This window comes from Schistosoma mansoni, chromosome 3, assembly GCF_000237925.1.
Source record: "Schistosoma mansoni strain Puerto Rico chromosome 3, complete genome".
In the NCBI taxonomy this organism is placed as follows: Eukaryota; Metazoa; Platyhelminthes; class Trematoda; order Strigeidida; family Schistosomatidae; genus Schistosoma; species Schistosoma mansoni.
This window is the reverse complement of record NC_031497.1, coordinates 15,222,804-15,294,892: the sequence shown is the minus strand read 5'-3', so window position 1 is coordinate 15,294,892 and position 72,089 is coordinate 15,222,804. Positions and strand designations below refer to the sequence as shown.

Sequence of the window (72,089 nt, the reverse complement as noted above, 5' to 3'; positions counted from 1 at the left end):
GTAAAGTTTTTCAAAACCTTACATGCTATGACACTCTCTTAGTAAAATGTCTACTTACTTACTAACGCCTGTTACTCCCAATGGAGCATAGGCCGCCGACCAGCATTCTCCAACCCGCTCTGTCCTGGGCCTTCCTTTCTAGTTCTATCCAGTTTTTGTTCATTCTTCTCATGTCTGTTTCCACTTCTCGAGGTAATGTGTTCTTTGGTCTTCCTCTTCTCCTTTGGCCTTGAGGATTCCATGTGAGGGCCTGTCTTGTGACGCAGTTGGGTGAGTTCTTCAATATGTGTCCTATCCACTTCCATCGCTTCTTCCTGACTTCTTCCTCCGCTGGAGTCTGGTTTGTTGTCTCCCACAGTATCTTGTTGCTGATAGTGTTTGGCCAACGGATCCGAAGCATCTTGCGTAGACAACTGTTAATAAACACCTGTATATTCTGGATGATGGCTTTCGTATTTCTCCACGTCTCTGCCCCATACAGTAGAACTGTCTCGACATTTGTATTGAAAATTCTGATCTTGGTGTTGGTTGACAATTGTCTTGAGTCCCAGATGTTCTTCAGTTGTAGATATGCTGCTCTTGCTTTGTCGATCCTTGCCCTCACATCTGCATCAGATCTACCGTGTTCATCAATGATGCTGCCCAGATATGTGAAGGTTTTCACATCCTCCAGAGCTTCTCCGTCTATTGTAATTCGATCGGTGCATGCTGTATTGTATCAGAGAGTCTTGCTTTTCCCTTTGTTTATATCGAGACCTGCTGCTGAGGCTGCTGCTACATTGGTCTTCTTCTGCATTTGTTGTTGCGTGTGTGATAGAAGAGCCAGATCATCTGCGAAGTCTAAATTGTCTAGCTGCATCATAGCTGTCCACTGTATCCCGTGCTTCTCTCCAGATGCTGACGTCTTCATGGTCCAGTCGATCACCAGGAGAAAGAGAAAGGGTGAGAGTAAGTAACCTTGCCTAACACCGGTCTTTACCTTGAATGAGTCTGTGAGTTGTCCTCCATGGATGACTTGGCAATTTAATTCATCACAGGAGTTCCGTATGATATTGACTATCTTCTCAGGCACGCCGTAGTGTTGAAGAAGCCTCCATAGTGTTGTCCTGTCCACGCTATCAAATGCTTTCTCGTAGTCAATGAAGTTGATGTAGAGTGATGAATTCCATTCAACTGATTGTTCCACAATAATCCATAGAGTTGCAATTTGGTCTGTACACGATCGATCCTTACGAAATCCAGCCTGTCGATCTCGAAGTTGGGCGTCAACGGAGTCTCTTATTCTGTTTAACAATATCCTGTCGAAGGCTTTTCCTGGTATTGAGAGAAGAGTGATGCCCCTGTAGTTATCACACTGGCTGAGATCGCATTTCTTTGGTATCTTGATCAGAAGTCCTTTCCAGTCTGTTGGTACTTGTTCTTCATCCCAAATCTTACTGAAGAGAGTGTGGAGTATCTCTGCAGTTGCTGCTACATCTGCTTTCACTGCCTCTGCCGGGATGTTATCTGGTCCCGTTGCTTTGTCGCACTTGATATATAGTGGTGAAATATCTTCGAAACTAAAACTCTTCAATTTCAGCAAACATTTTTATTTAGCTAAATTAGATTTCAGTTATTTTTAAAGTGTATTATCCTGTAAGCGTTCATTATTGATTTCCACTGTTATTATTATAATCTACTGTGTTTAGCTTTAGGCGAAGGTCCTACCAAAGCTGAAATCGCAATGCGTAATGAAGTTATCGTGATTCGTGATCGTCTACACAAAGGCCTTAGGCAATGGTTATCAAATCTCAAGAACCGTCGTGACAAATTGGAAAGACAAATACTGTTGCGTAAAAAAACAGACAAATCATCTATTCGTAGCTCTCTACCTGGCAGCCTTCTTAGAACCACGGAAAATATCGAAGGAAATCAGTGGCAAACAGTATCAGAAGAACTTCGCCGGGAAACTTTGGAAATCAAGATGTTAATTAACGCAGTTAAAACGCTTAACACAAAGACTATAAATCCCACCTAGTACCTTATTTTATTTTCCCGTGCATAATTAATTCCAGAAATAATACTGAACCCGTTCATTTGGATTATTTTGTATATCTGTAAATTAATTTTATGAGTAAATTATCCTATAAGTCCTAGTTTCTCGATCATTTTTACTTTTACTTTTGAGTACTAAAGTTTGTCGAGTAAGTAAGATTGTTCAGTGTGCAGCACTCACATAATACGTATGTATGCTGAGATTTCGTCAGACACCAACCCATTAGGGCTGATCAGACTTCCAAGATAAGTGAAGGTGTCGAAACGTTCGACTACTTCGTTCCCTATCCTTAGTTCAGGTGTTGACGCAGGCCAGTCCTGGAGACACAGCATACATCCATGGTACGAGATTCTAGGGTTTTAGCCAAGGAGGCCTGTTGACCGATTTGACATAGGGTGCGTACGTTGAAGGCTCCAATGTGTAGTTTGGAGCGAGGTTTTAGTAGACCTGGGACAGCGTTTCGCGCACTAGAACCGTTGGACATGGTGACACTTGAGGAGGAAACCAAAGGAGAATGTTTAGGGTTGAAAGTTAAGGTAGAAGGAATAGTGGGAAGTGAAGAGGGAGATTGATTATGAATACAGTAGTATCTTGAGTAATAACAAGAACGAAACTAAAAACCCCAGAGTGATTGACAATTCAACTGGCTAATCATTTAATTCGTTATAGAATCAGTTTGACTCGAAGTCACTCTGGACTGTTCGATAGTAGCGTTATTAGGTTCTCTTGACGTCGGTGTAAATGTCAAAAATAATTCACCGCACAATTCCTCACACTGCTTTATAACCATCATTTAGTCCTAGTTAGTAGATGGACATTCTCAGGGTCAGTTTAGCGTCGCTCAGAGGTCGTCCATAAATTATAGTCTCGCCCCCTTATTTCTTATAAGCGAACTGCCTGATAATTTAGATTTCCAGACTCTTACGTATTCTTTGTAGGTATTGAAGAAGACTGCTCAATATTTAACTCGTCAATTACTTCCTCTTTTAGTCTCTAATTTGTTTCTGCTCGTTTTCAGGAGAAAAATATTAAGAATCTGTTCAGTTGGTGGCAAGAATAGTCAGATTTTATTAAAATGGATGGGATCTCTTCTGAAACGGTGACCGCTCGCATAATTTTTACCAATTCGATTTTTCGCATGACCCTTGCCCTCTGATTGGTTGTCATGTTTTTTTTTATTCGCCAGATTGCTACATGCTCGAAGGTCATATTCTGCTACTACAGTAACAACTTTTGTACCAATTTCGTCTGAGTTGCTTGTTCTACCACAAATATTAGGCTACTTGCAATTCCGTCTCCTTCCTGACCCAGCTGTCGAGGTTTGATGTGTTGAGCATAATTGGTTGTTGTCAACTCCGAAGACAACCGATCGTATTAGGGAAGTCCAATCGTTTTTATTCCTAAATCCGTAACATTGTAGGCCATAGTGAACTCCAATAACAAGACATGACAGAATTAGATCCTTCTGTCACCAAGAACACTCTCCTACACTCTAGGCGTAAAACATGTTGGACTTATATTTATCCGTCTCCGCCTAATGATATAAAAGAGTTTAGGCCGGTTGTGATGTTTTTAGAGTATAAATCGGAAATCATTCCCCGGTTATAATTTCCTCTTCTTAGTTTACACAACCTTGAAGGGCTGGGGTGGCTGCGGGACTCTAGTATTTGAATACCACGAATAGGCCCGGCAAATGGTGTCCTGTATCAATCTTTTGGTATACTTGCATCTGTGCCTAGTGATTGACTTTCAAATATTCTTATTAGTGGGTCGCTTCTTTTATTCCTTGTTATTTTATTATTCTGTACCTAAACCAAATCTTACCGATGGCTAATGATAATGCTATTGTATCAATTGTTTAAAATACAGCTCCCGTATACTCAGCATTTCTCTCTCGAAAACGATTTTTTGGTCAGAGGTTCTACATCGGGAAGAATCGGAACATGCTTTTAATGACTCCCTACGGGCAAATGGAGTGGGAATCATATGAATGAGGATGACATGTACCCAATGCACTTGTCAGAGATGTAAAGGAAATCGTAATGAGAGTTGAAAGTATTTACACTTTATTTCGGAATCCACTTTCGGTGTTTAAAGACAATCTTGGGGTGCTAGGCACATTAAGAGCTGTAAAAATATGTGGTTATGTTGAAACCATGTAGTTCGATTGTAAGTCTGACTGTAAGTCTATTCTTGGAAGTTTTTTAATGGTGGTAATTAAAGGATACGTCCCTTCAATCACACATGTTCCACAAGATTTTTATGTAACCTATTGATTAGAAGTTTATTAGATGTAGAGAGGGAAAACGTATCCGCTTCACTTCAACAAACATCGGCGTTGAACAGTGTACTGAAATATGTGAAGAATAGTTTTCACAGCGAAGTCACCGTCAGTGACGTCCGCAACAGGAAGCCTGGGATTGCTATTAGTAAGTGTATAATTTAATAAAAGTAAGCTGGTTGCTCCAAATATGACCTTTTTAGTTCATTACTTCATAGTAGATTGTAGTAAGTTTCATGTACGGAATGGAATTCTCAATTGACTTCTTTTTGCTACCCAACAAGAAGTTGAGTTTTGTGGGAAGTATTTTGATGTTGCACGCATAAACAGAGACGACAAGAATGAATGAATGTTTTAGTAGGTTCTGTTCGCCTCTGCCAATGTGTACGATTTATTGTGGACATTGTCGTCCTGTCTTGTTTGTCTAGACGAGAAAAGAGTTGACAAATTATGTCAAACCCACTTCAGGTATATTCGCTGATGTTATGAGAAGTAATTATTCACAAATTGTTTTATGGACAGTGGTCAAGCAGTAGTAATGGCCGCTATTAATGACACAGGCAAGCCAGAACAATACGATTTTTTCAATTATCACTTATTTTGACAGGTGTTGTAACAACTAACTCCACGAAAAAATTCTGTTGAACGAGAATCGTCAATAGATAGGTTGTGTTAGTTTTAATTTTCTTACAAATAAATTCCTTGGAAAGCCCTCATGCTGTCTCATACAAAGTCATAGCAGGGCTATTATCAAAACAGGTTTCTACGTATATAACCAGAAGTTTCGTTGTGTTTGCAAAATGTAAACTTATGCAACTAGTATAAAAAGGCAATATAGTGAAGTTATAAGGAGAACAACCGACACATCCGTACCGAACACTTGAAGGGGTATTACAAAATGAGTCGGAGACAAGGATTAGTCAGGATTATGTAACTGGTGCGGTTTTATGGCAGGTGGTTAAATTAAAAGTGTCAGAATGGCAACCAGTGTAGGATTAATTGAGTCTTTAATGGCGGGCGTTTAACTCGACTGTCACTGGTCGATTCGCTTTTGTCGATCGAGATTAACTGGTAGGGACTCAGTTTTTCTGTAATATATCATTGTGTTTCTTTCATTTCCCAGGTTCAGCAGTAATCCACATGGTTAAATATTAACACTAAATATCATTTATTTTATTTTATTTATTTATTTAGACACATAAATATTGGTACAAGGAAGCACCAGATACATATGCGCCACACAAATCTCATTTGATTTGTGTGAGGGCTGTGATACTGCCTAGGTGCCCAAACTGAAGCAGGTGGTTTTCTTAGGGGACCAAACCCCGAGCCTTTGACCTAAATGTCTGATCCACAAGGCAGTGAAGCATCATGAGGAGATGCAGTCCCATGGTAGCCGGTGACCAACGATTGATTCATACGCCATTTGTTCCCTCAGAGTACTGGAGCCCATGTGCACTATTGGTTTGGAATCAGGGTTTTCTATCTCCCCTAGGTGGACTCACCTTGTCCACCAACCCGGTTAAAGCGTCGGACATTCGCTTTTCGTCCTCTTAATTTCGTAAACAACTCCCGTGGTCTGAGAAGGCAGTGAGTAGGACTTCCCTGACAGAGGCTATATATTCGCGGGGCCATATAGGAGCATTTCGAGAGGGAGAGTGGACTCTCCCCACTCTCAGCCGTACCAGGGCATTTGGGGGCTAAAAAAGGTTTTACAGTATAACATAACAAGGAGCCACAACTTCATGCATGTCCGACCGCCTGGATCTCGCCTTGAGTATTGGTAGGTATTCCTTCATTCATCTTTTTCGGGATAGATTGACTAGTTGTTGAGATTTCTTTCCATGTCCTGTTATATGGACATGTTTTTCCCATCTGAGCTTCGTAGAAAGATACACCTGTATGAACTAACAATGACTGATCTACTGTGAATAAATTCAAATTATCACAGTCCTTAACCAGCTTTAAGAGTGGCCGATTGTTCAATATTACTTAGGTCTCCAATAAAAACGCTTCTAAATTGTCATCCGTTACTACCTTCTGAAACAGTAGTGATTGTAAAATTCTTCTTATCGACTTTATGACGCGTTCGCATACACCAGCTCGGTGACCAGCTCTCGGAGCTTTAAACTGCCATTCACAACCTCTATTCAGGAGGGCATTTAATAACTTGTTCGGGTCCCAACTACACACAACTTGTATAAGACTCGCATCAGCTCTGAAGTTTGAACAGTTGCCGTTAAACACATGTTTTTTGTGTCCCTTCTTAGCAACGAATCTCGAGAGAGCTCATTAAACCGAATCAGTATCCAAGGTGTGGGCTAGTTGGATGTGAACTGCCCCGATAGACAGGCAAGTAAACAAACAGCCGTAACATTTTTCAACGACTAATCTTCCCTCAAAATAAAACGGTCCGAAATAGTATTTACTAACAGAATTGGATGGTAGTACTTAAGTGTCTGTGGGAGTAGTGGAGCCATAACGTGTATGCACAGCGTAGTGTTGAGCCTCTTCAATCGGAAACACCGCCTCATGACTCTTCGCATAGTAGCCTTAGCTATAATAATCAAGAACTATTCGCGGAGACTGTTCAAGGTGTGAGTAATACCGGAATGCGCGTTACATAAATGATAGTGCATTACGACCAAGTCAGTAACAAAATGATTACTAGGAAGTACGAGCGGATGTTTGCTTTCGAAGGGCAAGTACGATAACTGAAGTCGTCCACCTACTCGGATAACGTTATCTATTACCGGTGAATTAAGATCTTTTATCGGTTTCTTACATGCAACGCTACTTCTCATTGCCTTACCGGTAGAGATTAGATGGGGTGTCATTTCTTTATTCGTAACAGGTTCACCTATTCCAATCCTCTGTCTTTCTTGAAGTTCAGATGTATTGCCGTGCCTGTCTTTATGTTGTACGGGTCGTACTGTCTCCATATCTGTGAGGAATGAGATAATTTGAACAAACCTTATTATATCCCGCTTCCCGCTAGCAATATCTTCCAACCTCAATCTACCAAGAATTAATGGTTTGATGTCCAATTTCTTCCTGACAATATGGACGGAATCTTTGCATAGAACGAATAGTGATCCGAAATCAGTCTAAATTATCCCCCACGAGTACCTCACCTGGTTCTGTATACAGATGGGCTAAGACAAAGTTTTCCTTTTCTCCTGAATTAGGCCAGTCACTTTCGTTCTGCCATAAAACGTTCGGTCCGTGAAACTACTCAGCTGACGGCAATTTAGGCGAAGCATTCTCCGCAGGGTTCTGTTTACTTTCAACAAATCTCCATTGGCTTGTTGTACACAGTTCGTGCATTGTTGCTAATCTATTGCTTACGAACCTCTCAAATCTTCTGGCAACCCTGGACAATGAACAATGAACTTGATGGGAGACATCTTCAAAACGAGCATACGCCACAACACATGCAAATTCTGAGGCATCGGCAAAGCAATGAATCTGAGAAGCTAGTAGTTTGTACGATTCTGGTACGAGACATCTGGGAACTAACATTTCATTTAGCCGCTTCATACCTCTGAGCCAACAGTCCCATCTCATAGAGCACTCCTTAGGAAGCTCTGAGTTCCATGCCAGATTCTGCTGACATGTATCTTGCGAAATTAATTTAGCTAGTAAAACAAATGGAGCTATAAACCCAATGGGGTCAAATATAAAAGCTACATACTACAAAACGGTTCTCCTCGTAGGAGTCGCATCGAACTCGCACACTCTAAAGATTTTATCCGTTCGAACATTCCACCCTATTCTTAGGGTCCCTTCATTTCTTCCCACAGATAAACAAATGTCTACGTTCCTTTCTATTCGGTCCTCCTCTGGAATAAACTTCATCAATTCGACATTGTTTCTGACCCACTTGGTTAGATTAAAACCCCCTAAACATAACATTTCCTTCAGCTGAGAATATACTAATTTAGATTATTATAACGTTTCAACGCTGGTTAATAAATCGTCAACGTAGAACTGTTCTTTCGCTGTCTGTATAATACATTCAGGAAACCTAGCTTCATCATCTAGGATAGTTCTTTGCAGAGCAAACATTGCGCAACTTGGTGAGGAGGCCACACCAAACAGATGTACTTTCATCCTATAGGTTTCTAGTTCATTTCTTATGTCACCCTGCGGCCACCATAGAAATCTAAGGGCGTCCCAATCCTGTGGCGGGATAAGCACTTGATGAAACATGGCTTCAATATCTCTCATGAGACCTATTGGTCAATGTCGAAATCTGGTGAAGACATCTACCAGATTGTTAACTAAATCTATATATAACTGGTGTAATCTAGTTTCTAATTCATCCTGAGCGATAGATGATTTATGAAACCCATATTCTCGTGGTCTCACTGTAAGTTCCAAACAATATCCACCCTAAAGGATTTCTTACAGCACATGGCTCGTTGAATTTTCCAACCCTCTTCTCAGGTACATTTCACCCAATCTATACTTTGACGTCTTCGTTTTCAACCATTGGCAGGATCACACCGCACAAGTAAGACCACGATGTCTTCTGAGATGCCGTTGGCACTATCCTACGTAACTTAGGTGTTCTCTCGACCGTCCATACCTTTGGAATCCTGAGTGATGGAGAGAAGTCCAACGAGGATACTTCTGATCGAATCTCTTTACAATGAAATGTGGACTGGCTATCCAGCGTTTTCATTGGGAGTGTCTCGAGCTGTCCCCCTAAATTCAGCTCTCTAGCTAGATCTTATGTAATAAGAGAAGCGCCTGGGCCGCTACCCAGGAATGCACAAGTCTGTATAGCCTTTTCTCCATTTTTTACCTATACAGACACTATTGCAAATGCTACTTGTCTCTATACAAGCTTAGCTCTTCCCTCAGTACATAGTTGGTTATTGAGGTAGGCATTACTATTACTATCCCTCTGCTACTCCAGCTTCCTGTGTAACAAGGTATGGTGTCTCCAGCCACATCTTTTGACGGCATACGATCTCGGCGCTCGAAAGTTTCTTTTTATGTGGTTCGCCCTCAGACAGACAATGAACAACTTCTTTAGCACAAACTCTATCCTTGCATCAATATACTTATCTCTAAACCCTCTACATTGGTCTGAGGGAGGGTTTTCGGTACACAATAAACATAACAAACCAAGGGTGCTTGGTTTTACGCATGGGGCGACATCAGATTCATTCGTACAGGCAAACGACACACACGCATTATACTCTTAGTCAAGGCTCTTTTTAGTAACAACAGCCGACTGATTTTGGTTGATATTAGAAGGATCTCCACTGACAAGTAATCCGTACCTTGTATTAAAAATGTCCCACTGCTTCTTCACAAATTCGCAAAGGTCCTTAAACAAAGGCTCTCAACCCTTCCTAAGAATTCTACATGTCACTTCCACCCATTCTCTTTGTAAGTGTGGTGAGGGTTTCACATACATACTCTCGATAGTTTCTGTAGAATTAAGATCGGATACATAGTTCATCTGCCTGAGCGTTAGCTCACAAATATGCATCACACTAGACAGCCTTCTTAAATTATCTGGATTGGTCCTTTTGATGGCAAGGATGTTCACCGCCTTATCAATAAACGCATGAGCTTTAGTGTGCTTCCAACCGAACGCTTTCTTGAGAAGCTCTAACGCCTTACAATAGCCTTCTTCTGGTTCAAGCAAAACACACTGAACAGTAGTAACTTTGGTTCCACCATCACAATACTGAACCAAATAGTTTAACTTAGATCAGCATCTGACACTTTCATCGAAGCAGTCTTTAAAGTCCCATATGAAACTCTATTACTTCATGGAACTACCATCAGACCTTACAGTCCTGGTAGGTCTTAAGCTTTAGATACCGTAATTATCCAGTCTGTTCCAGAAGGACTATCCATTCCATGTCGAGCGGATGTAGGATGGTACGACATCTTGCTAGCCATAGCTTGACCATAATTTTCCCTTCCCCTTTGATTCAAACTTTGCTGATAAATTTCTCTTTCTGTCTGACCTAAGCGTACTGTAGCTAATTCCAACTCTAACAAGGAATCCACTCGGTAGCAATTTCCTTCAAACTTGTCATTACTAGGAGTTTTTGGGTGGTGGGGAGATAATTCAGGGATCTGATCAGTCTTATGATTCTTCTCCGTAGACATTTAACAGCATTGAACGTACGAATTTCTGACGAGATACCGGTCGAAGCTATGAAGGATTTAATTTGTCCTACAGATATTCTACCGGAACTGTAAGCGCGATACCGACGACCCAGAGTCCGTCTGAAAGCTAATGTCAGAACAAGGACAACTTGGTTTTGAACTCTATCTGTGACTAAACGCGAAAAACAATTCAATTAGTGAAGTAATTAAGGAAATCGTAGTTATCAAGTGAAACGCACAGACATATTGACAAGTATTGTGTGTCTTATCGAAATGAATAGAAAAATGATTTGCGATCACAATAACATGATAGAATAATGATGTGCTTCAAACGACATATCACATGCAACAGGGATAGTCTACATAAATATCGGATCAAGTTGACGTGGTGGGCGTTGAAGCAGCGATTTGATTGGATATAACTGACAAACGTCATTGCGCAAACCCCACTATTTGCTGCCTAACTGCCAGCGGTCATGCATTTATTGAGCCTGAAAAAAGTGTTGCTCAGCTTGAATAGCATATGACGCTATCAACATATTGTCTATATCTCGTCAGTCTGGCACTTCCACACGAATCCCAATGACTTACTGTCAGTTTCGCATCGTTATCCATAGCCTTACCAATGACTTCTGTATTCCTTCACTTTCAGCCTACATCAAAAAACATTTCGCGGCCGTTGCTCTTTCCAAAATGCTCTAATTTTTTTGGAATCCCATACTCTATATTGTAGCAACTTACGGAACATCACCGATACCCGACCCATAGTTCATGAATTGTAACAGTCAGATAAACATGTAACATGGATCTTGTATAATATATAAACATAACTGAGTAACCTAATAAAGTAAAGCCTGTAGCATTAATAACAACTTGATATTGCCTGTAAACTAGCATGCCTCATATAACATATTGTTATATGAGAATATATTATTATTACCACAAATACTGTCTCCATGTATAATGTGATACATGGAATCTCGAGTAGGATATGATATATTTTCTCTAAATCACCTTAAATAAACCTAACATCACAAACGGAAGGATACTGGGGATACTGACCCGAGAACACTGATGGAAAGCGTGATGATTTCAATTCACTCATGTTTGCGAGGCAGAACAGTCTATTCGTTTTTCGGCGCCTATGATTGAGGATGAAGCAGCCAAACAGTGATGCTAAGGTTGCTCTCTTACGCTTGCTACTCCTTAAACTCACGTTTCAAATGCTACGTTGGGTTTGCTATTCTATCAAGATCCCTTGTAGTGTGCATACTTTCTATCTAAGCGTGTGCGGCTTAATAGATGGCATTCAGTGTTTGTGGACAACAAAAAAATAATATATCATAAACAATAGAGTTATCCATGTTCCTACAAGCTATACTCGTCCTTGTTGCACCTACGACTTAAAAAAGTGACCCTCCAGCTTCCAACTTCAGTTGTTACATCATAGCATGGTCCGTCATTTTGCATATCAGAACGCACTGCTTCTTGTTACTGTATTCCCTTACTTGAAAACTATTTAACTACGACTAATTTTTATCAGTTTGTCTATATCTTTGTCCGCTCAACTACAAACGGTGAAATGCTGTTGAGGTTTATATCCAATTACCTAGCTGTGCATTTTCCTTCTCAGTATCTGATTTGTAGAGCGCAACCATAAAGCTCCTTCTTACATCTGATACACAGACCATACAAGCGCGTTCGTCAAGGTCACAGCTTATATAAAGCGCCCCTAAATCGTTAATTTGAAGATGCCATAGGTATTGTAGTTTGACAACACTTTAACCAGCAACACCTATAATTAGTCGCGCCCACCCTGTGAAATCAAGAGTCAGAAGCGAGGAGGTTCGAAGATATATTTGATAGATTATGAATATATCGAGGAGCGACTGGTTTAACCTGGCTAGTGACCACAAGAGAGGTTGAGCACGGCGTTCCCACTCGTTATCTGGTGCGGATGCATAACTGAGCGCCTTCAGCTAGGTGAGTCCATTAAAACTAATGTGGTCAGCATCGGATGTCGAACACTTACAGAGCTATTTATTTTGAGGATTTATTTACTGCTACAAATGGCTTGTACTTGTCTTTTCAGAAATATATTTTTGTCATTATATATCGGTGTAAAATGGTCAGGATTTGTGAGCTGAGTATTTACCGTGCAACCTAAACATTAGTAAAATGTTCTGATATTCCTTAAACAGAGTGAGCACTGTATTATTATGTTCATAAATACCGAACGTTTATTACAATAATGTACATAAACTCACAGCAACAGTCATCATAGGTTTCCAATTGTGAATTCACGTTTAGTGAGTCCTCATCACCAGTTTGCGTACAGAATTCTGAGCAAATTATCTCCTTCGGGTCAAATTAAATCGGAAATTCGTTTAATCAGGTGCTATGCCTTCGTTTAAACTTAAAAACTACTCATACACGACTCTCCCTCAATCATCGAGCTAATTAATAGTGATTCCGGTTGCTAGAAGTGATTCAGCTCAAACTTAACGTGTTAGGAGACTTCAAAAAGAATACTTTTCTTTACAGAGTAGATGGTTCCCAGTTGTTGTTCATCAACAAACCATCTATTTGATAATACAGCCACTTTAACATTTGGTTCAGTAATTTGCCATGTAAAAGTTTTTAAAAAGCGTTTCGACTGTAAAAACTAGTTTCAGCAAGTAGATTGACGCAAACGCTTATTTTTAACAATTTTAAAATACCGTGACAACTCCTAAGATCAACGGAGACAACAGGTGGTGACTTATAGCGCGTCCAGGTATTCAAGAAAGGAAGCGTTGAACATATGGAGTGAGAGGTACTAATTTAAACACAAACTTTTCACCACTCAGTATGGATCAGGAAATATAATGCCAACACAAAATATGGAGATGAGCACGGCGAGACTAAAGAACATGGGCGACCTCTGAACGAATCTTAAATGACCTTGAGAAATATTAGCCAATCAGAAGACAGTTAGTGTATAGTAAAGATTTATTATACAAAACCAAAGAATTAAAGTGGATACTGTTCTTTTACATGAGTTAAAAACTTATCAAGGTTGGATATAGGTTCAGAAGTTCTAAAATCATATTGCATGCGGTACATGAATTCATCCATATGGCTCCATAGTAGTCTGCCTCTGGAGCCATGATAGGGTCTCAAAAACTCCTTCAGTCTTGACCACATAGCTCCTATGTTGTTAGTGTGCACCCCAGTAGTAGGGTCAACGAAATGGCGCTTATGTATAACGACTTCATGCACATATCCCAGTCTATCTAGACACCTGTACGCTCTCCAATCATCTGTATAAACAGTAGTGCCCGGCAGCACATATTGCTGTATAATCGGTATGATTGTTGGTGCCTGCCGGTTCCTGACTCTTTGGAAGTGTCCTTTCTGTAATGATCTATCAAATATTCCAAGGACCTGTGAGGTATATTTATGGAAGAGGTAATAACCCAATCTTCTTTAATACAACGGCCACGGTTGTATTTGCGTTTCCTTACAACCGTTTCGTCTATTTCAACAATGTTCCCCACTCCTTCATACAATTGCTGTACGCTTGTCAGTTTTGTTGCACAAATATCTCGGCAAAACTCGTACCATTGAACTGCCGAAACTTCGCTTACATCGGCAAAGGTGGCAACTAGTGTTACCGGTGCTTTTATTATTCAATTCGCAACAAGGAGCATAATTTGTCTAAACCTTAATTTTGACCGAGCGAAAAAAGTCCCTGTTCGAGCTGATTTCTTCTTCCAACATGAAGGACATCGAAAGATAATATCATCAAGATAGTCTGCACACCGTACAATGGTCATTTGACTACCGCAGTCACAAGTATAGGAGCTTCTTAATAATCCCTTTTCTTGTAGTCGCTCAATTATCACGTCTTCTCGAAAATCCGCTGTAAAGCGATCGTACGTAAGCATCATGTTCCGAAATTACCGCCGTGACCTTGAAAACCCGCGAAAGCTTCTGATTGGTTCGTCCATGTTCTTTAGTCTCGCCACTGAAGTTTAGAATGATATTTTCTATCTTTAATAATTTTTTATAGCAGAAACTAGAAACATATAAAATCCAGCTTTGCAAAAGACATCAGACTTTCATTTCGAAAGTAAGCTTATTAATCTGTTTTTTCCCAACGACCTAGAAAACTTTTAAAGCAAATATGGCTCCAACAGAATCACCCAATTATATCGTTGCTTGGGTATACACACACACACCGGCGCGAGCTACAACCATTCTTTTACATGTCTGTTTCTCAACGTCTTTTTCTGTTCGCAAAGGTTTGTCTTCTCGTTTTCTACTAACAAACTTACCAGAGTTTCAGACCACAGCTATGTAGTCGGTCACTTAAGACATCTAGCTCTGCGTTTGGCACTAAAATGACTGTTAGGGATGCCCTCAATTCGGCTATGCGGGAAGAACTGGAACGGGATAAAGATGTTATTATTTTAGGCGAGGAAGTGGCTCAATATGACGGTGCCTACAAAGTATTATATTGAGGCAGTGAATGCATAATTTTCTAGGTTACAAAAGGTCTTTGGAAGATGTTTGGAGATACTCGTGTCATTGATACACCGATAACAGAGGTATAGAGTTTTATCTAAGGCAACTATTTCACTTTTAATTTTCAGATGGGGTTTGCCGGAGTTGCTGTTGGAGCAGCTATGGCTGGTCTCAAGCCTATATGTGAATTCATGACTTTTAATTTCGCTATGCAGGCTATAGACCAAATAATCAATTCTGCTGCAAAATCAGCGTACATGTCCGCTGGACTAGTGAGTCAAATGATTTTGTGTTTTTTCTTCAGTTGTCGTGTCTAATTTTTTTACGATTAACTAAGTGCTTTATTCGTCCGAGCCTTTATTGTTAGACTGAGCTACGCGTTTGTTTGTTTGTGATAAGCAGTCTCACTAACAATATGTTTAGTAAATCACTTCTGTATTTTGCAACATTAATACATTCATTATGCATCTTGATTTCCAGTTTCAGTGTTCTTTTTTCTGTCCACTACTATATTGTATTCACTCTGATCAATAAGCAATGACTTTAAATGTTCATTAAGGAAAAATGTAGACGGCGTTTTGAGTGTTTAATAAAAAATTCCTATATATGCGCGGTAGTAATTAATCTTTTCAGTTACCCAATGTAAGTGTGCACAATCTGTTTAGTCATAGGTTTAAAAAGCCTCAGAATCTTGTAACTTTAATTAAAAATTAGACTACCTAGGTAATGGATGGCAACTTTTGATATGGCAAAATTGCCTTAAAAAGACCAACATTTTTTATTCTACTTTTAAATCAAACCACGACAATGTTTCTACTGTACTTTTTATGAACATATTAGTACTAGTCCTGTGTGGGGTACTATACACACGGATATTCTTTGATTGTAGTTCATTTTTCGCGAGTATCTGTCTTATTAAGTATATTGGAGTGTGAGCACCTGGGACTTTATGTATGTATTCCAATAATTTCGCTCAAGTTGAGTCGTTATGGATCTTCGTACATTGTTTCAAGCTGATATTTTATTGGCATTAGTCAACTGAACTAGCTGTGTCATGCCTCAGCGCTTGTCGCAAGTCAATATTATTAGGAAATTAAATCCTACAATTTGAAACATATTTTGTCCGGTGTATAGTAACTCATTCGTGATATTTTAGGTGATCATCAGATTTATTAAGTAAACCGTCAGTTAAAAAAACAATATGATATAATACCCTACCTAACACAGTATTTAAGACTACAATGTACATCTTGGTAGTTACTCAGAACCTTATGAATAACACAGGAAATCAAAGTTTCCGGTTCTGTTGTTGACTATTGTAATCAGTAACTCTATCGTGGCTTTAACTTTGACGTGGTGATCACGTTTGGATCATCAAGTTATATTAGATGGTGTATTAACCTTCTGAGGTACTTTACACTAGTCAAGTTATTTACAAAGCTCCAAACATTTGATGGCTTTTAGATAAGTCAGTCAGCGACAACGTAGGACCAGGCACATATATGCATCGGTCCAAGTTGTCATACCTCGTTAGCACAACAAGATTAACACCGGATTCATAGACGTAATTAATTTAGTGGTGGTAGCATATAAAGAAAGGTTGTATATAAGGATATAGTACAGAAAGGAAGAACGTTATGAAGCAATTTTAATCTCAAGGTTTAAGGGAAGATAAAGAGTGTATACACCTACGCCATTGTGATCGATTCGGAGCCGTGTCACCTAGAGTCTCCAACCATTTATTACGATAGTCACGTGGACCCCAACCAGATAGTCTGCATCTACCAACATGGCTCAGACTAGAAGTTCGTGACTTCACGGACTGATGCCATGTTTTGGTTTGGCCGCCCCTAACTCTCTTCCAACCATCCCCTACACTAGTCAACATTGCGCGTCGTGGTAATCGGTGTTCAGGCATACGTAACACGTGGCCCAACCATCTCAGTCGATGAAGATTCATGACCTCATCAACTGATTTACCATCATTCCCTAATACCCTGTGTCTAACCTCACTATTACTTACCCGGTTATCCCAGCAGATGCGAGCAATATTTCTAAGACATCTGTGGTCAAATACTAGTAACTTTCGAGTATCTTCTACTCTTAATGGCCATGGTCGGGGGCTTTTAGATAAGCTCCTAACTTTTAAACAACACACTATTCATATAAGAGACTAGACGGACGGCACTGAGAATGTTGTATGGGTAAATATGATAATTAAAAGTATTCGAATTAACGTGCCAGCTAAGAATTTCCGAAATAGTGCAATTTAAGGCAGCCAGAACTAGATGAGTACAAATGAACGTATTGTATTTGAAATTCATAATCAGTGGGCGCTCAAGTACGAAGGAATCATTAGTTCTTTCAAATACCACAGTAAATCGACATTCAGGCACCTAATGAAAATTCACTGATTTGGCTTCTGTCGTGTATCATCCTTTGGTTAATATTAGTCGTTGACCGAAGAAGTTTCTCATTTTGTTTCTTTAGGGAAATCAATGAACTTCTAATTTAGACTGCTTATTAAAGTTATCGGTTTTAAGGAACGGTAGCCTTAAGACCTGGTTACAAATTACCTGGATAAGTGCTTATCTGTATTGTGCTTTACATTAGTTTTGAATTTCTTTGTATGGTTTTGTGGAGAGTATGTGATTTTAAAGTTGTTATCATCCCATTCCTGAGCTTTCATTTTCGAATAAACCACTGTGCTGTTTCACAATGTTGCTTACAGTTACGTTGCCTACGAAACAAAACTATTCACGTGATAGAAAAAATAACAATCTAAGTCATCATATCTCATTTATGTTCCTAATGTTTTCTAGGTGTCCGTCCCAGTTGTTTTCAGAGGGCCAAATGGATGCTCGGCTGGCGTCGCCGCCCAGCATAGTCAGGATTACGGTGCGTGGTACGCTAGTTGTCCTGGTCTTAAAGTTCTGGCCCCCTACAATTGTGAAGATTGTCGAGGTCTCCTGAAATCGGCTATACGTGATCCGGATCCAGGCAAGTCATATATATATATATATATATATATATATATATACCGTTTGTAAATTTTTTTCCTCCTTGGTACGAACAGTCTACTGTTTACTGCTAGAGTCTAGCTGACTCAAAAACGATAGCATAGGTAGTTGAATGGCAATATCTCTATATAAATCGAGTTTGATAAACGGGTTCAGGGCAGAAGGTTCATTGCCAACCGTACTGCTGGTCCAGAGGTAGTGTAATGAACCTTTCGGTCAGCTGGTTGAATTAAAAGGTTAAAAAGTTATTCTTCAATAATGTAATTTATTTACCAAGTACGAGGTTTTGTATTTTCAGCTTTATAGTTCATAGCCTTTGTCTGGCAATCTTATGAACTACATTAGTCAGTCCAATCTGTTACTCAAGAAATGTTTCGTTGTTTGCAGATCATAGAGAATGTCAAATTGAAATAATATATTTGTAAAATCTCAGTGAATGAATTTAAGGTAAATCCAACGTTTCTCCTGGCAATCTGGTCCAAGCTTTTTCAAGGAATTATATCATATATCATATTATTCCTATTTAATGTCTTACATCAAATCGGCGCTCAAATATTGTGAAACTATTCGCTCTAATTTAGACGAAAGTTCTTATATAGAGAATGTTGTTAGAATTCTCTAGCAGTGAGTTAAGTAAATCGACGTTTGATTTTGTTGAAAATAGATTGCGAATGAATCTACACGGGCATATTTCACAATCTTTATGCTATCAATGTTCACTAATAACAGTTTACTTGAACTTTATTTCTCGATTTTGTTTATACTGAAATACCAGATTGATATAATCCTACTATTCTTCTGACATTTATTTCCTCATATACAGTGGTTCATTTGGAGAGCGAATTATTATATGGACAGTCATTTGATGTTTCAGATGAAGCATTGTCTTCAGACTTCTTGATTCCTATAGGTCAAGCTAAAGTTGAAAGGGAAGGTAAGCTTCTTTGTTTTACAAGTTTTTTTCCGTCCTTATTCTTTGATTTAGCATTAGATTCTCACTGTTAGTGCATGAGTATTTACCAATCGCTAATATATGACTTTAAAATATGTTGGTTATGTGTCTATTATACAAATTCATTATCTGTATTTCAACTTTTCTGGTAGTTTGCACTCGCCCATTGTTTTTCTTACGACTTTGCTTATGTCATACATTTTTGTTTTTAATCACCTTACAAAAACGTAAAATTTGATGTAATGATGCTTTATAAACAAACAAAGTAAACCAGGACAAGAAACAGAAGTGTTGAACCTCACGCATATTTCAAAGTTACCACATTCTCCAGTAAAAAATATTTAGCATCAAGAGAAGGGAAAATATATGAATGCAAATAGGAAAGACATGAGTGCAATATGGAGTAAATACATGCAGTGTTATAAGGTTCTTAAGATTTGAAGCAGTATCAAGAATAAATTTACGCATGTCATTATCGTCAGTTGTTCAGCACTTCGACTTTCGATCCCAACCAGGTAATCTGTAAGATTCTTAACAACTGCCAGTAATCTCAAAACTAATTTCATATTTCATTCTTGCCACCCTTTGATTCTTATAGTTCAATTCTACTAATGACGATATTCCGTTTGGTGGCACACGGTTGCGTAACTTGTGTAACGTACGTCTTAAGCACCTCAGTGTGCATAGGTTACAACATTAGATGTCAGTCACAACGTAGAACTTCACACGTACGTATATCAGTTCGAGTTGCCATACCACGTTAGCACAGAGATGCAGTTGTCGATTCAAATCCCATAGTGGTAGTAGAAGAGTATAAGCAGTAATCGAAAAGATTAGGGTTTGAAGATGTTATTGAAGAAGTATAATCCAGTGAAATCAATTTGGAAAGAGAAAAAAGATAGAGACATGAAGAATTCATAAGATTATAATTTGGCAGAGCACACAGAGTGGATTCACCTTCGCCATTGCAAACGATTTTGAGTCATGTCACTCAAGGCCTCTAACCATCGATTGCTATCATCTCGCGGATCCTAACCAGGCAGTCAACACCTACCAACATGGCTCAGTCCACTTGTTAGTGTCTTCATGGATTTGTTCCACGTTGTAGTCTGGCAGCCCCTAGATTTCTTCCACCCTACTTCTACACCATCAAACATTGCACGTCGGGGCATTCGGTGGTTGTGCATACGTAACACGTGTCCCAGCCATCTCAACTGAAGAAGTTTCACTACTCCACCAATCGATTTGCCATCCATACCTAGTACTCGTTTCCTAACAACTACATTACTTACTCGGTGGTCCCAGGATATACGAGCAATGCTTCGAAGACACTTATGATCGAATACTGGCAGCCTACAAATATCCTCTACTCGTACCGGCCATATTCCACAGCCATAAAGTAGGACGGAACGAACTGTTGAGCAATAAACCCGTCCTTTGGTTGCTAGACGGATATCTCGTCTACGCCATAAATGACGCAGGTTGGCAAAAGCTAGATGAGCCTTCTGTATCCGTGCTGCGATTTTGTCAAACACCAGACCACAAGGGCTGATGAGACTCCCAAGATAAGTGAAGTGGTCAGCACGCTCAACTACTTCACTCCCTATCATTAGTTCAGGAGTCGATGTAACCCGATCCTGAAGTAACATTTTGCACTTCGAGGGGGAGAATGGCATCCCAAATATGCTTGCATTGTTGCTCTATTTTATTCACTCAGTACTTTACAGTAACCCGTTGTTAAATACTTCTCGTCAACTCAAATCTTCAGCCAAAGTAACTCAAAATTAAAGCGTAAAGCCATCCTGTATTTGTTTCTCATGACATTTATAACATGGTTACAACGAAAAGCATAAATTATTTTCTGTTTATCAATGATATATGTGATCTAAGAAATCCATTATTCTTTTCACAATAATATGAAAAGTCTACTTGTTGAAATACATTATTTACAGACGTTGGTTATATTGGGCTGACAAGGAAGGGATATCGCTGTTAAGAACAATTGACTCAACCCAGTGATCCAGCATAGTTCCATGGATATAGATTTTAGGAAAACTTTCTGTTAGGGCTTTCAGTAGTAATTCGCTACCCTAACCGAAGCAGTTAGTCCTCATTCCGAACTCACTATGTACTGTTTATAAAGCAAATGCTTTAATGACAAGTCTATTGCTTGATCGTGAATAAGTTTCGATTTACTGATTATGGTTTTTCGGTTATCCTGTTCTGATTTTGATGTGTGAATTTATGCTTCCTATTATAAAAAACACAGTAGTAATAAGCGGCTAGATCACTCAGCTATGGAGCGCACATAATTTCTGGTGTCTTTGTCACACCAAGAGGTGTTTTTGTATATCGTAGATTAGATTTATTAGGAAAGAATATTCAGAGTCGTTAATCAGTAAAATCCTTTGTTGGTTATGAAATTTTATTGCTTCCTCCTTTATGGTGGAAGAAATCTACTGCTTTTCAACACTTCGTATAGAGGAAAAACTAGAACCGTACATAAATAACAATCATTATTAGTGACTCCCCTATGCATTACTTCCTCGCAAATCTTGTTTGGCTGCATAAATACCAATATCTTGGAGACTTGAAATGATATAGAATTGTATTGCTTATAGTGTTTTCGTGCAGTATGTTTCCTTCATTCATTTCTTACATTTCTAAAATGATAGGATTTAGTCGATGTTGAATTATCAGATACCTTTTTTACTATCTCTAATTAATTGAATATGATGTGCATAGTCCAAAAGTTGATCACAGTTAAAAATATTTACGAAAGAATAATCCTCCACATGGTAGTAGAAAGTTTTGGGGAGAGGTATTCATAATAGCCCAGAAACGAAAAATCTCATGTCGGCTCAGGCTTTTAAGGTTTAGAATGTTTAGGGAATCGTAAATATATAGTGACTATACGCCTAGTAACTTTTGTTGTCCTTAAACCTTAAGGATAATTTCTTACTTTGCCGTGTAACTCAAATACACATTTAAGTTTAGTTTGGTGCGTTAGGATTTTGTTCTGAAATTAACCTCACTGGTAAATTTGATTTAAATCCTCTATTTGTGAAACTGTTCTCTCAACTCTCAAACGATTTTATAAATGTCCACGTTTTTGTTTCAAAATATATCCTTTCTATAAATGTTTGTAGGAGAAACGTCATTTGTTTTTCAAAAAATTGGTTTTTCTTAAAAAAAATTCGATAGTATAGTGACAAACATAGTTGATCTAAGGTGTATGATTAATGTTTGTGCAATAGATTTCTAATAGTTTTATCACGCGTTTGTTGATGTATTGTAGATAAGAATTATGCATGGTAATTTTAAATGTAAAGAGAGAAACGCGGGTCTTATGAATCGTGTATTCAACGTTCTACATACTTACTGGTCGTTTTTTGTATTTTAATTTATAGGGAAAGATGTTACTCTCGTTAGCTACAGTTTAGGTGTGGGTACTTGCCTTGCTGCTGCTGAAGAATTATCAAAACTAGGTATCACTGCCGAGGTATGCAAGAAGTTTCATCATTTTTCTTTGATAATCCGTATGTAGAATAATTTTCAATGAGTTTTTCTTCAACCGCTTAGTTAAATAATTCCGTGATTCAAACTTTTAGATCATTCTCTTTTTTCTCTTGTCTTTTTAGATGAACTAGACAGTTTATAATTTTGAAATAAAAATCATGACAGATAAGTTTTAGGGACAATGGATGCTAGTTGTTAAGATGTCCAAAATCCATAAGAAGATACAGAACGTGTTTATTTGTGATCGATTTTAAGCCATTTCAATTTGTTTCCGGCCACTAGTTTTTGTCATCTTGAATACTCCAACTCACATCATATTTGAACAGGTTATATGTAAAGCTGTGATTACATGAGTTTGGACTCCTGTCTAAGTTTAACTGACCTGTCACTGCATAGTATATTTTGCTTATTGGTCTTTTATACAACCTGGTTCATGTTTTCTTGAGTTGTTCTTTTGTTCTCTTGACACTGTTCAATATACGCGATGACAAGTCTTGTATATTCTTATATCATTATTTGTAAGGAAGACTTTGATACGTTGGATATATTCTTTTTTTCCTATTTTAGGTAATTAATTTGCGTTCCTTGCGGCCAATGGATGAAGAAACAATATTTCAATCCGTTAAAAAGACACATTATTTAGTAACCGTGGAAAATGGTTGGCCTGTATGTGGTATTGGTGCTGAGATATGTGCTCGCGTCATGGAAAGTAAGTTTAATACCCATTGTAAATGTATTATTCCATTCATATCCTTTTTGGAAATTTCATGATAATAGGCTTTTTAATCACGTTTTTGGGTTTTATATTAAATTTTGCAATAAAGTGCACCATAAACATACACCATAACCAGAATTGAGAGTAAGTCTGAGAAAGTCATCAACCTACTGTAAGATTGTGTAAATATTTATTTTTTTCTCTTTGGTGTTTAAATAATTTAAGCTTTCTGTTAAATTAATGACTTAATGACTAAGAAAATAACTTGGATTTTATCCAACTAAGTTACAGATGCAAACACTGCTCCATCTGATTGATTTAATTTCGAAAATAGAGTACCAGTATCATTAGTTTTTACATAATTAAATTGTAATTAATAGTATGTACTTGATAAAAATGAGTTACATTAGTTGAGTTAGTAAATTTACCGTTTTATGACCGCATATGTGTTTGTCATGATTATTTGGTTAAACAGAATAGCAGAGCGTTAGTTATATGGTTATGACAAACTTACAACTGCTTTTCAGTCTTTCAGTCAATTATCGTACTACAACTTTCGTACAAATATTTAAACTTTGAGTATTGTTGGTTTAAGGGATGCTTGACTCACTTGTGACATTTTTCAGTAAACAATTACTTAATAAGATACTCAATAAGATTTATACTTTAACTTGTTTATAATTGTTGCTGGCGCTCCACGAAACAACTTTAGATGTAAGAAACCATTCGTGAGGGGTGTAAAAATGAATCACCTGAGCGAAATAGCTTATAATGATGTTTTTTTAAGTGGTGTAATACATTCATATAATCCTGAAAGTAACTTAATCTCATACCGTAATTTGTGTGCTAACCAATCTATGGTCAAATAATCTCAATATATAAAATAATAGAACGATGTCGGAGGTTGTATACACATGCAGTCATATATATATATATATATATATATATATATATATATATATATATTGTATATTAAAATATTAAACTAAACATTTCGCCTTTATATTTCATGGCTTTTTTAGCGGATACCTTCAACTACTTGGATGCTCCAGTTTTACGAGTGACTGGCGCAGATATTCCAATGCCATATGCTCTTAATCTGGAGCGTGCTTCTTATCCTGATACACATAATATTGTAACTACTGTAAAGATGGTTAAGAATATTCAGTAAGCAGTTGGTTTTCAACTAATCAACTGCCTTTCGTACTAGCTATGCAAGCTACCTACTAGTTTATTATTTAAAATGTTCTTTCACTATTGATGCATCTCAGTATACTTGTGATTTGTAAAATTTAATGTGTTTCCACTATTACAACAGCAACAACTACTACTAATACAACTTATTTAAATGTCTAGCAATTTCGCTTCGGCTGTTGTTTTACATAATGTAAACCAGTTAGTCAATAAAGTATTTTTTATTACTTCATTTCTATATTTTTAGTTCAGAAAAAATCCAGGGCATATAAAATGAGAACAAATAAAAATATCTTCAGAGTTTCTTGTTTGTTGTTTAAATAATTTCTGGAGTTCGTTTTAGCTTTCAGAAATCAAGCTGGGATTTTTCGAAGATATCTTTATAATTCAAAATCTCTGAGAAGATAATGATAATAATAACAAAGAAATAATAAGATAAGCAGGTTTAGTGAGTAGTTCGCCAAGTCTCTCTATATACCACTCCCTGTGATCCCTTCACACAAGTTTGTGGTAAGGCCGTTTCTATTTTAGCGATTTATTGGGGTTTTAACTTTAGGTGTAAGATAAGTTGCTTGTAAATTACACTTAACCTTATTACAACAAAGCGTCGTTTTATTTCACGAGACACGACAGTTCAATAATTTTGCTTCAGCCAAATTAATTAGAAATAATCCGCAACGGCAAACAAAAATATATTGAGTAGAAAAAAGACAAAATGACTTGTTATGAAACTAATAGTTACAATATAATAAGTCTGTTAAATATTAAGATGCTTTTCGATTTGTTTTCCCTTAATTATTCAACCTCTGACTTGGAAGATTCAGATTTAAATGTTGTGAGGGTTCAGCTAAGTTAAAGACTTTTTGTATTGGTCTCATGCTTTCGACAGCGCAGCTTCACCCATTTTTACTCTGGTTACCATAGCACTGACAAAATATATACAAGGAGCACTTTTATAAAGGCTTACCAATTGTCTTAATATTTCAAGAAAATTCTGCCCCAAAATCTAGACAAATTCATACCGTTGCTACTACTATGACATGGTGGCAGGGCTTGCCTATCGTGATGAACCAACCGAGCTATACTGGCTGGAACAATCGTTCCTAAAGGGCCCACCACGCCAGACAGGTCGGTTGGAGAACAGTAAAACTGAAAGCAGCAAACCCTAGTTCCGAGGGCGAAGTCGAACTGCTGACTGTACAGAGGTGTGAAGGCAGTAAGGTGTTTCCTTCAGACAACCAGCATAACAGCGATGCTGCCTTCCCGTAATGAGGGGTTGGGCTTCAAGAGGCCGACCCTGAAAATGCACAGCTCGCCTTATCCCACGGATATCCATCTCCGGCGGTAGGGTCCCAACAAGTACGGAGCTAACACGAAAATTGCCCGAAAAAGTGCCGTGTGTGACCAGCCTCAAGCAGTTATTCCATGGACACTGCAGTCACGCTCTCAGGTCACTAAGACCACGTCCGACCCAATTTCCTTTTCAGGTACCTCTAGAAGAACCTTTCCATGGTGTGGGAAACCGGGAAGTGTCAACCACCCCCATACCTCTAACAGCACTTAAGATCACTGTATTCACAATCAATCTCCTTCAATTCCTATTGTTCCTCCCACATCGACTTTCAACTCTAAACTTCCTCTTTTGGCTCCCTCCACAAGTGTCACCACAGACAACGATTCTAGTGCGCAAAACACTGTCCTGGGTCTACTGAAACCTCGCTCCAAACTACACATTGGAGCCCTCAATGTACGCACTCTGTCGAGTCGTTCAGCAGGCCTTCTTGGCTAGAACCCTTGGATCTCTTACCATTGATGTACGCTGTGTCTCCAAAACACGCATACAGGATCCTAGTGTGGTCATTCGCTTGACCTCAGCTCGCCAAAAGGGAGAGCCACAAGATACACCCTCCGTGTACCTGGCGACACGATGACTAGTTCTTGTGGACTTGCAGGTGTACACATATCACTTAGTACGAGAGCAGAACAAGCACTATTTGTGTGGATCCCCGTTAACAGTCGCCTGTGTGCTGTTCGGCTAAACGGCTTCGTAAGAAGTCGGATGGATTGGCTCCAGAGGTCTCTAAGTAGGAAGGTCTAATTTTAGCGATTAGGTTGACTAATATTCTAGCTAAATTCTGGAAGTTGGATGTAATCCCATCCGACTGGTCACAATCTCTGATTGTCCCAATATATAAGAAGGGACTAGTTCGACTAATATAGCATCTAAAATACTAGCCTCAATAATTATCGGGCGCCTAACTAAGACTCGTGAACTGCAAACGCGAGAAAATCAGGCTTCCTTTAGACCTGGACATGGCTGTATCGACCACATATTCACTATTCGTCAGGTTTTAGAACACCGGCATGCTTATCGGCGTCCGACAATGATAGTTTTTCTTGACTTAAAAGCAGTATTTGACTCTGCACACCGAGAAGTTCTGTGGCAGTGTCTGTTATTGAAAGGTGTACCTCAGAAGTACATAAACCTTGTGAAGGCTTCTTACTCGAACATTACCAGTCGAGTCAGAGCTTATGACGAACTGTTATCTGATTTTACAACCTCAAGTGGTGTCCGACAAGGCTATCCACTATCTCCACTTTTTTTCAATTTCATGATAGACCTACTACTGATAATAACACTCTCGTCGACTGAATTTTCAGGAATTGATCTCCTACCAGGAGGTCCACTTATCGACTTAGAATACACAGATGACATAGTCCTGTTTGGTGAAGACGCTGATAAAATGCAGAGTCTTCTGTTAGCACTGAGTATTAATGGCAGGATATTTGGAATGCGTTTCTCCCCCTCGAAACGTAAATTGTTACTCCATGACTGGCCTGCGTCAACACCTGAACTAATGATAGGAAGTGAAGTAGTTGGACGCTTCGAAAACTTCACTTATCTTGGAAGTCTAATCAGACCTAATGAGTTGGTGTCTGACGAAATCTCAGCACGGATTCCAAAAGCTCGTTTGGCTTTTGACAACTTATGTCATTTATGATGAATGCGAGATATCCGTCTATCAATTAAGGGACGAGTATACTGCGCAGCAGTTCGTTCTGTTTTACTTTACGGTTGCGAAACGTTGCTATTAAGAGTAGAAGATACTTCTACGTTACTAGTATATAATGACAGGTATCTTAAAAATATTGCTAGTATCTACCGGGATCACCGAGTAAGTAATAGTGAGGTTAAACGCAGGGTTTTAGGGGATGATGGCAAATCAGTTGATGAGGTTGTGAATTTTCACCGACTAAGATGGTTGGGCCACGTGTTACATATGCCTGAAGACCGATTACTACGACACACAATGCTGACTAGTGTTGTAGACGGTTGGAAGAGATTTAGGGGCGGCCAAACCAAAACATGGCATCAGTCCGTGAAGTCACTAACTTCTAGTCTGAGCCATGTTGGTAGATGCAGACTATCTGGTTGGGGTCCACGTGACTATCGTAATAAATGGTTGGAGACTGTGTGTGACATGGCTCAGAATTGATCACAATGGCGTTGGTGTATACACCCTCTGTCTTCCCTTAAACTATGAGATTGAAGTTGCTTTATATCTCTCCTTCTACGAACTAATTCTTTGTTCCTGTACTATATCTTTATACACAATCTTTTATATATTACTGCCATTGAAGTAACTACTATGAATTTGTTCATCTTGTGCTAATGAGGTGTGGCAACTTGGAACTATGCATACATGTGCTTGGTCCTACGTTGTAGCTAACTGACTGACTTATTGTATTTAGTTTAAAACATTCTTACGGTTTTTCGTTGTTTCTTTTTGAGATAATGAAACATATCCTTCTCCAACACTCATTGTATAAAGACAACGAATGAAAAATAAGAGAATTTAGTGGATAAAACATTTAAGTTGAACATCCCAGCATAACAGAATACCACCGGGAAACTGAACTCATTCACACGAAAGTTTGAAAAGAACATAATCATATACTTACTAGTGGCTTGTAGATGAGTTCATGAAGTTTTATTGGAAAACAATATCTGTGAAATTTCTGTGATTTCAGAAAGGAAACGCTTGTTATTAGTGAAATTCGATGGTATGGTATTTCGAGAATTGACTGAAGTTGGTAATGTGAACCATTAGAAACCAACCTAGTGGACTATTCGTTAACCACTTACCATGAGACCGAAAGTTCTTGTGTTCGATTGTCAGCTAGATCTGGTGTATTACTACTGTGAAGCTTCTTGCTAAGACAAAGCAGTGGTACCTTGTATTTTAATGGTATGACACTGTGGCAAATGCAGGCCACAAGTAAATATTTATTTTTAGAAATATATTTTATTTGACTGCAAAAATGATTATTAGTTATAGGAAATCTATGAGCAGCTTAATAGACTAATCAAGACTTCAAATAATCGTTTCCTGGTAAACGTGTGGAATGTAATGTTGAGGCTGACATGCACACATGTACAGCTGCTTTCAGGTTGTCAGTTGAGAGCGCGTTAAAATGTTTATTTATTATATTTTGAAAATAACTTCATTATTTTTTATGGATCATTAATTTTTTCTAACCTTAATTCATAATTAATAGGATTTCACTTGAGTATACTAAATGCATTTAATTTCTAATAAACTATATTTGACAATCATCCCCTTTTTACGTTGTCATCTGCTTACAACTTTGATGTAACCAGGATTTCGTATCCTGCAATGGATATTTCTCCTTCATTTTTACATCATAAAACATCTACTTTTAAATAATTTAAATGCTTATTTAATTATTTTAATAAGTAGTTTTTCACTTACGTAAAGTTTACCTCTTCTTGATTCTTTGGATCTAATTCTTGCATTAATACTTTCATTTGTTCTTCAGTAAATTGTATTCCAAGTTTCTATAAGATGTAAATGTTTCGATTATATATAGTTTTTCAAAAAAGTGAGATTTTCAATTTATACAAATTGTCTGTTTATTATAAACTTTAAAAAAAAACTAGTCAAGTAGGTATACATTCCATTTTATATCGCAACTAGATATTACACAAGATGAAAAACAGTGATCCACCTGGATAAACAGACCATTCTTTTTCTTAATTGATGAAGTAACTTCCTTTCATATGTTAAGGTAACATCAACTTTATCGATGTGGTGAATATTAATCCTGTCATCAACGTCGTCGCCGATGTGTAACTAACATTTTTTTCCTATCTGTAGTTAATAATAACAGTTTGAATTAACGAAACACCGTCTAATAACAGCCCACCAATGTGCAATAAACAACTTGTAATAATTGCTCGAATATATGACCTTGCAGCAGATTGTTTTTTTTTAAAGTAGGAGCATCACATTTCATTATCCATTTAATTCATTCATTTCAAGTACGATCAATCCTTTCGTCTTATTGCACGATATATTGATCTTTTATGGGAATCAGATAATGGTCTTATGGGTCCACTTTAAGGAATTTTTAATCTTAAATGTATTCCACAGCATGATTTACTGAGATTAGCAACTTTGGTAATATCATATTTACTTATTGTTTACAGTTTACATTGTTATGGTGAAAGTTGACATGAGTAAAGACAAGATAACTATGATCATAAAAACAGCTGTACATAATGAGAAAAACACAGAGAAATTGAAAGAAACGAGTTCAGTATTTTGAACTTAATGAAAGAGAAGTGATTATCTGCATCATTGTAAGTGATTTCAAGCAACATTACGAAAAATATGAAATGTTAAATTAAGATGATCTAGCTGGGTCTGTTTTACTCTATATGTATCATTGTAAGAGTCATTGACATAATATTTCAGTTTGATTACCCTAAGATATACTCCAACATGTTTTCTGTAAAACTTCCAGTCCGCTCATAACTAATCCGAATAAGTTAATACTTTGCTCATACTTTTATATTGTCTAATTAAAATGTGTGTTTACGATTATGACGATATGCATGGATAAGGCCTATTATTTACTAAAGAATGTATTAAATACAATAAAACTAACATTATGCTGACAGAATAGTTAATTTTAATCTATTAGCCAATATTACTAAAAATATTTATCCAGCACAAGATCCACTGTTCAAATTCAATCTGTCATTATCAACAGGGTGAACATATAAATCCATGTGAATAATGATAAATATCATATACGTTGGGCAAAAGTGATAATAATCGTGATTTAATGGCTTGTCAGATGAAATATGCTAATTATTGAATAAAACAGAATCCAGGAAATTGTAGATTATTGATCTTTGATTCTGTATTTATTCCATAACCTAAATGATTAAAGTGTCAAGACAATGTTTTATGTGCTCACTTCGAAATGTATTCATTTGATTCTGTTGTCATAAAAGGATTTATTTACTTCTATCGATTGCCAGCGGAAATGAAACTATATATTGATTTTTGATTTCAGTAATTGCAACTTTGTACAGTGAGTAACCCGTCAATGTTAATTACTTTTTGAACTTACAGTATATCACTTTTATTCCCTTTAAAAACTCATTTATCACAATAAGCTTATTTCCTATTTCCATTGTAATGAACATCTATGAAAGTTTTGAGAAATCGAACTGATCACTTATAACTTTTGTAATATTTATAGCATATAAACAAATAATTTCATTAGATTGAATTGATTAACAATTATCCGAACTATAAGTCAAAAACTATACTTGTTTATTGTTCTCGTTAACATAGAAAGCTGATGAGCTTTCTGACCTTATCTCATCCTTGATATCATCATAGTGATTACTAAAAAAAAATTGATTTACTTAAAAAAAAGAATTTTCTCAATAGATTATCTTTAAAATAAGCTCTTTATAAATTATGATATAATTTGGTTGAAATCTTAATTATATTAGATCATATGCATAAAAGGTAATTAGTATTTAAGATGTAATGTCATGACTTACCATCATATAAATCTGTTTAAATAATACAATAATAAATAATGATTAGCTTTCTATAATTTAGATTTATTAATTCTAATAAAAGAAACATTTAGTTTAAGAAATGAATCAAAGTACTTTCTGGAAATGAGTGTACATTTTAGATTATAAATTATATAAAATTATATTATTATAATAATAAAAATAAACTAATTCGATTCACTTTTGAAATGGATTAATAAAAAATTTAGAAACAAACAAATATACTTCATATATCTAAAATATTGTAATAATTACTTAACATTGTAAAGATATTATTGTAAAACTGTTTATGTATTTGACTGGTATATATCATATGAATGTTATATTTTGGAGCCTCAAAATGCCCTGGTACGGCTGAGAGTAGGGAGAGAAAGCTCTCCCTCTCGAAATGCTCTAACATGGTCACGCGTATATAGCCTCTGCCAGGGAAGTCCTACTCACTGCCTTCTCGTGGTGGGGGTGTTGTTTACGAAATTGAGAGGACGAAAAGCGAATGTCTGGCGCTTTAAACGGTTTGGTGGACACGGAAAGTTCACCTAGGGGGAGTTGGAAAACCCTCATTCCAAACCAATGGTGCACATGGGCTCCAGTATCTTGAGGGAACAAATGGCGTTCGAATCAATTGTTGGTTACCGGCTACCATGGGACTGCATCTCCTCATGATGCTCCACTGCCTTGTGGATCGGATCTTTAAGTCAAAGGCTCGGGGTTCGGTCCCCTAAGAAAACTACCTGCTTCAGTTTGGGTACCTGGGCAGTATTCCAGCCCTCACACAAATCGAATGAGATTTGTGTGGCGCATATATATCTGGTACCCCTTTTTACCAATATTCATGTGTTTAAATAAAATAAAATATATCTTGGTGAAGACATAAGCACGAGTAACTTCCAGAATCTATTAATGGACTATTATTCTATACATATTATATATATATATATATATATATATATATATATATATAGATAGATAGATAGATAGATAGATAGATAGATAGATATAGATATAGATATTATAAGCTTTATTTTGACCTATAAATTATTATTATACGATTTACTGTCCCTAAATTATTTTCGGTTTATTGATTATTGTCTCCCATGTTTATAGACACATTTGGCTTGATCTTGTACAAATATTATTTTTTTATTTGATGGTGTGATGCGGTCCGTTTGTCTGGTATATAAACCGAGTATACTTGAAATAAATGATTTGCATAACAGAAGCTGTTATTGGTGTTCTGGACTCAATTGGAAGGGCTAGGCGTATAGGGGACCAATAAGGACGCTAGGCTGGTCATACCGGTCGGCCGTCATTTGTTCCGCACAGTGCTAAGATTAGACAAGTCGGACTTCGATTGGTGAATAAATCACATGACAAAAGCCGGACATAAAACCACAACAAATTGGCGAAGGCCTCTTTCAAAATTCATATTAATAATAAGCGAACATTATTTTTTTCAGTTTATTTAAATATGTTATTGTGATATTTTTTTTATTGTGAAACTCCTCAGCAGTGCACATCCATAATTAGTTTACAGAATATTCTATAAGCAAGTTTTCCATGGTAATCTGGCTTCAAGTGACTCATGAATTCAACTATAAAATTACTAAAATTTCCACAAAACCCCGCTTCTGATAATATTTTTTTCGATTGCTGACTAGGTATGATTTAGTAGAAATTTCATTTAGATTCGAATGAAAAGTTTTACATCGGTTAGGTCTTGAGTACATTGATAAGCATTAAATATAGATGACGTTTAAATTTGTTTCATGTCATTAATTGATGTCGATTTGGAAAAAGCTTAAAGCCAAGACGGGCGCGGTAACTTTGTCGATACAGTATGGGACTTCTTATCAGCGGTGACTTATGACTATTTCAGCGTTCGTGCCTAAGAGTTTCAGGTCTAATAGTGCGATTTAACTTTAAAACGGATAAGCCAGAATCCAACGGTCTAAATTCCTAACTTCAGTCACTTGACAATGCAGAATGTAATTATCCAAGAATACTGATGGTGAACAATCTCAGCCTTGAGATGGCTGAACGACGTTTGTCACTACAATGTCAAGAGATATATACTTCAGTTACTGGTTATCACTAAGCAATAAAAACTGAGCAGCCTGGAGATTTCACATCGAAGAATACGAATTTTCACTGTATACAGGACAGGCCAATATCTACAAATGATGAAATTATGGTTTAATATGACCTTGTTTTTGATTTTTTGTTTATTTGATAATATTCTTGTAGAAGGTTTACACGAACTGCTGAAACATATTGTTGAAGCTATTTATTGTCAATTGCTCAGGTTTGAACAAGTAAAATCTTTGCCTTATGTTAGCTTGCTATCATTTGTTTCCTTTAAGTTCTGTTTTCTTCTTACTATCTTCACGTCTTCATTCCATTTCTCTCACAATAAATGGAAACTATATTTCATTAGGCCATTTACATCCATAATTTTCTACTAATATTTCAAGACACCACTGACTGTATATAATCAATAATGAAAGCTGTGAGAAGTTATGAGCCAGTGAAATAACCACCGGACCTCTAATTAATATTCAACTAAATAAAAACCTGTCTAAAATATGTGTGTACGTTTACATACCAAAAATAATACAAAGAATAATTTTCTATTAAATGTAATGAATCATGAACCATTGTACTATATTGTATAATTGATGATATAGGTTTAATAATCTAAAATGCTGTCTAATTTTCGATGCTAAGTTGACGGTTTCGTCTGATTTAACATCTCTGCCAAAATGCTGCTTTCAAAAACCACAGTCATAATTCGCGAGCAATCTGACTTCTTATCTCTATCAGCAACAGCACTCGAACGACTAATTATGCGCACAAAAGATGTTCGGTTTCAATCTGATAACATCACCTATCGTCAAACTGATGGGATAAAATAGGAAGTCCACTTGGTCATGTCCTAGCAGATATATTCATGGCTAAACTTGAAAAGAACAAGCTTAAAGAAGCGGATGATGAAATGGCATATTATGCGAGGTATGTTGACGATAATTTTATTGTATGTAATGGTCAGCAACAACCAAAACACCTGTTAAACCTTTTCAACGACGCTCATAAAAATATTCAGTTTACCATAGAACAGAAAAGGAATGTCAAGTACCACTATCTCGACACTGCCATACAACTGAGGGAGGATGTTACACTTCAGCGCTCAGTTTTTATCCACAAGATACGTGGAATGGTGTTCAACAGCTTTTGTCTGATTAGTTACAAAAAGACACTTATCAAAACATTGTTCCACATAACAGAAATAATGTGCTCTGTTGGTGCACTAAAAGCAGAATTGATACACGTGAAAAAACACCTAAAAAACAATGAGCATCCAAGGAAATTTATTACGAAGTCTGGTAAAAGTAAGTAGAAAACTCTTAAAGAAACCACAGTAGACAAGAAACTTATTCTCATTCAACTTGAATTTAAGGGTGACGATGTTGTGGCATTAATAAACGGAAGATTAAAAAGCACACTGACCTGAAGTTATCCTACAGCTAAGCTGATTATCTTATATGTTCTTTAATCCAATCGGAGATCGATAGGTACCCTTTATTTGTTACCACCATTTGCGTATACAGATTTGTATGTATCTGCCAAAGCAGTTACATTGGTCGAACAGTAAGAAAGGCCTACATTTGATTTCAAGGATGTATTCCAAAATATCTCAGGTCATTAAGATTTAAGGCCTTTAGCAGTGCTATCGCATAACACATTTGTGACACAGGACATCAGGTTGATAGAAGAAAATCTTTCAGTACTATCGATTGACTGTTGAATGCCATTCTTCTCAAATTTGTTGAATCCATATCCATTAAACGAATAAAGCCAAACTTGTGTATCCAAAAGAACACGGTTGGAAATCAACTCTTACTGATGGTGATTTTATCGTCATTTATTTCAACTTCTATCTCCCCTATTTCAATTACTTCTGTTATTTCGAAGTTATATCCATATTATTTGTTTTTTGATTGATGGATCTCAACTCATATTAATCTTAATTGTTTTTAATTTATGTTCAACTACTTTATTATAGAATCAATTATTTATTTTACTATAACTGATGATAAAAAATCTTTTCTCACGCATCTACCATACTCATTATATGTCAGTCCTCTCACTACTCTACCATAATGATACCTTATCCATTTTTACTGTTATTAGTGTGTGTCAACTTTATAATAATTTTGATTCTTATATTTAAGGTTATAAGTAGTTGATGATAATCTAATGAAATAAAATGAATTCTTGTTATTCTGCTCAATTCTTTGTTCTTGCTCTATTCAAAACTACATTGATTATAAGCAAAGATAGATAGTGGCTGGCAGTGGGATCCAGGATGCGCGTTTTGTCCTATTTGGGACTCGTCAGCTGGATGTACCTGCATCTCAGAGTTGATCTTGACTCTAGGACTCAAACCCAGTACCTTTCGCTTCAATGGCAATCAGAGACTGACCAGTTGTAGTCCTAAACATCAATGGGAAGATTCAAATAAACAATACTAAGTGAATTTAAACTTCACCCCATTGCACAAGCAAGTGGCTATCAGGACTCAGTAGCTGAGTGGATAACGCGATAGCGTTTGAAGCGAAAGGTACTGGGTTCGAGTCCTAGAGTGAACATCAACTGTGAGATGCAGGAGCACCCAGCTAACGAGTCCCAAATAGGATGAAACGCGCGTCCTGAATTCCACTGCTAGCCACTATCCATCTTTGCTTACAATGCTTGTGAACTAAGGCTATATTGAGTGAAGACGCACAGTATGCACATATGCCAGTTAGAGACTGATCAGTTGCAGTCCTAAACATCAATGGGAAGATTCAAACAAACAATACTAAGTGAATTTTTACATTGATTATAATCCATTGATTTTGTAATCAAATACCTTAAACAAATAGGAAAAAAATGAATTTACTGAGAAAAAAATTTTCAGACATAATGAGTAATGTCAGACGAGTTTGTAAAACTGAGGATGAATACACTAATTTTATATTTATCTACGGGGATTAATTAAATAGCTATATATATATAGTTAACATTAAGGAAATCGAACCCAGTGATGTCCAATCTTGCGACGAGCGCGATACATTAGCACCATAGAGTTAAAGTCCAGTTGTTACAGTTTACAACTCCAATAGACTTCGTGATGTAGTCCTGCCATCATTCCACATTATCTATCCTAATACGAACATGATTAAAGTACATGGGTCAAATCTTTTCAGGTTGAATTAGAAATTTGATCGAAGTTTGTTATATGAACTGTCAGGTTTCGCATCGGTAGTCTAAATATATCGTGCTACTCATAAAATATAGAAGTAATCGGAAATTTTGTCAGTGTTTTTTATATTTAAATTAACGGCTTTTACATCCAAGGCTCCGCGCACACAGTGTATTTAAAGTTTGCCAGTGAGTGGTGAATATTCTACTTATCTAAAGAATCGTTTAAATTTCATAGGTATGGTCTAACATACTGCAAATATAGAATATTAACAATTAATTTTTATGAAAACCATGCTTTGTCAAACGATGATTATACATAGGAAAATTTAAGAAGAAAGAATACACATACATTTAGAATCTTCACGAATACTTGTCTTGTAACAATTTTATTACCAGCAATATCCAAAGGACGTAATAAATCAGCTAAACTTTGTTTTGTTGAGCGTCCCATTATGATCAAGATTTCTTTTGGACTATATTCAGATCTTTTGAAACGTGGTGACAGTACCCGAATTTTATCAGTTGTTGTCTGACCATATCTTACACATAGATTTGGTAGTTTAATTCGAGCTGAATCTTGTAAATCAAGAAAATCTTGATTTACTATAATATCCTATCGAAATCCAAATAAATGTCATTTGATATAAATTAATTCAACAATGAAACATTACTTTCCAAAAACTGTTAGTTCATAGTACAGAAATGCACTTGTTTTCACAGTTATAATACACTGACTGATCATTGATGACTAGGTTATATTGGACAATCGCTTGTAGTAGTGCGTGGTTCCCTGGTGGTGCAACTATGAATGACGACATTAGAGATTGAACACAAGACCTTCAGATCTCTCAGCTAGTGGGTAACTCAAATATCACTGAACCAGTAACAAATTGTTTCGTCAGTTTATAAAATAGCCTGGCTATCATCCATTCCCATCCATGATGATTGTATCGTAACCAGGTAGTCTGTAATTCGCCCTCAATGGGTTCTGACTTGAGTTTCAGGAACTCGTCATCCCAATTTGATATCTGTCCGTGGTGAAATCCGATATTAAGAATTGTTTTTGTTTTCTACAACTATTCAGTAAATAACAAACAGTTAAGTGACTGATAATAATTATATTTTGAATTTCAAAAAGTTTTATCGCCATTCAATTTACTAGACTTCTTTCTAGATTATGAGAAGATGAAAATAAATGTGATTATAAATTTTTATTTCATGAATTACTTTATGCAACCTCTGTTATATGGAAGGTTGCCTTTCAGAATATTTGATGATGCAAGTCTGGGTTTATTTATAAAAGGAATAGAATGGTAACTGGGAAAAGATGTGCAGTTATGCAGTGTAGTTGACTAGCCCTTGCTTATTATATCTGACTAGTCATACAAATCCTTAAGTAAATTAATTTCAAAAGACAATAAAACAGTTGGGTGTTCCTCTTTAATAAGTAATATGTGAAAAATGGAAGTAAGATATGTTTGGCCAGTGATCGACGACTGACAAGCACCAAGTATATAGACTATTGTTATGTACGAAAAACTGACTTCACTCTACTGTATCTTGGGTTTTACACTGTTTAACTAAACGTTCATTTTATCTCGTTTTCAGTCACTAGTCAGTATTATATGTCCACGTATTTCTTGATCTGGTATGGAGGTCTACTTATCTCATATCTAGTGGTCTTGTTCAACTAGTCGTACTATGCAGTCGTATATAAATCGTATTGTATTGTTCATCGTAATTGTAACATAATATCCTGTAATGCTAGATATTAAATACTAAATATGTATGATAAGAAGTCATTTGGAATATCGGTTATTTTCAAAGATATAGACCTAGTGGGTTACTCATAAGATAATGAAGATAAGAACGGGATTTTCAATTATTTTGTTGCACTCAATACCACTGTGGTAAGTATTTGAAAAAATATTTTGGAATGACGAAACTACTTTAAGGACAAGTGCAGGTTATTTACATAGAAAAACAGATCATGGGGGCAGTAACCTTGTAGGTATTGATTTGGATTGAATCTTATTTTTTTTTGAATCCGTTAGTGTATTTTATTCCTTTTACTGAAAATTATACTGAAAAGTACTTTCTGTGAGGGGATACATTTCAATCACTAATAAAGCTTACAACACTGATTAAAAAGAAAAAAAAGAGAACTATCTTCATTCTACTCATCTTCTATACAATTTAAAGCTATGCTCTCTCTAAAAATTGCCAATTACAAAGTAAAAATTAGCATCATTATAACATTTTTATTTGTTACTTATGTAGCTCACTGAAATGTGAACAAAATATCAAGCATTCATGCAGATAAGAAATATAATTCAAATCAGACTGTTTATTGAGAATTATTATTCGATATTTTAACAAAACGAATTAAGCAATTAGTTATTCCATGTTTTATCTGACTATTGTCTCAACAATAATGTAATTTAGATTACAATATTGATAGTCTGAGTACCAAATTGCTGATGCTGCATTATTCCATTCTAAATATGCATAGACTTTTAAGATGATGACATTTTATTTATTGCATTTCACAATCCACCATCGACAGCATTAAACAGTCTTCATAGAATTAGTATCTGATACAAATATCCCCTGACTGAGGTTCCAAAATGTTAAAGCATCTAACATAGGAAATTCATGAGATAAAATAATGATATTGGTGGTAGTAAAAATTTGATATAAACAGTCTATTTAACAATGAACGATTAAATTAGGAAGATAAGACATGTAAAGTGGTATTTCTCAGATTAAATATCTAAGCAAATTACTTAATCATTAGCCATAGATTAGGATGGTCTCCGAGACTTAAAATAGGAAATTTGTATCAATAGACTACTTAACTCCATATTGGGCGATTTGATAAGTTGTGAGATTATAGAAAAAACATATTTTTTAAGAATAGCGCTGCTTTTTAAAGAAATAAAAAATTGGAAGGAAATTGAGACATGACGGATTTATAAAAAAATCCGAAACTTAATTACCTGTACATCAAGTTCCAACAATCCACAGTTTGGATTTTTTAAAATACCTGTTAAAATAGCATAGCAACCAGCAGTTTGCATTGGATTTCTTGACATCTGAAAAATTAGATTGTTTTCAAAATTTCAAATTGTTCGAAATACAAACAAAAAGTCATTGTGCAGGAATTTTCGTCTAGATTTGAAGAACTATTTTCAAAATATTTAGGCACTAAGTTAACGGAAGGCATTAAAAAGAAATCGTATCTGTAAAAGTCTCAGGGATTGAAGTTAAGAATAATGCTATTATTCTATTTGGCAGTCTAATCCAAGCTTCAGGGAAATAATCAAAAATCGGATCAGACTGCAAAGTGAGAGTTATTTTTAATTTTGGTCCCTGATATTTTTAAAATATATTTTGCCTTTTAGGAAATCATTAAATAAATTGAGTTAATCCTAGAGATTTGTTCGATTTAAAAACACAAGTGTATTATCTCACTCAGTAGATGTCACCTGGTGGATTTTGATTTTGTAATGGAACCTCTGTAGATCTTGTAATCATGGCTGTGTAGTAACATAAATTTTCTGGTTAAGAGAAATTTTATGTGTAATGGTATATGCGTTATAATGAATCTCGGTGTCATATTAGGTTATGAGGATAAATTAGAATTGCCTTAGCTAAAAAGTACATGACCTAATACAACAATTCACCTGGTTGACGTGCGGTGTTACACCCTAGTGAAGATTAAGGTACGTGTAACTTCCAGAATCTATTAATGGACTATTATTCTATACATATTGTTATTGTATAACTATTCAGTGATTATATATATATAGATATAGATATTATAAGCTTTATTTTGACCTATAAATTATTATTATACGATTTACTGTCCCTAAATTATTTTCGGTTTATTGATTATTGTCTCCCATGTTTATAGACACATTTGGCTTGATCTTGTACAAATATTATTTTTTTATTTGATGGTGTGATGCGGTCCGTTTGTCTGGTATATAAACCGAGTATACTTGAAATAAATGATTTGCATAACAGAAGCTGTTATTGGTGTTCTGGACTCAATTGGAAGGGCTAGGCATACAGGGGACCAATAAGGACGCTAGGCTGGTCATACCGGTCGGACGTCATTGGTTTGGCACAGTGCTGACATTGGATAAGTCGTATTCCAATTGGCGACTAAACCACATGATAAAAAGCCGTGCTTAAATTCAAAATATACGGTACATTTTAAAAATGGATCACAACAACGATGTACATGTATAATGGAAGTTCCTGAATTATCGACTTTTTTCTTCAGTGTATGCCGTTGTAGGTCATCATAATCTCATTTTTTTGGAAAAACGAATTTACAACAGGAGATCCATGAAAATGGATATATATATATAGGATATATTTATCGTTTTCCTCAAAACTAAAAAGCCCTTAATTTGATGTTAGTTGACAGCAATCACTAAAGAAGGCTATTATAGGTATTTGTATTCTTCAGATCTTTCTATAGATTACTTTCAAAAGGCTGAAGCCTTTTGTTTTAATTCCTGTTTATGTTTTCACTACAAATTAGACCACTGGATTTCGACCTAATTATTTCAAGATAACAAATTAGTCGCAAATTCAGAAGTTGTCAAGTTCGATCTCTAACGATGTTATGAGTTCACAAACTAGGACGAAAAAGTTATTTGGTGATCCCGCTTTTCAATAGTAATTTAGTTGTGATCACTTAACGAGGAAAAGCAATGCCAATTACAGTAAACCCCTTTATCAATTTATAAAATATTTCTTTTGTGTATATCGCTTCTCTAGATCCCAAAAATAAATTAGGTTTGAAAAGAATGACTGTATTTGAAGAATTTAGATCTATCTTATACTGTATATTACTTGAGATAAACATAACAAAGTAGATATCAACCATACATAATGTGAAGGTAAGCCGAAAAAACATAATTCATAAAGCCTTTCACTTATGAAGGCTACCAAGTTCATGGTATTTCATTTTATGTTAAAAAGTTATTATACACGATAAAGTTTTCAGGTTGACCCAGTAATAAGGCAGTTTACCTTTTTCATGTTACCTTATTTTTACTACCGTTTTATTGATTGAATAATTTGACTAAATAAATAGGAGTATACCTTTCATATAACTTACAATTCCTGAAAACACAAAAAATCACTGCATTTTTGTCCATATTAAAGACTGGAAAGTTATTTTTGGCTGTTGTGTTATTTTTCGTGACTTTAAATTAGATATATTTATTTGGGATTAACGCTAGGGACTGAAATAACCGCAAGTAAAAGAATCATGGTACAAATCTACATTAAAAAACCGATCTCAGTGACCTAATTTCTCAGAAAATCTGATAAAATAAGTGTTCAACATGTTATACAACCCTGTAGCTGACATTGTTTGTTATACTTTACTTATAAATCAACACAGCCACGTCTTATAGAGTAGTAGTAAGCTGATCTCCTGAAGTTCTATCAAGCTACAAAAATTCATTTTTTATTCGGTTGAACAAAAAGTGAAATCTGTTGCTCTCCTATCTTTGACAGAGCTCTACTAAAGAAAAAAGTACTTTACGTAGATATCTTTTTGAAATGAATTAGCCAGTATACTACTTCACTGAGGTCTTATCTGAATTTCTTAATGTAAACCATTGAGAATTTCAAGTTTTTCTACTGGAGATTATTAGCCTTATATTTTTCTATATTTTACTGTTACGGACATTTTAAACTTCATGGTCGTTCATAACCACTATATTTTGTCTCTGAGATGTTTCATTCTACTACATGGATTACTTATTCATGAAGCTTTAATTATCTTCCTAGAGAAACCCATCAGTAAATACCTTAGAAATAATTGAGTTGTGTTCTGCTGTATGGATAATTATTCACCATGGGGGATAATAGTTCAAGAAGATAGAGTATAAAGATATCTATGGAGGAATGCTGGGGCTCAAGATCTGTACCTAGACAAGTAGTTAGTTCATCTAAGCCATATCACTCAAAGTCTTCAACCACTGATCTCGATTATTGCGCAGAATCCTATCAGATAGTCTGCATCTGGCAACATGGCTCAAACCAACAGTCAATAATTACATGAACATATTCCATTTCTTAATTTAGTCACCCTTATTATTATTTCAACCTACTTCTGAAATGTACTAAATTATTATGCAATAGTGTATATAAAGATAACGATAGTAATTACTCAGACATTCTTGTAATAGGTTTTGTCGGGAGGTAAAAACCGGTTATTTTATAAAAAAGGTCAGTTATAAAAACTCACTCGTAAACAAGTTAACGTTGAGTTCACATAGAAGCCTTTACTCAACAATACAGAACCTTCTGGATTTATTCTATTATCCCTATTTTTTTTTAAAAAAAAGATGGAAGGTTGTCACAGAAGAACAATTATTTTATTAGAATAATAAGTTCATGCTTAACAGTAAACATAAAAGCATCTTCATTCGCTCTATTGATCGATCATTATGTATGTGTACTTGGTTGTGTCACCAGTGAAAACATGGTACTGAAAACTGGGTATTATAAATGATAAACATTAAAAAACAGCTTTATTTGAATAATGCCATGAGAAGAAAAATTTAATCTCATCGCATTATCCTAATTTATCAAAGGGACTAATTGTTTTAACAATTTGATCATTGTTTTTTGAGTGAGTATAGAAAGAAAGATTTATTATTAACATTTGTAATTTTATATACGACCAAGGCTTTTCTTCTATAATCAACAGATAAAACAGCTGTTTCCGAAATACTGCATTAAGTTTACAGGATGTAATTCAATGTGTATTTAAAATAATGAACAAGGATGCCATCACTCAAGGTCATCAAAACACTTCCCATTGACCGAGTGAATGACTGATGTTATTTCATCTAATTTGTTATACATGCATTGACAACTGTAGATCATCATTTCAATCAAATTAAATTAACTAGAAGCGATTTCAAAATTCCATAGCTATTTAAGGTCTATTACCAACCAGCTGATCGTTTCCAAATTTAGCATCTATTTAACATCTATTTTGATTATTTTTTATTTATGTATAAATTCATTAATAAACCAGTAAAGTACAGAAAAATATTTCATCTGTATGATCATCAGAATATCCATCGATATTCAGTTCTTTAACTAGACTGGGTTTGTACAAGAGTGTGAATATAACATAATACCCTGAGAAATCATAAGTACTTTCAATGGTCTACAGCTTAATTAAGTTAATGTTGAGTACTTTTAGCAAGATGGCTAGACAGAGGAAGAAGATAAACTACATAAAAAGCTGATCAACTGACAGTGTTATGCTGACAATTCACTTCAATTCAAAAGTAAGCACAATCATAAAAATAATATGAATGTCAGTTTTCAGCTCAATAAACAGTCGATTTGATCATAACATCTTATTCATAAACCAATAATAATAATAACTGAATACACTTCTGTGACTTATTTTATGACTTCATTGAATTCAGTCTAGTGTTTAATGATTACAAAATCGAAGTTAATGATTTTAAATTACTATTAACACTTTCCTTCTGCATTGAATCAATCGTAAATTAGTGATATCGTGGTAGTATATACATAAAACTAGTTTGTACTACTCAATAAACAAATCAATAAAAAAAACGTAAATGCACTTTAGGTAGATTAAAATGTTATGCTCACTGAGTTTACATTATTTTGCAATTATTATTTACAAATAGGGAATATAAAACTTAAACCCAAAGACATCCTTAACTCTAAGGTAATTAATTTAATGAATAATATACTTGCAAAGAGTCATTTTTAACTTTCATTAACTTATAAGCTAGTTGAAAATAGAGATATGTACCGGACAACAAGTTCATCAGTAATAACTTCAAAATACTAATTTTCTAACAGTTACGTAAAGACAGAAAAATTGTTATAATGGGAGCTGACAAGGGAAACACCACTGTTGTTATGAATAATTCTGATTATGAGAAAAAAGTCAATGAGCATCTCCACACTGAACCTTATGAAAAAATCAAAATTAACAAATGTAGAGCAACTTTGAATAAGTTGAAAGCCGAAACGGCCAAAATGCTACGAGCTTTAAAACCGAAACTAGGACCATCTCTATGGTTTTCTCTATATCCGAAAAGCAACAAACCATGCAGATTTTATGGACTACCAAAAATACATAAAACAGATGTCCCAATAAGACCTGTTGTTGATTATACCAATTCACCAACCTACAATCTTTCTAGATACCTAGCTAAGATTCTTAAACCATATGAAATCTCAATCAAACACGGAATTAAAAATTCTAATGATTTTAAAGATGTTATCTCTAATATTCACATAGAAGAAGATGAAATAATGGCAAGTTTTGATGTTTGCTCATTATTCACTAATGTTCCAATTAAGAAAACATTAGATATTATATATAATCTCTTAGATTCTGACACTGATCTTAAACAACGTTGTCCTTTAGTTACCTCGGATATTATTAAAGCGTTAGATCTATGTTTACGTTCAACTATATTCAGTTTTCGAGGGAACTTATACAGACAGACAGAAGGTGTAGCTATGGGATCACCGGTTTTCCCAATTGTTGCTAACCTCTTTATGCATTCATTGGAATCTAGTACCATCTCAATGTGTTCTCAGGCACCAAAAGTATGGTTAAGATATGTAGATGACACTTTTGTCATTATAGAACGAGACCATATGGACGAATTGTTTAAACTTATCAACAACTTTGATGAAAAAATCAAATTCACCAAAGAGTTAGAATCTCCTGAACACAAATTACCTTCCCTAGACTGTTTAGTTGAAAGGAAAGATAATGATAGCTTAAAAATTACTATATTCCGAAAGCCGACAAATTCAGGAAAATATCTAGATTTTAAATCGGCACATCCACACTCAACCAAAGTGACAGTGGTCAAAAATATGATTACAAGAGCTCAAAAACTTGTCACGGAACCAAACGATATGAAAAAGGAAACAAATTTAATTACATCTAGCCTAATGATGAACAATTATCCGAAAGATTTTATTAAAAGAATAATTAAGGATGAAAGAAAAGACGGTATAGATAATACAAAAAGATTACAAAAAAAGGAATGGGTTAACACAGTGGTGATCCCATATCGGAAAGGTGTTTCAGAAGATATTAAAAGAATCTTAAATAATCAAAATATGAGAGTATTTTTTCGAACAAACAATACGCTAAGATCAAAAATTAGTAAGAATTAAAGATCCAATTCACAAAGAAGAACAAAACTGTGTCTATGAAATCAGATGTAGTGACTGTAATGCAACGTATGTAGGTGAAACATCAAGACAACTGAATGTGAGGGTGAAGGAACACAAACAATGTTTGAAGCACATTCCTAAATCCTCAGATGATGTAAGGAAACTAGAGAACAAATCAGCGATAGCATTACACTCGATAGAATCGGGTCATACAATTGATTTCGTTCACACAAAAATCCTTCAAAAAGATTTCAACTCTTACAAAGAAAGACAAACAGCTGAAGCCCTATACATTTGGGCTAATCCAAACAATATTAATAGGAGGGATGGAATACAATTAGCAGTACCATGGCGGCTAATCATTAATAAGTAAAAACCTGAACTCCTTAAGGTTTTTTATCTATTTCGTATTATCTAAATGACAACAAATGCATTCGATGATTCTAATCAGTTGTCTTATCGGAATTTGTTTAACAATTCACTGGAACATTAAAAATGACACATACATACAGTTTATAAAATTTGCTCTCTTCAAATCTCACTCTTTTATTATTTTTATTTTGTTTAATTATCTTCATGTTATACATGCTGTGACAGATATGATTCATATCATATATTACAAATTGCATGGTTTCCTTATAAATTTACTGATAAGAGACAATATATTGTGTGAATGTAATTTCTCCTCTCACCTCTTACGTTTTTCTATACAATATGTTATATAAACACTCATCACTTCACATCACACATCTCTTACACACTAATACACATACCTAGTTTAGACATTGTTAACGTTGATTGGATGACCTATTCAGTGTACAATGAACCCGGAGAACCATGTACCTATTTATATTCGATAATTTTGATGTTTGATTATAATTCCTTGAAAAAGTTTGAACCAGATTGCCAGGCGAAACGTTGGATTCACAATTGATTGATCACTGGGTGGTGATCAATCTCATGCGTGTCAGGTCCTTAGTGCTGATCGAATGCTATCGATCAAGTTGCAATGTGGCCACCAGTCTAGGTGGCTCAACACTGCGTGCACTATATATATTAAGGTAACATGGTGGTTGGAGGTGGTCAACAGGAAACCCTGGACCCGGGTTTCGTGCTACTTGGCACTCGTCAGCTAGGTGTACCTGTAATCTTGAGGGAACTGATGCTTCCTGGCGGATTCGATCCCGTGTCGCTCAGCTTCACAGTCAGAGACGTTACCACTGAGCTATTCGGGCCGTGACCGACCTCCTGTAGGACTGAGATGTAATCACAATTGATTGGAATTACTACAAATTCATTCGCTGAGATTTTACAAATATATATTATTCCTATATAATGTCTTACATCAACTGGGCGCTCAAATACTGTGAAACTACTCGCTCTAATTTAGACGAGAGTTCTTATATACTAATTTTCTATTATTAATGGTATATGATTTTAATTGTGAATAGTGACTGAATGTTAAATTGAAACTTAATTGTCAATGAATTGACACCAGTCTAAAACGTGGATGCGCACTGCTGAGGAGTCCCATAATAGGACGAAATGGCCGTCCAGTGTTTCCAGGTTTTCCATGGTGGTCTAGCTTCAATTGACTCATGCTTTCAAAAGTGAAAAATACTAAATCTCCACAAAAACCCCTTCTGATAATTAAAACGTAAAACATAATTTAGTCAAACTTCGAAATATCAAAAATAATTATTCAGAATAAAATTCGGTGGTAGTTGACGTTGGATAATAAGTCTCAGAATCAGTCAAAATAGTTCGGATACATTTACACTTTTTCTTCTTTTGAATCTTGAATTTTAAAATTATTTTATGCACTTTATTCCATGAACTAACTCTTTCCACGCAAATTTTATTCTGTCTACCTTATTTTTCTCTCTATCACTGGTACGTCTACTACTTTGCCATTCATCTTGATATGTTCATTTCGCTGTGATGATGATGTATTAAAACTTAGCTCGATATATATATATATATATATCAGGCTCTACATAGACCGTGACAGACTGACATAAAATCTACATCGTTTAGTTAAAAACAACGTAAATTCTGGAACGGAAGTTCATTGATACAAGTTACTACACTTCGTATCAGAACATAGTGAGTATACCACTTACATAGAGACATGATATAAACTTTAGTAATATTTCATCAAAAACAGGTAAGAAATGGAAATAATACTTAACAATATGAAATCAATATATTCACTTACCTTAAATCTAATGTTTCTAGTGTGACATTATTTCTTAATGCATAAGCTAAATCAGTACATCCTTTCTTTGGACCGATTCCATTGGCAGATAAGTTCAGATGTTTCAAATTTATATTTTCCTGCAAAGTAAATAGTATAGACAATTTATTATTCGTAAAATTCCAAAATAATTTTTCTAGAATTGTGATCTCCTTTTCCAAAGTACACTTAAACACTAGGCCACTGAGCTGAAATTCAGATATTATTGAATGTCGGTCAACAATCTGTAAAGTGAATGTGATATTTAATGGAACATTTGTGGGTACCATCTACATTTATGTACTGAATACGTTTTATCAGCCTTACTAATGTATCTAAGGGACAGAAAATTGTGAATTCGTATTGAGCTGACAGAAATATGAATATAAAAGGTTTTCAATAGTGAATAGTAAATGATTAGAAGTAAAGCCACAACACCTTATCATGTTTGACATGATACGGGAAAAGGTTCAGTCTCCTGTATGACTACGGAGGTCAACTATCAATGAGTTTTAACTATGAAGATATAGTAGAATCGTTCTCTAGGCTTTTTTAAGGTTTTTTAGCTAACTTTAGTTAGTCCTTTCAAAGCATTTATAAATGTTTGCGAAACTATTTTAAAAATTAGTAACTTATTACTTAGTAGAATATGTAACTACGTTACTGAGATTCATTGAAAGAATACAAGCAGATAAAATTCAGTGTATGTTGCTCTGGAAAACAAACAAAAATATCATCCACCACTAAACTATGGAGAATCAATACATTTCTCCTCATTGGTCTAAAGCTAACTAACTTATGTATTTTCCCAAAATACAACATTGAACCAGAGTTTAGGACACGGTATATTAGTCAACACATCGGTTAAAAAATTAACTGTTTATCATTTAGAAACAGTAGAAGAACGTTACAGTATCGTACTAATAAACATTGACTGTCTGTTGGTTACCCACACAGGTTGCCACTGAAATTCTCTCACACCTTAAAATGAAGGCTATGAGTTATATCACGGAAAGAATTATTGATTACAACTGTTAGGAAGACGCGAGTACGCAACTCGGTAATTTGCTTTTTTATCAGATGATGCAATCAAATCTGTTAATGGTGTGAATTGCGTGCATACATTCAATTATTAATTAATGCATATCAACTATTACCTTATCCAATACATTCGAATTTGCATGTTGACTCGACAAGAAAATCATACATAATTCAATGTAATTTTGTCAAGGTTTTGAATCAGTGGTTGATCATTTGTGGATTCATGGTTGGAGAATAAGTAAATTCTCATCTCCAATCTTGCCTTTTCCATATATTATACAGTATCAAACTTCGTCTCGTTATTTAGCAAAAAGATAACTTGTTGTTTCCGCAGAATATTACCAAACAACCATACCAGTATTTTATCGAGCTACAACTGTGATTGCTTCAAAAGCTTCAAATATTAATAAGTTGGCTATTCAGTTTTCTTCAAGTTTAGAATGATATGATGAATAATTTTAAATTTTAATGAGAGTGACTTTTAACGCTTTTAATAACTCGATTTCGTTATATCTAAACAAAGTTATCAATACAAATTTCTATTAAAAAAGTATACACAATAATATGACAAGCGAATTTTAATTGATCGCAAGTAACTCTTATTGATCCATATGATCAGGTAGTTTGAAAGTTAGGGTCAATTTCATAATTGATTTTCATTGATGGTTAGGCATATATATACTTTATCGATAATACTATTAATGCTGTTAGTTACAGAAGTAAAACGTTGGAAAGACAAATAAAGGATATATTCTCATCTGTTATATAATTTATATTTATCACGTCAGTTTATGAACTGTTCTAACTAGAAACCAAAAACTTAGTAAATTGACCGTTTTATTTTGTTCTTTGGATAAAATGATCAAGTTTTCTATTTCGTGAACTCTCAGATGTTCAAAAACGCCAACTACTGAACACCTAAAGTAAGTGATTACTGTTAAATGACCATTGTTAGACCAATCTGGTCTCTAATGTTAATAAAATTCCATAGATCAGATCGCGATACGACTACTTGTTTGTGTTTCAATAGCAAATGCACCATGCGATAATCTTTGTTGATTTATGGCAGTCGGTAGAAAGTCTGGAACTAAGGGTTTCTGCTTGTTGGAACTTGTTAGTTCTGTGTATAAGTGGTCTGAAAGGAACTGATATTTATCGCTAGATTCAAACCCATGTCATTCAGCGTCATAGTAATAAACTTCAGTCCTGAGTTATTGGGGCCACTTTGGTGCCTGTTGGATCAAAATTCTAGTACCATGATATCCTACCGTTTCCTTCCAGTTACTTTACATGGAGTCTCTAGCTTACACATTATTTAGAAAGCATATCAAAAATCTTGAAGAAAATGAGATATTCTTAGTTATTTTGAATTTAAGTGTTTGTAAGGAGGAATAAATTCAAAAATAATCAACTGCAGTCACTCGACGAATAAAAAAGTCCTTAAAATCATTAAATTGAGATTGTTTCACTCAACTATACTTATCACGAATTAGAATGACAACAAATGAAAATTTAACAGTGAAATAATTTGAACTTACAGCTAGACCTTTGCCAAAAATGTTCATTTTTCCCCTTCCTAATCTATTCCAACTTAAATCGAATTCTAATAACGTCATCGCTTGTGGCAATGCTCTTCCAATATATTGACAAGATAATTCACCCAAATCATTATAAGAAATGTTCATATACTTCAATTTTCGCGTGGTCTAAAGTCAATTTTTTAATGCAATATTATAAAAAGTACAATAAAGGTTCAAGTTCTAACAGTTAAGTGTAAAACGTAAGTTAAGGTCACTAAAGTCATATTTTTTCTTCACGGAACACTTATAGATTCAATGGATCAAAATAAGGATAAAATTTTCGGAGCCATTTATCTTTCTTAATCAAATAAATTAAACTCCAAGATAGCCTACTAATTTTCACGTTAGTCAGTGGCAGTCATTAAGAATCAGAATTAAACAGGGAGCGTGACTAACTGTAAATAACTGTATATCTTTTACAAGCCAATATTTTACTTACAGAATAAGGATAAAATGCAATGAACAATAAGTGTAGCGAAACTACACACTACTTCAAAGAACCAATAATCCATAAAACATTAGTTCTTAATGCAGCTGCAACCAGGTATTTCTCAATTTTGCTTATTATTTTTGCAGACTACTATTTAGTGATCAGTAATATAATGAAAACGAAAATGGTAAATTATCATACATAAAGAAATAACAAAGAAAATATTTGGGCATAATTTAGATAAAACTTGTTTACTTCAGCGGCTTCAGTACTGGTCTCAACAGATACTGTTAATTATTGCTTGTCAACGATAATACATAAGATGTTGGTTGGAAGTAGTCGACAGGAAACCCTGGACCTAGGTTTCGTTTCGGACCTGACACATATAACGTTGATCACCACCCAGTGATCAATCAATTGTAAAATGATAATACATCAAATACATGAGTTTGGCACTGATCAATTTTCATATAAGCATAGAGGAAATTGTGAAATTTTTTTTTAGTTTAAGTCAATTACTGATTTCAGCTGGACCACCACTGAGAGCACAAAACTGTAATCTCATCCTAGAACAGGACCCCCAGCAGTGCGTGTTCACAACCTTCACCCGGATAACGACCCCAGAACCTTCAATCTTCCAGGCGAACACTTAACCTCCAGACCAGTGAGTCTGCATCCAACGGTGTTAATGTCTAACTTCAGTCGATTTATGTTATTTTTATTTAACACCAAGTTAGAGTTTGAACTTTCCAACACCTGTAATTTTTAAACATGAATTTAGTAAATTTCAAATAATCAGAAATCTAGTCATACCTAAAAGGCTAGTCATATTGTGATTAGCTTAACATCAGTGGCTCAAAGTGAAGTGCTAAAAGATACTGACTCGAACATTACATAGTTCTACGTCTGCCTTATGAGGAAATAGAATTTTATGACTAGATTTGAAGGTTGTTTTTGAGTTTACTTAATCAAATGGCACTAAGTACAGTAAATTATCACATCATTGCTTTAACCACAAATAACAGCTTGAATGATTTTATCAAAAAAGTTAATAATTATGTGATTCAATTAAACATGAATATTCACTTACCGTAATCAATTCTGAAAAAAATTTTCCCGCAATATCGTCGAATAAATTTTTCCTTAAATTTAGTTGCAATAGTTCTGTTGATGATGAGAGTGTTTCACAAAGGTATTCAGCTGATTTGGAAGTTAGGTGATTTTCAGATAAATTTAGATTAGTTATAAATGTATTCTCTCGAAGCATGTGACATAAATGATTAACACACTGAAAATCGAGACAGCAATACAAGACAATAAATTTTAATCACTGGAATCAGTAAAATCGAAGCTAAATTAAAAATTAACTGTGGTTAGTAATTCAAACTGATGTGATGGATAGAATACAGCTTAATAGTCAAGTCTTAGTTTTAATGTTGGTGATTTACTTTACTAATATCGTTCAATCGTTTACAACATCCAGTCATGTGCGTTTTCCAGTGAATATATTATTAAAGACTCGTTGTTTTATTACATAAAAAACCCTATCATCTGGTTAGTAGTCGTGGCATTAGTCTCAGTTGATTTGTGACATTTGATTGGTAGTTTAATATCATCAACAGTTATCCATCTGTCATATTGTGTGATTGCATCCTGTTTATGGATCAGCATCCGACAAATTCATCTTAAATGACTTCAAACTATCTAACATTCGTCACTTCATGACTGATGACAAATGTACTGAATCAAAGATGATATTGTAAAAAATATATTTTAAGATCAAACGGCTGGAACTGAAAGTATTATTACTTATGACAACTGGTGTTTATACTAAAATGAAAGTATATTTCATTATGCTACTCAACTCAAGTACTTATGGGGATTAGGTAACAATATTTAAAAGAAAGTTTTCTTTGTTGATATTTGTACTTCCAAAACAGAACTAATTTGTACCGTTTAGATTTATTCTGAAGTTCGCTATTTAAAATTCTTAATTCTAATTGGTCGTTAAAACATTATGATGGTAAAGAAATGTATATTTCGTCTCTTATTAAAATTTCCATAAACCTTGCAAATAGAAAAAGATATGCCTTTTAAATATGCACATGTATTTTTGCGAAACAAGTCCAGTAATTCAACTGTTGTAACTAATAATCACTTTAAAATGAACTGCTTTTGTTTAAAACGTTTTAAATTCGTTACTGAACCTCCAGTATGGGATGATAGTATATGTGAAAAAATGAAAACTAGTATGTCATACAGTTAGAATGTGTGATTTTCGAAAGAATACAGATTGGTATAACCAGTTGAAAAACTACTTCAAATTATAATTCCTAAAACAGCATATGTTTAAAAAACTGGTTGTTGTGAAAATAAACATTAGACAGACATCGAATGATATGGTGTCTTAGATTATCTGAGTTAAAAAGGAGTGTGTCTGTTATAAGTTATATTCATCTTTATACAGGTTCTAAAACTTTAATTAAACGTTAATTTAATAATAACTAATACTTACGAATAATCTTTAAAATAAATGATGAGATAGAGCTAAATCGAATATTTTTTGAAAAAAGATATCCACTTGAATAGTGATTAGGTCATTAACTTGAAAATAATGATGTATATATAAAATTTGTCATAAGAACTGGTGTCAGCAATTAAAACAAATATAATTCAATGGCTTAAGTATACTTAATAAAGACTATAGTGAAAAATGGTACCCACAGTGTCTATACTGTTCTATGAATCGATGAACGGTTTTGAAGAAATAACGGTTAACTCAATCTTTTTAAACTGAATTTCGATCTACAGGTTTTATACTGATCATTTTTTGTAATCCATGTAGCGTGAAGAGTGTGAATTGGTGACTCTGACTTCAGTTAACGATAAAAGTGAACTGAATAAACAGTGCAACTATTAAAAAAGTGAAAAGTCATCAGAATGTGAAGTCACATTATCATGAGAAATGTATTAACTTATCATCCAAACCAGAGTTTGTGGAAAAAGATCATTCTTAACTTACTCTCCAAATTTACCTTAATAACTGAACAACAATTAAATGATGAAAGATCCGAGGAACACAAATCAAGTATTTCCTACCCGATTGAAAACTGACTAGTGTACAGGTTTTTTTTCGGAAAATACTTAAATCTCTCGACTAAGCTTATTCTTTCAATTCCATCAACCAGAATTCTCTCTCGGCCTGGTACTCTTAAATCAACAGTACTCACCTTATGGTCCTCCCATAAATGACCACCTGCGACTAAACACTCAGAGCCCACCTATATCTCTTAATTTTATGGACTAGAATCCATAGTCAAAAAGTAATCAGGAGAAGGCTGCCGTTAGGTTTATCCTCACATTGATTGAAAGACGAAATTTCAACTACCCTACAGGTCCCAAACGTTGTTTAAATTCAAGTGAACCCATTGAGTCGTCCCTGAGATTTAGTTGAAAACCAAACCAATAGCGCAATTGACATTTCCAAGATAAATAGATGAGTCAGTGTACACTAATGGCTGTCAAAGGGTTAGAAGTGTCCAGATAATGGTGATTCATTACAACAGGAGGACGGAGACTGTACGTCAAAGCCGGGTGGGAAGACATGAGTTACTCCATTAAGGTCCTTGAAATACATTCAGTTTTTGGTTTCAGACCTCAACTAACTTAAGCCAGAAATGATCGCGGAAGCTTAGTTGGATTGGACAATATTTTTGTATCTAAGATCCAGTCAGTCTTACAGGAAGTCTTGACACTCAATATTGTTAGTGAAAAGAATGTCTTAATAGTGAGCTTTTTAGAATCATATCAATTAACTTTAAACAGGTGTGAAAATTCTACTCTAAACTTATGGCAGCTTCATTCATTTTGTGATTACCAATGCAGAGTCTGTAAAAGATATAAGCTGGCTTAACTTTTCAAACGTGATTAGCATGATGAGATTAAAACAGGAAACAGGGTCAAACTAATTTAGTAGCGATGGTAAGAGGAAAGACCAACCGTTAGTAATGTAGTTTGAAAATACAGAGTTAAAGTGTATGTATAAGTGAATACGGGAATTAAAGATTGTGATGATAACAAACAGCGAATGCATCTTCCCCACTATGGACCACCGTGAATTATGTCAACCACAGTTTTTAACCACTGATCGCGGTCATTGCTCAGATTTCAATCAAGTCTATTCGTGTTTGTCAACGTTGCTCACATCAACGGTGATATAGTCTTCATGAACCTCTGTCATATTTTGATTTGGTCACTCCTAGCTTTCATCCACTTTTTCCTATACTAGAAAATGTCTCATCAACCGGTTCGAAGCTCAAGGATTGCTTACGTGGTTGCCCAAGATATACATGGGTAATACTTCAGAAAAACCTATGGCCGAATACTAGTGACCTACAAATGTCCTTTGTTCTTAACGATCATGTTTCAAACCCATAAAGTGGAACTGAGCAAACTACTGGGTAATAAACTGGTCTTTTGATTGGAAGGCAGATATTTTACTTACTTTACGGATACAAGTTGACAAATAGCAGTCGTTTTTTTATTTCGTGTTAAAATTTCACAGACACTAACCAACTGAGGCTGATCAGACTTCCAAAATTAGCGAAGTGGTCGATTTACCAAACTACTTCATTCCCTATTCTTAGTTAAAGGGTTGGTGAAGACCAATTCTGAAGCAACCGTTTGCATGTAAACGCAGAGGAAAACATCTCAAGCATGACAGTATTGTCGCCCAAAGTGATTCAAAAACTCTATATTCTTTTCAGCTTCTTTTACAAACAGAACTATACTACCAGCGTATTTTTATTCTATGATCAAACTTCCGGGTATATGATAAAACCTTGAAAAACTTGGCAAAAAATGTTGTGTTTTCAGCAAGACATCAATGAACTAGAAAATAGGATAGTAGGTGACCGCAATAAATGCCACTTGAGGTTAAGAATCTTGCAAACAGCTGGCCGTTAGCTCTGAATTAGTCAATAGCATCCAGATAGAGATCCTTCACAAGGTTTATTACGTTTTTGGGGGCTTCTTAACTACAAACACTGCCATGAAACCCTTTGTTCAATAGAGTCACGCTCCGCTCAAATGAGAAAGTATCCATTTTCTTAAAATCTACCGATTCCTTCACATTTCCACGTAAAACATGACATTTGCTCCCCTTGTTACTTAACATGAGTAAACTGCCTGAATCAACCAGTGCATTTGTTCCTGTGGGGGCTAATAACTTTGGAGAAGCTTTAGATACATCAAGTTGAATAATCTAGGGTCAAGAACTTAAAAGTTACTAGTGCGAAAGTTGTCATAATACTGTTTTGGTATGAGGTTTTTCATTACAAAAGACTGAATATGTAAAAATAGTCAGAGCCGAAGATGCCACAGGTATTGTACTTGACAACACTTTACCAGTACCACTTTATATAACTGAATCGCGCCCACCCAGTGATTATCAATATATCGAGGAGTGACTGATCTAAACTGGCTAGTGATCGCAAGAGACGTTGAGCATGCCGTTCCAAACCGTGATCTTTTGCGGATTCATGACCGAGCGCCTTCAGCTAGGTGAGTCCATTAAAACTAATGTGGACAGCACCGGATGCCGAACACTTACAGAGCTATTGATTTTGGGGATTTATTTACAGCTACAAAGCCATTAAATATCGTGATTTATTTGCAAGACATTTCACGGCTTTATTTAAGATAATTTCGAGTCCAATTCCAAATAAATAAAAAAACAGATTCAAAGCATAAAAGCTGAGAATAAAGTCACGCATAATAGACTTAACAATCATTGTTAGGAAAAATATGACTGACCATCTAGCTTATATGTAATTCTCGGGACAAAAATGACAACGTGGTTTTCCTTAGAGATCTAACGAGGAATTATAGCAGAAGTTCCCTAAATTTGGAGCGCCAGCATCCTTTTCATCGCACAAGGACAACACTAAGAAAACTGCAGGTTCAAAACAAAAGTAGTGGATTCATAATGTGTAACATATGAGTATTTGCAAAGGCGAGTTGCTTAAAAGAACAAGGAAAATGGTTTGCAAACAATCTTTCAAACTACTTAAAAATCTCCATACACGTCTCGGCACTGTTATACTGCGGTTCTTTAGATACAGGAAGAGTGTTGTGATATTCTGCCACAAGGCCTATGAATTTAACCGAAACAAACCTTTGGAAGAAATATTTTAAAATTTCCCACTGAAGTTGATATGACAACCATTTCTACTCATCAAACTTGTGTTAAACATGCTTGTGCAGCATCATTACCTCATCGTTAAGACAGGAGTTGGTAAGATCCAGTTGTGTTATATTCAAGCTGTTTGAAATGCTGGAAAAAATTGGCTTGAGTTTTTTAAGTCCTAAAACACTATATTTCAGGCTTAGGCTCTCGTCCTTTAGATGTCGAACAAAGTACCCTGAGGGCAAAGCTCCACGTAACCTGCAATCATTTAGGTATTCTAATTGATCTGGGTCAGTATACCAGTGATCTATATTTCAGAAACTTTTAGGTAAATATATCTAACGACATTACCTTTTGCTGACAAAAGCCTTTTGCATCTTTTTATATGTGAATTGCCTGTCACCTTCGACTGCTCTTTTCTTCTGAATCTATCTTTCATTGTGTTGGCAAAATTTGTACTGTCATCCTGATCCATAAAAATGGGAGTACTAGGAACAACAGTATTTTCATCTTTCTGTCCGATAGGATGTTCTTCTTGATCTTGTTCGTTTATCCCCATTGATATACGTTACCAAAGTAATAAACTTCTAATGACAGTATGTGAAAGGTACGAGCATTAGTCCAATCTGAGACGTAAAAATTAGAGCGAAAACATAAAAGAAAATCAAATGTTTGACATTGGTTGCTATGACATTATCGTTCTAAACAAAATAGTCCTCATTTGTTTATCAAACAATTCACCAATTTTTTATTTTACTTTTATTTATTATTTACCAACTAATAACATAATTTTATAAGTTTGGCAACCATTTAAAATATTCGGTGTATCACTCTAACATGTTTAGCTTATAGAAGCTGTTTGATGAATCGATTTAATGAAAAATATAAGCAGTGCATCCGGGGATGAAACAGAACAAGAACCTTTATGTAGCACAAGTTTGAAGAAGAGTGGCTTTGTCTATGTTCGTATTAATACCCCTTCGCAGTTAAAAGATGTATATGAAATTGGTCCAGTTCTGGGTGAAGGTACATTCGGCATTGTTTATCATGCTTTGAGAAAAACCGATGGTATGAAATGTGCAATTAAGAAAGTAAGTGCGGCAAGAAGCCGATATTCTTGTTTGCCGTATTTTGTATGTATACATATGTTTTTGATTATTTGTAAGTCATTGCTTATCTGTTTCGCACCAAAACCTAACTTGCGATTCCATCTGACTTCTGAAAAGTATGTACGTAATGCTTATATATGGAAATATGGTGTAGCAAGTCACTAATCACGCAATTGTAAAGCATACCAGTCAACAATTATCCTGAAATAGATATGACCATATGAAGCCACACATACGTTCGTATAATCTGGGATTTCTTTCATTAGTCATTGAAGGGTTCACGTTCGCGTGATAAAAAAGTCAGTTTGTTCCAAATACTTGTTTTCTACGCCTATGACACATTTTTTATTCAGTGGAATATTACCATTTATATAGACTTACACAAAAAATTTCTATTAACTTGAAACTTCGAGCAAATTATATCTTTTATTTCAATATGTAGCGTTGTTACGTTTCTATATCGATTTATAAATCAACGCCAAAACATATATGAATAAATCAATTACCCCAACACAAAGCACATCATCTAAATACGTCATTGATTCAAATGTACAATACTACTGAACCTATAAACATTAATTGTTTGGTTTTTATTTCATGTTTACGAATGATTGCTCATAAAAATAAATTTTCGTGTAGTAAAGCTGGACATGATATGTAAAAACCAACAGTTAATAAAAAGAAACGCTGTAGTATGAAGATCTTTTACTATATGATGTCAAACTAATTTTCTTTTCAGAAAGACTTGAGAGTTTTTGTCAACGATCTTTTAGATACCAATTGAATTTTGCATAAACCGCTCGTCTTTTGCTTGAGCACGGCTAGTCCTATGTGAATCAGGATAAAATTTAAACCTTTCTTCACAGAGCGATCGGAAAACTCGCTCCAAATGGCTACCATTTTCCAAATTATCACCAGTTTGGTGACTCGTTTGTTTTATACCACTTAAGCAAGTGAGATAATAAAAAAATTAATAAGTTTCAGCCTTTTGCACACAATTGAGGCCAATTTCCATCAAACGTGAACTGTGTGACCATCACTGTGACACCACCACAAACGTTTTACTATTAGTAAGATTATCTGGGAAAGGACATGTATTACAGGCTTGACATAAACTTACATCACTTAATATAAATTATTATGGAGTTTTATTGTGGTAAAGCTGGCTTTCTGACTAATTGTAAGGAGAAGTTTTTCAAATTTCGGCGACTTTGGACGTTAAGTTGCATCATTCGATCACTAGTGGCTCATAAAGTTGCTACGCATTTATCTTATTTTTCAATCCGGCATGTTTCCCTGATTTGTCTCTGAAAGACTATCTTGGGGAATAAATGTTATCTAACTAGATAGTTTCAGAACTTTTTAGCACAGTATTTTGATTTTATCTAACGCAACTTGCACTTGACCAGCAGTATTATGATCTATAAACTTTCAAATAAAAATATTTTCTTAACCAGCAACTTGCTTAGTTGAAAGCGATTTTGCAATTTATAGTATACATTAGTGTAAGAGCCAGTGTCTTATCCCCAGTATATGAAAACTTTTCGTTTATTTTGTTTTGTTTTATCGAGACTGAATAAAATAGTCTATGATATATGTGTAATGAAATCTAATAAAGAAGATTTGTTAACTGCTAGCTCCTCTTTTAAACATTAAACAAACTACTACTAGCGGAATGTACATATTATTGACTAGTTTAACTGAGCTTGTGTTACAGTAACATAGAATGGTCTATTAATGAAGATTCTTAAAAATGGACAACCAATGCATTATAGACTTCTGCCAATATTTTTGTAAAGCTTAAACAGCTAAGAAAATGCACTAAAACTTGACCGGAGACTTTAAGTGAAGTGATTGAAGGTCGTTCCCAACAGTGCCGACAGTCTCACTCTTGTTCTTCTTCCAGATCTTGAATTCCAATATTCCTTTGTGTAAACGTTTCCATTTCGTCTCTTTAAACCCTACTATTGATACATAATCTTCTTCACTGTCGTTGCTACTACGTTTTTTATTCCTCTTTTGCTTTGTATATTTTTGACGTCATCTGGTGCTAATGACTGACGGGGACTCAAGTCAACATGCATCTATGCCAGGCATAGTTAGTGACTGACTCAACCCCAAATGCGCTGGTACGGCCAAGAATAGGGAGAGTCCGCTCTCCCTCTAGAAATGTTCTCACATGATCACGCGTATATAGCCTCTGCCAGGGAAGTCCTACTCACTGCCTTCTCGTGGTGGGGGTGTTGTTTACGAAATTGAGAGGACGAAAAGCGAATGTCCGGCGCTTTAAACAGGTTGGTCGATACGGAAATTCCACCTAGGGGGAGTTGGAAAACCCTGATTCCAAACCAATGGTGTACATGGGCTCCAGTATCCTAAGGGAACAAATGGCGTATGAACCAACTGTTAGTCACCGGCTACCATGGGACTTCATCTCCTGACGTTGCTCCACTGCCTTGTGGATCAGACCCTCAGGTCAAAGGCTCGGTGTGTGATCCCCTAAGAAAACCACCTGCTTCAGTTTGGGCATCTGGGCAGTATCATAGCCCACACACAAATCAAATGACTTGTGTGGTGCATGTGTATTCGGTGCCCCTTTGTACCAATATTTACGTGTTTAAATGAATAAATAAATAGACTGATTCAACATCATACATCATCAAATACTCTTCCATTGTTAGGTAACTTCACTTTTTTGGTACACAGTAATATTATTAGTCATGATTACTACTCACGATTTGCTTCAGTTATTTGTTAACTAAATATGTAAAACTTGTGAAAGTTGGTTATTACGTTTATAATTTAGATTTCAGAATGATCAACACATCACTAATTTATGTGGGAATGTGTCTTTATTCAATTAAATATTCCTGTTTAACAGTAATTCGGTATTTTATATCTGATTTGCAAGTATAATTAATTTATTTCCAGCTTAGTGTGCACATGTGTGCTTTAACCTATATTAAGTATGATGTTAGGTTTACCTAAAATAAAGCTCATAACTTTGGTCATTTGCTCCATTTGTTTGATTATGAATATAATCGCTTGCTATGGCTACGCATATAACTGACCTAATTATTATGTAGTGTTTTTTCTATACACTATATCAATGAGAAATCGTTTTGAACAAACTTGTCATGTGATAGTTATTTGGAGTTTGTTTGCTTAGTGTGTTCTTACAACTTCAGTCAACCAGTTATATTTAGCGCGGAACCTGGTTAATCTCCATTAGTTCAAGATACTTAGTAAATTTGAAATTAATTTTGTTTATGAGTAAAAATAGGTCAAATACTGTATATTATGCCGGAATTTCATCAGTTACGAAACAGTTTTATTCATTCGACTCACTTCAACAAGATAAATATTGAAAAGTGAAAAGCACGCTAGACATCTATCTAGTCATAGTATAGAACTCTTCAACAGACCACATCCACTACCTTTATTTAAGTCACTTTGTGGTATAAATCATCTTTGTGATAAATAATCTCCCCGATCCTTCTTAAATTCATAAAAATCTATTCTATCAAAAGATCGACCTTCGAAATTACATACGTAATCGCTTTTTCATATACTGTCATCCATCAATTACTGTATTACTCTACTACTATTTTTATTAAAACTGAGTCCATCTTTATGGAAAATATCAATGAAAATTGTAGAGTTTTGTAATCACTAAATAAATAGAGCTTTTTAGCCCAATATTCATAAAACTATTTCAAGTCTCTCACACAGATTAATTTGTGAGTAGTGTAATAATCAAAATTTATCTCTTTTTATTTCTTAATTTCAGATGGTTTTTTAAAAAAAACAATTCTTTAATATGTCACACCATGTAAATTAAAACAACATAATATAAGCAAACAATATTGTTTCCAATTAAATCATCATTCTTTACTTTCTAATATACAGTAATATTTCTGTGCATATGTGAAATACTAAATCAACCAACGCACTTTATGAGTTTATGAAATAAATAAATTACATAACTGATCATAATAAGTATAAAGTAATAGTAAAATGGCAGGTGTGGTAGTAATGATAACAATAATAAATAACATGAGCAAATATTTTGGCAGTGGGATTTGAATTAAACTTTTATATGAAATGAATGGGTGGTTAATCAGTTTAACTATGTCAGCGGTTAGACAGAGATGTATAAGAAGTAAATAAAGGAAGAGAAAAAAGGGTAGACAGCATTGATAAGACTGTCCGTCAACTTTTCTTTGGCCGAACAAATGACAGAGGTACAATAAACTTCTTTAGAATGGAAAAATTATGGGTTGGTGGCTCGAATCTCTATAGCTTCTGCATCCTGCTAGATATGAGATCTAATGTCATTGGGAGAAATTGAAGGTGTTCGATTAGTTACTTCAAGTCATGTGTGTCAAGCTAGCAACAGCTGACGAATAACATAACTGAGAAATATGTGTGACCTCATTCCTATTACCACTTACTACCATCAGGTAGTAACAACTTTATTCAAAAACAAACCGTCACATTCCTATAGAAACAATATCGTTTGTTTGTTAAAGTAAAATTAGCTTCATATCTTTGATGCAATATCTTCAATTCCCTTTTTTATTGTCATTGTAGATTTCACGCATAAACTCTTTCTCTGCAAGTGAACGTGCTCGTTTAGATCGTGAAATATCAATATTAAGACATGTTAAACATCCTGGAATTATAAAGCTATTATCTGTTGCTGAATCACCAAAAACTATATTCCTCATTACTGAATTATGTGAAGGCAATTCATTAGATCATTGTATGAAACAATTACCAGAAAATACTGGGCTACAAGAATATATTGTAGTGGCTATTGTAAAGCAAATAGCTTCAGCTTTATCCTATTTGCATAATCGAGGTATTGTACATAGAGATTTAAAACCTGGAAATATTATGTTATTAAACAAAGTAGAATTAGATTTTCGTGCTATACCTCCGGTGAACTCTAAGTCAAATTTTAAATATTCATTGGACAATAGAATAACTTCTTTCGATTCTCTAATTAAACATCAAAAACCTAAAATTGAACACATTGAACTGCATAATGACTCGTGTTTCAATCACAGCGATACACGATCAGCAATAACAACGACAACAACAATAACGACTGAAACAACATGCTCATCTGTATTTCCTGGAAATAAATCAGTGAATTCAAGGACAAAACCACTGCCTGGTTGTTCTAGACATGATTCTGCATTATTAGAATGTAATACAAAAACAAATCATAGTTCAAACATCCAACCTAGAATCCCATCACTTCAACTTGATGACAATCATTGTATAAATGTTGAAGAGAAATATCCACCTGAAGAATTACAAACAAAATTAATTGATTTTGGCTTAGCTATAGAAGTACGTAAAAATGAAGAAGTATTAGCTAATCCATGTGGTACGTTATTGTACATGGCACCGGAAGTATTGAATGGACGATCATATACACGTCAATGTGATTTATGGAGTTTAGGTATCATTGTATTCATATTGTTAACAAATCAAACACCATTCAATTCACAAAATGAAAAACAGTTAATGAATGAATTAAATCAATCTAATATACAAAAGACAATAGAAAAATTAGGCAATTATGTAACATCATTATGTAAAGAATGCTTAATACGCTTATTAACTATTGATCCAGCTTATCGTTTAACCGCTAATCAACTTCTAATTGATCCATGGTTATCATTTTACCCAGTGTATAATTCAAATGAATTAGTGAATAATAATTTAAATGCATCCCAAAAAGATTTGAAATATGAACAAATGAATTTATCAACAATTCATTCATTTAATAATTTTCCTGGAAATTCTATCACACCATCTTCTTGTAGTAGTAGCAATAGTAATACTCATAAGTGTATTTCTAGACCATCATCATTTTCTCAATTCAAAACAACTGATACATATTCTACAACGAATGTACTTGAATTAATGAAACAATACCATAAAGAATTGAATAACTGTAAACAAGATGTTGAAAAGGTGAATCAATGAGGATATCTATATAATTCACATCATAAATTTCAATTGATTAATAAAAATGTAATGATTATCATTAAAGGTTATTGCGTTCCTTATTATTATTAGTCTATTTGAATATTGTTTAATGGATAGAAAACTTTTTTAAAAGTTTAATTTTAGTGAATCTACTTTCAATGTTCAATGAATATTTATTTCTATGAAATTGATCAAATGTAAATGATTTGTAATATAAAACTATCTTTCAACTAATTAAGTCATATTTGTTGTAACTTTTCAATTTGTTTTTAGATTTATTAAAAATTGATTTGTATATAATTTGCATTATCATGAAGAAAATTTCAAGGTTCTCTTTTCAAATTTGTTTGTTTGTTGGTTTTTTTATAAGTTTTCTTGAAATCAGAATGATGTTTGTAAGTAAAGATGGATAGTGGCTAGCAGTGGAATCCAGGATGCGCGTTTCGTCCTATTTGGGACTCGTCAGCTGGATGTACCTGTATCTCAGAGTTGATGTTCACTCTGGGACTCGAACCCAGTACCCTCGCTTCAAACGTCATCGCGTTATCCACTCAGCTACTGAGTCCTGATAGCCACTTGCTTGTGCGGTGGGGTGAAGTTTAAATTCACTTAGTACTGTTTGTTTGAATCTTCCCATTGATGTTTTAGGACTACAACTGGTCAGTCTCTAATTGGCATATATGCATACTGTGCGTATTGCCTCGATATAGCCTTAATTCACAAGGATTGTAATCAAAGATGGATAGGGGCTAGCAGTGGAATGATGTTTGTAGTAGAATATAAATAATTACTTATTCACTTCAAAGAGCTACTCTTTAGTTGCTTGTTGCTTAAATACGATCGTATTTATTATTTGGAAAAATGTATATGTACAATCATTAAAATCATTTTTAAATAAAGAAATCATAAAATATAAGTAGATTAATAAAAGCTAAAATATATGAAAATGTCAGTTGGAATCTTTCATAAAATTCTTAAACATCATTTTACTTTTTAACTGTAATCTATCAATATGTCATCACCTGCTTCAGTAAACATAATATAAAGTATATATGCATCCTAATTTTTTTTTAAATAATTAATAATATTACTGTATTTAAGCTGTGAGTAACTGATGCATGTCTTTGAGATAAATAAAGTCTTTGTGTTATCCTGTTACTATAGTTGTGTTTGTTTTGTTTTTTACTGGAATAGTCTTTAGGATGTGTATATTTTGATGAGTAAGATAGCGTCGTAAAATGAATTCACTCAGGCTCTTATTTTGTATTATCATTTATAACATTCATAAACGTCAAATGTTGCTGTTATTTATAGCTTTTAGCCGCTTATATGTTTATCTTTCTTTTTTAGACAAGCTCAGTTTTTCATTAATCGATTAATCTGTCTTTATAGATTGAAAATATTTATTTTTAGGTGATAAAGAAACTTTTGTAGTTTAAATTAATACCTATGGTGAAAGAGTTTAAAAGCATCACTAGTGCTTACCTGAGCTATAAGACTAATTTTATTTTCAAAGCTTTCAGTTAGTGAACATTAAAGTTTTATTAAAAATCTAGTACACTGGACAGCCAATTTGTTCTAATGTAGGACCCCTAGGTTCAATCCCCGTAGCAGGCTCGTGTATATACACTGCTCAGAAGTCCCAAACCGAGACGAAACAACTGTTCAGTGCTACCTGGTTTCTAATGGTAATTCAACTTAAATCAATCTATAATGAATACAACCCACTATTCAAACCAATCTCTAAAGAATCTTCCTAAATAAAATACGAAATGAACTACAGAATAAATTATTATCATTATTAGTTTTTGCTTCGAATTGATGTTTATCAATGTTGAATTGGTTTGTACAGGACTAATAGCTTAACTATACAATATTTATAATATGGAATTATAATTATTGTAGTATACCACTTATGTTTCTTGTATTGATTATTTAGTCACCATAGTGAATAAAGAAAATTAGTATTTTTTGTTCACTATGAAGTTATTAATGAATTACTTGATTGAGTTATCTGTAAATATTATTGATGAAATTATTATAGTTGGTTTTTTCTTAAACGACTATTTCCTTATCTGTAATTTCTATCATGTCATTCGAGAAAAAAAATAGATCGGAAGCTTTCAATTACACATTTCTTTAGCTCATCCAAATATAAATAGTTATATTTAACTAATTAAAACTGCAAACAAAATATCTAACTAGAGTGGATAGTTTATATCTTATAGAACACCATTTGTTATTTGCAATATTTCAAAAGTATATCCACAACAATATTTATGGTAACATTCAAAAATTCACCATGCAGCCTAATAATTTACTTCTGTAGTCTATGTAGCAAAGCAAAATATTGTCTCTAAAATTCAAATAAAAGCAATCGAGAACAGTATGTAATATTATTAATTTAGAAGAATTAATAAATTCTAAAAGTGACTGTTTACTACTCCCAAAAACGTTTAGTCTTTTTATATAGTAAGTTGGACGAAATCTTTTCTTAATATTAGAAAAAAAAGACTAGGCGGGTTTAGAAGTAAAACTGACGATAAATAACAGTTAATATGACTATTATTACAGAATCTCCGGTGGTAATAACTCTACAGCTTATTAGAACAAATAGCGGAAGTTTAGGATTAAACCACTATAACACAAGATAAACACTAATTTTTCTCACTATTTAACAAGCTCATTAAAAAATACAACAATTACATGATGGATACATGAGAAATGATTTGACGTCACTCACATATGGGTGTTACGTTTAGTCTGTTATTATTATTATTATTATCTGATTGTTCGATTTATAAACTATTTAGGTTAAACAGTTATATATAAAGAAGGACTATCCTTAAGCCTAAAATCATTTCAATAACTACCTACTCTTAATAGATACTGAGATGTTTTAGCTGAAACTAATTAGTACTTGCATGCAGTTAATAACTATGATCCAATATTTTTAGCTTTAAAAATTGTTTTCATTCTCGTCCTCTTTTTAATTGTACTTTGAATAAATGCACATTTTTGAAATTTGAATGGCACACTAAAATAATAAGTTGGGTATCAAGTATAAGTCACTCATTGTATCATTATATTCATCATTTATAATTGTTTATAAATACTTACTAAATTCAAATAGAACTGTGTCACTTAAAGAAATCGAATTTTCTGACAACTTTCATCAAAATTATTTATAGGCTTAATAGAATCTGGTACAAATTGGTAACAATCCAAATTGCAATATCTCAAATGAGTATAGCTAAAATAAAAATGACAAAGATTAAACCGAATAATTTTGATGAATTATACGAATGCTTGTGAAAACCAAACAATGAATGTACATTAGCAAGGGTTCACATCTTCATGTCTCCTATATACGGAACTGACATTCATCAGTCTCCACTTGAATATCTGAATCCTGAAGAGATGCCTCGATATTGCTTCCCAATTATAATAGTATAATCTGTCCGACCTGATGAAAATTCACGGCTTCATCAATTAGCGTACTATTTCAACAGATTATCCTATTCTAAAAACTTGAGCGTAACACACATCATGATTCCGTTAAACAAAAGTAATGGTTCTAAGGTATTCATGAACAAAAGTACTAGGATCATACTTGAGTTTTCATTAATCTCATATGCATGTCTATCAGAAAGCTAAAGTGAATTGTAAGTAAACTTTCTTGTGTAAATAGATTTAATCAGATGATGAATTTGCATGACATGGATGGACATTTTCACAAAATTATTTTTTATTCAATATTGACGGTCCTGCCACTTATCTATTTTGAATTCTTTCGAAAGATAAACTTATATTTTACGTAAGATATTGAAACTATATAAATTGAGTGTAGTGACCTGCTTTTCTCCACGAGAACACGATTGGTATAATGGAAACAATTATTATTATTATAACAAGTTGTACTAGTGATTGTTCTACTGTACTCGTTTTGTTTAGCTGTATCAAAATCACTTTTCGTTCGGTCACCCGCCTCGTCCGTTCGAACTTTCTTACGCTCTGCCCTTGTTGCCTGTACTCGTTGGCACGTCTCGGTATTCTTTCGATACCACGAGATCGCCAATAAATATACTTTATCTGGACCAGTTACAACCTTCTGGTTTACGAGCTATCAAAGGAACCAAGTCGTTTTCGGGCGCCTAATCTTATTGTAGTGGTGATCATAGTCAATCGAGACTCGACGCCATCTACATGAGTATCATCATAAATATTTTTAATTATGTAAATTTCCAGTCGGTTTTTTCGTTCACAAAATTCACACTTAAATACTAAAAATTTCAACGTGACTTATTCACTCCATATCCAGAGTTTAATTCTGAAAAATTAAAGTATAAATTAATTGTTTTTACCTTATTTAAAATGAATTATAATAGTTTGTATTTAGCTTAAATTATAGTTCAATACACTAATATATTAAAACACTAGATTCCTAACCAATTATAGGACTCCATTTGGTTTTCGACAACGGAAATAGACAATAAAAACATAAGGTAAACTCTAGGGTTTTTTACAGAACAAAAAATAGAGAATGTTTATAGGATTTCAGGAAACTTTGTAGTTTGAAAAGACTTTTAAATATGATCTCAAAACTAGCAACATATTTGACATTTAACAAATTCGGTTAAAAGAGAACGTAGTTGATTGTTTTCTGAACTTTTCTGACGATTTTCCAGAGCTTTAAAATGAAGTTTTGTTTTCTGAAAAATAAATATGTCTTGAAAATAAATGTCCATATCTTTATATTGTGCTCACATATATTTATTTATCTACGGGACTCTAAAAGTGCTTGAGCAATGTACAAATGATTATCTATCAAGAAATGTGTAAAATTCTTCAGTACAGTTATTTAAATTTAAACGTCATCTTTTCTACAAAACAATCGAGTAAATAGTCAGTTCAAGTGAAACATAAAATCAGTTATACAAATTAAAACATTCTTGTTCAGTCGTATTTTTCGTTGTAATTTAAATGTACATCTCACTCAAACTTCAAATATTATGAACAGTGGTTTGTCAATGCAGTCATATAAATGAGCAACGGATTTATTGTCAGTGTTATTTTTTGATAACGATTTAATTATTATGGAATAATGTAGTAGTGACAATGGGTTTATTTAAATATAGAGTGAAAAATTAAACTACTCAAGGTTGAACCTCAAGTAATACATCACCTGTCCTTTAGTTTGTCTATATATATTCTGTTAGTTGATGTTAATAATCACAAAACCTTGTTTTAACACCAACTATTGATCGCTTCCGAACACTTATTACAATTACCGCGTGCTAGTGCTGAAACTTTTGAACTCACAACAAGATTGACAAAAGCCACCTAGAACAAGGGATCGGTTTGTATAGCAAATAGATTTTTTGAATATTTTAATGATTATCAAGTGAAACACTGAGTAGATATCCAACAGAAAAATTCTTCGACATATTCTCGAACATTCAGTCTCTTGAACTGTAAAGGTTTTGTTGATTTGAATGGAAATTGCATATGGAATTGATATGAATGTTGTGGGTATGGACTAGTAAGGTGCTGTTTCACTCATTTTAAGTGTTATTTCCCAATCGAAACCTCAACCCCACGATCGAGTGACGCTTCAAATCCAGCAAACTAAAATGCAAGATTACGAAATAAAATGAAATACAATTCAAACTTTAACTTGTGGGATACCCATAGTATTTGGTGAGTTCCTGTACAGTCACAGGATGGTGTTTCCCTAATGGAATGTATAGATATGTTTGTAACACTATACCATAACATAAGTGACAGTTGTAGGTGTGTTGAAATTACTGTGTCAGTGAGAGCGAAGAACAATAAAATATGAAAATTGTTGCAATAAGACGAACAATCAATAAATATACTAGAATTGGGAATATATGTCGCAAGTATTAAGAAAATCACAATGGTAAACAAACTAGATACTGTCAGCTTATGCCAATGGTCAAGAATATTCTCAAATGTTATTAAAAACGAAACGGGTTATTGAATATTGGTAAGTAGCATTAAATAACTAACAGAAGGAAGCGTGATGAGAGGAAAATATCGCATGAAGATGAACTCGACTCCCAGTACAATTGACTTTATAATATGTTTGTGCTAATTCTTTGAATATATTTAAATTTACTTCCACTACAGAAACCAAAAAGCAAAATAATAGTTAGGTGGGAACCGATTTTTCTTAAGGTTAAATTAACTCAACAAGTCACACGTTAATAATCAGACCAGACATATGTAATGTTCTTTGAATATCGACCAAAATGCTAACATAATGCTGAAAATAGAAAAAACCTTAGGACCATTTCCTAACATACATTGGTAAAGATGAGTATAACCTGGTCAAGAATCTGGCTTTTCCAGAAAATCAGTCTCTTTGTCATATTGAACTTTGTTACTCAGTTATATACATAGTACTAATTTTGAATGTAGAGAGAGATAAAAATTTTAAAGAATAATGTGATAAAATTATCAGAGGTTCAAAGACTTTGTACATGAACAACAAAAACAAGCAGCAAAGTTCAATTTAGGAGAACAGTTGGAAATCCAATCTAGTAATCAGTTGTTGGCTAGGCTAAATATTTCGAATTCGGAGTGAGAATTAGATAAAACAAAACTGTGATTTCATTTTGAGAAATAGATGTATCTTGTGTAAATTATGAAACAACTAATGGGGTTGATTTCCAGTCACTGAAGATTCCTGATACATTAGTCATTGTAATTACTTTTCCAACATCAGTTAGATTCACGTTTGGCTGGTGATGTTAATCATTTACATTCAGATGTAGAAAAAAAGTCAAGAGAGATATCTAAAGCAACAGATAAAGATTAGCAAATGTTTAATAAATATTTATCCTCAGTTATAATTCATAATCCGATATTATTGTGGTGTTTGAATGAACCAATGATTCACTTGTATTGATGGCTGCTTGATTTTGAATTCGAAATACAGTACATTCGTTCGTGCTCATCAAATACTTCTTGATTAAATTGCGTGATTGCTGAGATAACTAGTTTATACTATAATTTAAATACTTCAAATCATCACATTGGCTTCGCGATGGAGCCTGTGATAGAACAGTTGGATATACTGTAGTGTTTGTTGTTATGTTAAGCCCATATGCCTTATTCTAACTTCTGGACAAGTTAGTTCACCTATCCATCATGAGTCATGTTTTCACCTTGTTAATTATTCACTTATTAACCCTGACCATTTTTATATGAACGTAGGCGTTTGTACACTTCTTATCCTATTTATCACATGTCTGTCATTTATTCTTGTCTGACTATAAATATTGATTAACGCTTGATTAAAGTGAGTTGGCTTCCCCACCATCTCTAATGCTTGTCATTTTTGTTTCGCTCGCTGATATTTACTCATGTGCTTGTAACTTTCTGGCCTGTGTCATTTGTCAATAAAACTGTAGCTGACGCTTCTCTTTGCCTTCTGATTTTATGCACCGTTAAGAATTGTATTATAACGGTTACCGAGGTGAACGATTAGCGAAGTACGGCACTACAATACATTCAGATTTTAATGCTTTTGTGGATTACATGGAGAGGTTCAAAATCTGGGCTGTGACCAAGGAAAATATTGTGGCTTATTTCCTTATGTTCGTCAGAAAAGAAGCATGCAGCTTATTAAAAACTTCGTCATTTCCAGACAAGCCGATTTCACTCCCCTATGCAACTCTCATGCAACTACAGCTCGACTATGTAAAGTATACATATTTCGAATTCGTTAAGGAA

The 72,089-nt window shown here is 34.6% G+C and overlaps 6 protein-coding genes and 1 non-coding gene across 7 annotated transcripts in view; 4 read left to right on the top strand and 3 right to left on the bottom strand.

Annotated features, from left to right (window-relative positions):
- The window catches only part of Smp_123450 (hypothetical protein), a gene marked incomplete at its 5' end in the record, with an annotated part of 17,933 nt that extends 15,805 nt beyond the window's left edge, over positions 1–2,128 (top strand). Inside the window, one exon of the mRNA XM_018799386.1 lies at positions 1,689–2,128. Within this exon, the coding sequence (XP_018651180.1) occupies positions 1,689–2,017 (329 nt within the window). The 3' untranslated portion in view covers positions 2,018–2,128. The remainder of the gene's footprint in view (positions 1–1,688) is intronic.
- Positions 2,129–5,029: 2,901 nt separating this feature from the next.
- On the bottom strand, positions 5,030–7,258 carry Smp_123460 (hypothetical protein; the record flags this gene model as incomplete). Its single annotated transcript, XM_018799385.1, has 2 exons — positions 5,030–5,079; positions 7,129–7,258. The coding sequence occupies 2 exons, from the start codon at positions 7,256–7,258 to the stop codon at positions 5,030–5,032; spliced, it is 180 nt and encodes a 59-aa protein (XP_018651179.1).
- A 2,887-nt stretch (positions 7,259–10,145) lies between these two features.
- Smp_002500 (hypothetical protein) lies at positions 10,146–10,454 on the bottom strand (the record flags this gene model as incomplete). Its single annotated transcript, XM_018799384.1, has 1 exon — positions 10,146–10,454. The coding sequence occupies one exon, from the start codon at positions 10,452–10,454 to the stop codon at positions 10,146–10,148; it is 309 nt and encodes a 102-aa protein (XP_018651178.1).
- Positions 10,455–14,669: 4,215 nt separating this feature from the next.
- On the top strand, positions 14,670–24,595 carry Smp_002510 (pyruvate dehydrogenase (lipoamide)). The gene is made up of 9 exons (XM_018799383.1): positions 14,670–14,740; positions 14,777–14,947; positions 14,984–15,046; positions 15,092–15,235; positions 17,786–17,948; positions 18,807–18,917; positions 22,346–22,437; positions 23,022–23,163; positions 24,192–24,595. The coding sequence occupies exons 1-9, from the start codon at positions 14,705–14,707 to the stop codon at positions 24,338–24,340; spliced, it is 1,071 nt and encodes a 356-aa protein (XP_018651177.1). The 5' UTR covers positions 14,670–14,704; the 3' UTR covers positions 24,341–24,595.
- On the bottom strand, positions 24,192–57,772 carry Smp_123470 (nalp (nacht, leucine rich repeat and pyrin domain containing)-related; the record flags this gene model as incomplete). Its single annotated transcript, XM_018799382.1, has 10 exons — positions 24,192–24,759; positions 29,139–29,224; positions 36,861–37,124; positions 39,511–39,606; positions 42,789–42,867; positions 47,958–48,076; positions 50,555–50,722; positions 52,117–52,314; positions 56,146–56,289; positions 57,617–57,772. The coding sequence occupies 10 exons, from the start codon at positions 57,770–57,772 to the stop codon at positions 24,744–24,746; spliced, it is 1,326 nt and encodes a 441-aa protein (XP_018651176.1). The 3' UTR covers positions 24,192–24,743.
- Smp_tRNA_01538_Pseudo_TTG.1.1 lies at positions 35,845–35,911 on the top strand. The gene has a single exon. It is a non-coding gene (tRNA).
- Positions 57,773–58,088: 316 nt separating the features above from the next.
- On the top strand, positions 58,089–71,172 carry Smp_123480 (putative serine/threonine kinase; the record flags this gene model as incomplete). Its single annotated transcript, XM_018799381.1, has 4 exons — positions 58,089–58,304; positions 62,916–63,252; positions 63,643–64,313; positions 71,080–71,172. 4 exons carry the CDS (start codon positions 58,089–58,091, stop codon positions 71,170–71,172), a joined length of 1,317 nt encoding a protein of 438 aa, XP_018651175.1.
- Positions 71,173–72,089: the final 917 nt, after the last annotated feature.

Coding starts and splice junctions, on each gene's coding strand:
- Smp_002510 (XM_018799383.1), top strand. CDS start 14,705: ATGTCTGTTTCTCAACGTCTTTTTCTGTTCGCAAAG. Junction 14,741..14,776: donor GTCTTTTTCTGTTCGCAAAG/GTTTGTCTTCTC, acceptor CAAACTTACCAG/AGTTTCAGACCACAGCTATG. Junction 23,164..24,191: donor ATGTGCTCGCGTCATGGAAA/GTAAGTTTAATA, acceptor TGGCTTTTTTAG/CGGATACCTTCAACTACTTG.